This window comes from Nelumbo lutea, chromosome 4, assembly GCF_056320005.1.
Source record: "Nelumbo lutea isolate HS-2025 chromosome 4, American lotus-T2T, whole genome shotgun sequence".
NCBI lineage: Eukaryota > Viridiplantae > Streptophyta > Magnoliopsida > Proteales > Nelumbonaceae > Nelumbo > Nelumbo lutea.
This window is the reverse complement of record NC_142687.1, coordinates 64,034,471-64,106,559: the sequence shown is the minus strand read 5'-3', so window position 1 is coordinate 64,106,559 and position 72,089 is coordinate 64,034,471. Positions and strand designations below refer to the sequence as shown.

Sequence of the window (72,089 nt, the reverse complement as noted above, 5' to 3'; positions counted from 1 at the left end):
ATCTGAACCAAAAAGAATGGGAGAGAATAATACTTGATACGGAGAAGTAATATCTCACAACGAAGATGTTCACGCCCAAGGAAGGATCCAAAGACTGCTTCCACTGAAGATGGCGCAGTGCAGGATGGAGCAGAATCAGCAGTGTTCTTCCCCAAGAACTCTGTCCTTCACAAGAAACAGTAGAATGGAATGTGACCACAGCTTCCTTTTCAATCCTTTCTCAAAGAACTGATGTCAAGATCCAATCTTGACTTCTCCCATAGCTGGAGATCGAATTGGCAAACAAGGCGACAAGAGCAGGGAGGCGGCAAGAGAGTATTCGCAGGCTGCAGAATTCTCTCTTCTTGATTTCAGCACTAAAGAGGATCTGATGTGTTTCTTGTTGGTATCTCTCAAGGCTGCCGCCCCCTCCTTCCTTTTGTTATCTTAAAAGATCAGCTCCTAATCCCATTAGGAGGTGCTTATCCAAATCATATTTGGATCAGCCTTCTCTTCTAGTGATAAGGATAAACCCTTATCTTATCTGCAGATTAGATTAGTTTCATCCTAATCCCATTAGGAGGTTTCTAGATCTGAATCACATTCAGATCTGGACTCTCTGAGTGGATAGGATTAAGACCCTATCCTATCTGCTAATCCATCTCAGAATTCGCCCCTTTAATTAACTAAATAAATAACCCAGTTCGAAATGGGCTTTAGGCCCATTAAGCTTATGTGCTCACTCAACCTTCCTAACTGCTGCCTAGTTGGGCTTCCTTGTATGGCATGGGACCCAAGCATTGATCTACTCATCAGCCACATGGGTTCGGCCTAGCCTTTGTTACAAGGCCTAGTCGAATACACTATTAAAGACAGTGCACCCCCTGAAACCCATCAAATGGGCTCTATAGGCCCAACACTTACCCTAAGTGGTCCTTGGGCCAAGCCACCTTGTAACACCCAGGGACTATGGGCAGATGCAAGATTAGCCCATCAGGTATTATCCTCAATGGTCTTACATTAACCTCTCAGCCCTTAATGATCATATACTGCCCGACAAGAGAGGACCTCTCCCTCGGCTGCAAGGAACAGTGTTGCACTCTCCACTTATATGGATCTCGGGAAATATAACCTTTTGCAAACATTTTAGAAACCACAATGTATATACTTTTATATCTCATATAAAATATACTTTGCAAAACAAATCTCAACGGTTGAAATCGGCTACCAGCAATCTTTGTTTCCAACAGTGAGAGCGCATCCCCGATCATTACCTTTGTCTAACAAAGGGACTGATCCTGTCACTATGATCACCCACTCAGATGAATTCTCGGATTGTCCCAACATACCCAGGTTTTGACCCCCGCTAAGGATCTCACTGCTTGGTACATCAAAGACACCCCGATCCAACACCAAGTGTAGTATCATAATTGAGTCTAGGGGTCGGGTGTAACTTTCCAGTTTTGCCCATCAATCTCCAAGGTCCAGGGCAATACTGGAAATCTGGTCTAGTTCAAAGATTCAATTAATCCCACACTGTATGTGCCTGGGGTCTCACCCCGGTAGCTGAGACAAGCCACCTCAACTGACTTGATGGCACAATAGTGTCAGCCTTGTCAGGATAGGTCTCCCCAGACCGACCCACTAGCTGTGAACTTTCTAAACTAACACGAGTCTCAATAAGTGTCCAGTTTAAGGGTATTACACAAAAACATACCAAGGGAACATGAATCAAATATGCACTTTTATTCATTTACAATAAACTCATAAAGTACATCAATTTTGATTGAAGCTAAGGGCATACAAAACTGTCTAACAGCTCCCACTTGCACTTAGGTCCAATCAGGTACTAGCCGGAGTCCCATGCTTTCCACGTGTTTCTCAAACACTTTCTGTGTCAGTGGCTTAGTCAATGGGTCTACCACATTCTCCGCTGATGCTACCTCTTACTATCATCCTCCTGTAGGTCCAGTGTTGTCATACAACAATGGAATGGGTGATGTGCTGAATTCCAAATTCATGAATGAACACCTTCATTCATATGACTTCTTTGGCAGCCTCACTTGCGGCTATGTACTCGGCCTCGGTCGTGGAGTCTACAGTGGACCCCTGTTTGCTGCTTTTCCAGCAAACAGCACATGATCCTATCATGAAAACATATCCAGATGTAGACTTTCTATCATCTGGGTCTGACTGGAAATCGGCATCTGTATACCCTTGGATCTGTAGTGAGCTACCGTCGAATACAAGACAAAACTCTTTTGTCCTTCGAAGGTATTTAAGTATGTTTTTCACAGCAGTCCAATGCTCCTGCCCTCGGTTGGCCTGAAATCTGCTTACTACACTCACTGCCTGAGCTATGTCAGGACGAGTGCACAGCATGGCATACATAATACTCCCCACAATAGAGGCATAGGGAACGTCTTTCATGCCATCAATCTCCTCAAAAGTCTTGGGAGACATCTTCTTGGAGAGAGTAACTCCGTGCCTGAAATGAACATTTCCTTTCTTGGAGTTTTCCATGCTATATCTCTTGACTATTTTGTCAATATAAGCAGATTGAGATAATCCTATTATCCACTTCGATCTATCTCTATAGAGTCGAAGACCTAGTATATAGGAGGCTTCTCCAAGATCTTTTATGGAGAATTGCTGTGATAACCATACTTTCACCGTAGTTAACATACCTACATCATTCCCAATGAGTAGAATGTCATCTACATACAGAACCAAGAAGGTAACCTTATCTCCACTGTACTTCCTGTAGACACAGGGTTCATCCGGATTCTGCTCGAAGTCAAACGATTTGACAGTAGAGTCAAAACGGATGTTCCAACTTCTAGAAGCTTGCTTAAGTCCATAAATGGATCTATTAAGTTTACATACCATGTTTTCCTGACCTGCAGCAATGAAGCCTTGCGGCTGCTGCATATAGATATCTTCAGTAAGATCTCCATTCAGGAATGCAGTTTTGACATCCATTTGCCAAATCTCATAATCATGGTATGTTGCTATAGCTAGCAGGATCCTAATGGATTTAAGCATGGCCACAGGCGAAAATGTTTCCTCATAATCGATGCCCTCTTTCTGAGTGTACCCTTTCGCCACCAGACGAGCCTTGAATGTCTCAACCTTACCATCGGGGCCCTTCTTTCTCTTGTAAATCCATTTGCAACCGATTGCTTTTACCCCAGAGGGCGGATCTACTAGAGTACAGACTCCATTGGTCTCCATCGAGTCCATCTCTGCTCTCATGGCCTCCACCCACTTCTAGGAATCTATGTCCAACATAGCTTCCGTGTAAGTCACAGGATCCTCCTCACTAGTCAAGGTTTCCACCAGGTAACTATCCTGGTCATAACCATAATGAACTAGTGGCCTGGATACCCGAGTGGATCTTCTAGGTTGGTCACTACCTGGAACTTGTGGGACATCTCCCATTGCTCCTGAGCTCTCCTCATCAAGAACAACTTCCTGATGATGGGTGTCCAGGCTATAGTCGGTTTCCAAGAATTGCGCATTACGACTGTAGAACACTTCTTGCTCACTTGGGTCATAGAATAGGTAACCTACAGAGCCTTTTGGGTAGCCTACAAATAGGCAACGGCTGGTCTTGGATTCCAACTTGTCTGCACTCGTTCTTTTAACGTGTGCTGGACAATCCCAAATCTTCAAATGTCTGACACTTGGTTTATTTCCGGTCCAAAGTTCATATGGAGTATTCGGAACCGATTTGGTTGGAATCCGATTCAGCACATAAATCACAGTCTCTAATGCGTAACCCCAAAAGGATGTGGGTAACTCTGAGTGTATGAGAAGTGACCGAACCATATCCAATAAGGTCCTATTCCTCCTCTCCGAAACACCGTTAATTTGTGGTGTAGCAGGAGGAGCTAATTGTGATACTATCCCATTGTCTTTTAAGTAGTCCCTGAATTCGTCAGAGAGATACTCGCCACCTCGATCTGATCGAAGGGCCTTAATTTCTCTCCCTAACTGTTTCTCGACCTCTTGTCTAAACTCTTTGAACTTTTCAAAGGATTCAGACTTGTGTCTCATTAGGTACACGTAACTGTATCGTGAAAAATCATCTGTGAAGGTGATGAAATACACGTGTTGATTTCATGTCCTAATACTCAGGGGACCACATACATCAGTATGTATTATGTCAAGTGTGCCCGTACATCTTTCAGGCTTACTGTTAAATGGTCGTTTCGTCATCTTGCCTTGTAGGCAAGGCTCACAAGTGGGAAGATCTTCTATAGTTAGAAAATCCAAAGGACCATCCTTTACCAACCTTGTGATTCGGTTAGCACCGATGTGGCCAAGTCGATAATGCCATAGACACGTGGGATTAACTGTATCACGAGCTCTCTTCTTAGGGATTTCAGCCGACGTAGTTTCGGTTATGTTAGTTTCTAGAGAAGGATGTAGAACATAGAGACCGTTCTCCAGTTCCCCGTATGCGATGAATCTGTTGTTTCTTTTAATAGTAATCGTATTACTAAAGAAGACAGAATAACCATCTGCACACAGTTTTGAGACAGAAATCAAATTTCTCCTTAAATTTTGCACATAAAGACAGTCTTTCAGTACAATTGTTCATTCTCTAAAAATTAATTCCACGGTTCCTATGGCCATGGCTGCAACAGTTGCAGTAGTCCCCAAGAAGAGTGTGACTTCTCCTTCACTCAGCCTTCTGCTTACCTTGAACCACTACAGTGAGTTACAAGCATGAGTTGAAGCCCCAGAGTCAATACACCAGGATGCAGAAGCTACCAACAAATTGGTTTCTATAACACAAGTTTCGAAGTTACCTTTCTTGGATTCTAGGTAGGCAAGACAGTTCCTTTTCCAGTGGCCGGTCTTCTTGCAGAAGTGACAGGCATCCGATGCTTTGTCTTTCTTCTACTTCTTGCTCTTAGCGGCTTTTTTCTGAGGCTTCTTTGCCTTCCTCTTTCTCTTGCCTGTCTTGCCAGCTTCAATAAGCATGGCTACAGACTCATCCTTTCTATTCAGTTCTTCAGCTCTTTGCAACATATTGTTGAGCTCTTGTAAGCTGACATTCAGCTTGTTCATGTTATAGTTCATGATGAACGGATTAAAGGAAGGAGGAAAAGAGTTAAGGATAGCATCTATCTGGGTTGCAAGGTCCAGCCCGGATCCAAGAGCCTCCAGTTCGTTGATGTATCCCATCATCCAAAGACAATGGTCGTGAACTTGTTGACCCTTGGACATTTGTGCGGTCATAAACTGTTTCAAGACCTTTTGTCGAGTAGAACGATTATGCTCTTCATACAATGTCCTGAGACTGTCCAATATGTCTTTGGCAAGTTCGATCTGATCGAACTGCCTCTGTATCGGGTTGTCTAAGGAGGCAATGATGTAACACCGGGCAAGGGAGTTTTTCTCCTCCCATTCTTGATAGTCTCTCCTTCGGGCCTCAGAAGCACTATCACCCGGACGCTCCGAGGCAAGATTCTTTGCCACTTTGTCCAACTTTTCAGAAGCTAGGACCAGCATAAGGTTCCTATTCCAGTCAGCATAGTTTGGGCCCTTCAACTTATTGTCATCAAGCAGTTTTGCAAAAGATCCGTTTGCCATTTTCTGATATAAGAGCAAACATCAGTCCACAACCTAATTTGATTCATGTTCATTTCATAGATATGGATTTTAATCTACGATCCATTTCCATTTATTCATCTCTAAGATTTCCCTCCTCTCTCAGTGACGGAGACTACGGGTTGTCTCTGGAAATGTGGGAAATCACATAGGGTGCATGGAGCCAACTGTTTCAGCTGCATAACCCCACCACCTTTCTGTGAAGGATCACATCCACTCATCATATGAGTTTTCCCTTTAGCCTCTGTCAGACAAGGTTCAGAGCCGATTTTAGGTAAACCTTTCTGTCCAGTGAGGGCTTACCCATCATATTCGTGAACGCCAAGGTACTGTGAGAGAGTTCCCATTTTCTGGTGAAGCCCCTCCCACATCGGTCTATGACGCCCCTATCATCTTATGAAACACTTAGACAAGCCCAATAGCAAATGGATAGCCCATTTTCTGGTGCGTTTCCTCATTACTGAAGGACCAATCCTCATGCTAATGATGGAAGGCCTTTAGAGAGTTCATCATATGAATCTCCCAATCATATGCACTCATATTAGCTGGAGGGAACAAAATTACGCCCTAGTTTGATTTAGGTCAAACCAAAGTGGCTCCCACTGACTTTCATAAAGCCAAATTTCGGTGGGCTTTGAATCGGCTAGGGTTCCACACATAACCTCTTGATGAGGTGTGGGGCCCACCACTGAGGGAAGTCATCCAATGACCAAAAGGGACACCATGGCAATGATGTGCATTCAGCCATGGTGTGCGCAAGAGCCAATGTCGAATGAGCATGGGCCAAGTACTTGTGGCACATGTACGCAGCACATCACACATCCATACATCACATGCAGGGATAAATTGATCCAATCAATTAATTATCTGTAAGGCCCGTTGGAAGCCCGTTAAAATTCCATAATATTAACCATTAATATTATCTAGGTATATGGGCTGAATTAGGGTTACCCAGTTCGGCCCATATAGCTTTATCCTTTAAAATGGGCTTTTGTAGTTTTAACTATTTAAAACTGGGCATTTATAGGCTGGGCCGAATTAACCATTTAATTAAATATCAATCCTTAGGCCCATTAGTGGGAAATTAGGGCTGACTTTCAGCCTTGATTAAACCCTAGAATTGGTCCAAACAGTTTTGAACCAATCTTAGTTCGAATGGGTCTAGGGTTTGATTTTTAATTAAATCCTTAATTCAAGAAAATAATATGAAATTAAATATTGATAAAAGGAAAAACAAGAATCAATCAAACAGGGTTGTTCGCACAATCCTTCTTGCAAAACAGAGGTTAGATCACAGAATGCAGTTTCACAAATTGCAAATCGCAGATATCATTTCTCTCATCTGCGAAATCTCCTTCTCTGTGAAATCTCCTTTTCTGTGCTGCCAACTTCGATCCAAAATAAAAATAAATAGAAATCCTATTTCTATTAATAATTACATCAGATCGAATACCTATACATTGAGTCTAGAAAAAAAAATATTTACAGACCCAAAATAAATCAAGAACTGCAAAATCGCAGGTTCCCTGCACAAACCAAGAATTCGATCTCCTCTTGTACGAACAACCCATAAATCAAGAAAATTATAAAGAACAATAATAAATAATAATCAGATTTATTTAAAATTAATTTCAGATTATTTGCCCATTTGTTTTGGGAAAAATTTCCCAAAAACCAAATCTGCGCAAATTGGGTAGAACGCTTTCTCCCTAATTGCGCAGGTTCAGATCTGAAACAGAATGGTTCAAGATTTGAACCTGGGCTTTGATACCACTGAAAGGATGAGAGATCCATCACATGGATGCCCAAAGATTGTGGAATAAGGGGCGAATTTCAAAAAACTTTCTTCTCCCTTCAACTGGGAATCACATTCCCTATTTAGAAAATCATATTTTCAAGGATAAATCTTGAACCTTAAACTGAACCAGATATGAACCAAAAGGAATGGGAGAGAATAATACCTGATACGGAGAAGTAATATCTCACAACAAAGATGTTAACGCCCAAGGAAGGATCCAAAGACTGCTCCCACTGAAGATGGCGCAGTGCAGGATGGAGCAGAATCAGCAGTGTTCTTCCCCAAGAACTCTGTCCTTCGCAAGAAACAGTAGAATGGAACGTGATCACAGCTTCCTTTTCAATCCTTTCTCAAAGAACTGATGTCAAGATCCAATCTTGACTTCTCCCACAGCTGGAGATCGAACTGGCAAACAGGGCGACAAAAGCAGGGAGGCGGCAAGAGATTATTCGCAGGCTGCAGAATTCTCTCTTCTTGATTTCAGCACTAAAGAAGATCTGATGTGTTTCTTGTTGGTCTCTCTAAAGGCTGCCGCCCCCTCCTTCCTTTTGTTAACTTAAAAGATCAGCTCCTAATCCCATTAGGAGGTGCTTATCCAAATCATATTTGGATCAGCCTTCTCTTCTAGTGATAAGGATAAACCCTTATCTTATCTGCAGATTAGATTAGCTTCATCCTAATCCAATTAGGAGGTTTCTAGATCTGAATCACATTCAGATATGGACTCTCTGAGTGGATAGGATTAAGACCCTATCCTATCTGCTAATCCATCTCAGAATTTGCCCATTTAATTAACTAAATAAATAGCCCAGTTTGAAATGGGCTTTAGGCCCATTAAGCTTATGTGCTCACTCAACCTTCCTAACTGCTGCCCAGTTGGGCTTCCTTGTATGGCGTGGGACCCAAGCATTGATCTACACATCAGCCACATGGGTTCAGCCCAGCCTTTGTTACAAGACCTGGTCGAATACACTGTTAAAGACAGTGCACCCCTTGAAACCCATTAAATGGGCTCTATGGGCCCAACACTTACCTAAGTGGTCCCTGGGCCAAGCCACCTTGTAACACCTAGGGACTGTGGGCAGATGCAAGATTAGCCCATCAGGTATTATCCTCAATGGTCTTACACTTAACCTCTCAACCCTTAATGATCATACACTGCCCGACAAGAGAGGACCTCTCCCTCGGCTGCAAGGAACAGTGTTGCACTCTCCACTTATATGGATCCTGGGAATTAAAACCTTTTGCAAACATTTTAGAAACCATAATGTATATACTTTTATATCTCATATAAAATATACTTTGCAAAACAAATCTCAACGGTTGAAATCGGCTGCCGGCAGTCTTGGTTTCCAACAGTGAGAGCGCATCCCCGATCATTACCTTTATCCGACAAAGGGGCTAATCCTGTCACTATGATCACCCACTCAGATGAATTCTCGGATTGTCCCAACATACCCAGGTTTTGACCCCCGCTAAGGATCTCACTGCTTGGTACATCAAAGACACCCCGATCCGACACCTAGTGCAGTATCATAATCGAGTATAGGGGTCGGGTGTAACTTTCCAGTTTTACCCATCAATCTCCAATGTCCAGGGCAATACTGGAAATCTGGTCCAATTCAAAGATTCAATTAATCCCACACTGTATGTGCCTGGGGTCTCACCTCGGTAGCTGAGACAAGCCACCTCAACCGACTTGATGGCACCACAGTGTCAGCCTTGTCAGGATAGGTCTCCCCAGACCGACCCACTGGCTGTGAACTTTCTAAACTAACACGAGTCTCAATAAGTGTCCAGTTTAAAGGTATTACACAGAAACATACCAAGGGAACATGAATCAAATATGCACTTTTATTCATTTACAATAAACTCATAAAGTACATCAATTTTGATTGAAGCTAAGGGCATACAAAACTGTCTAACAGATTCAACCTGCATCGAAGTCAAATCCCGGCCCAAAGTCGGGGAAAATTTGTAAGAAAGCCCAATTCGCAGTTGAAGCCCAACTTGCAGAAAAGCCTTGCAACAGCCCAATTCGCAGAGGAAGCCTAATATGAATGCAAGAACAAGAAACTAAGAAGAGTCCTTCCAGATTTAAATTTGTGATGTAATCCTTGAAAGATAAAGAGATTGAGTTCACTAGATAAAGAGATAAGAGTAGGATTAGACTAGGGCTTTATATTTTTGAAAGATAAACTCCAAGAAGGAGTTGGGGACCACCCCCTCCCCTTTAAGCTATACAAAGGGATGGGGGGTGGACTAGAGAGGCATCAAGAATCTGAAGAGAAACCAATCTATCAAGCAAGAAGACTACAAGAAGGAGGTAGCGGCAAGGACAAGAGGAAATCTCAGCTCCAAGGGAGACATCATGAGTTCTTTCTTTCCTCTTGCTTGCTTTATTTCCTCTAGTATGAACTGATTTATTTATAGCTAGGCTATGGGAAGCCTAATCATAACAATGAATATATTTTTGTTCTGATTTTTTCAAGATCGTGATTTTCATATAGTCTATGAGTTATCTTGCTTAATGCTATTAGGAGTGACCATTTCTTATTTGATTAGGTTTATGTGAATGAATCAAGAGAGGAATTCATATAGCAGACCAAATAATTCATGGTGTGAATTGAATGATATATAGGGGTATATACACATGATTCATTTGAATGTAATAGTTTTCCTTGAACTTAATTTATTTCTATCTTGAGAACTCTAGTCAAGAGATCGAGGGGTTCCCTGATAGAAGTAGTTTTGATATATCTTGAGAAAGAATATTGAATAAAATTGGAAAAACTTCAGCTTATGGGAATGAAAAATTATCTTGGATAATTTCATCTATTGCTATTCATTGGAATGGTTAGGCGGACCAAAGATCCTAGCGAATTCAATCAATCGTTGCATACTTCAGTATTGGTACTCTTGCTCTTGTTTTCTTTTTCTGTTTTTCAGTAGCTTTTACTCTTAAATCTGAAATTCGATTGTCCAAATAATTAAGGAAGGTTGTAGTTCTAATACTTATTTTGTTAATTCCTCGTGGCACCGATATTTTTATACTACTTGATAACTAGTGCATTTGCTAGGGTTATAATCATAGCTATCAATCTCGGCCAGGGTCTTATCCCTATTGTCTCTAATCTGAGACTCTTCTTCAATACAAAGGTGTCGCTGAATTTGCTCCAAGGTAAGTTCTTCAGCCTTTTGCAGAAGCTTCTTCCTGTAATCCTTCCAAGAGGGTGGAAGTTTCGCAATGATTGCTCCCACTTGGAAAGATTCAGTAAGAATGATCTCAAGAGATCGAATTTTGTTGACTAACACCTGTAGTTCATGAACTTGCTCCATAATGGGTTTATGGTTGTTTATGGTGAAGTCAAAGTATTCTGCAATAAGATACTTATTCGTACCTGCTTTTTGCACCTTGTATTTGAATTCTAGGGCCTTCCAGATTTCTTTTGGAGATGTAAGTTTCTTGTAGAAGTTGTAGAGTCGATTTGATAAGGCATTCAGTATGTGTCCTCGGCACGGAAGTGAGTCATCTTTTTGTTTTGCTCTTTCCTTCTTTAGTTTTTCAGAGTCTTTGTCAGTGGGTTCAGGAAGTGATTGTAGATTCAGGTCCAGCAGATAGTATAGTTTTAGTGTGGTCAGAAAGAAGATCATCTTGTCTTGCCATCGGCTAAAGTTTGCACCATCGAATTGATCTAGTTGAACATGATCTTGGTTCATCATCTTGATCGAAGTCATGCTTGCTTCTACCCCCATTGCAAAATAACATTCTAAAATTTTTTGGAAAAAATGGGGTCACTGTAACTTTGGAGGAGAAGCTCTGAGGTGCGTCTGAAGACACTGTCTTTAGAACATTATTTGCCCGCAGTCAGTTTCACTGAGTTTGTTGTTGGGTTACAGGAAAATCCGTTCCTAGGATACAATAGAGCCTTGGGCGAGAATCTGCAACTAGCAAAGTTGAAAGAATCTCCGAAGAAACCTTCTGCGAGACTGTAGCAGACCGGACTGAGAGAGAGAGAAAGTGAATTTCAAAAATGTGTGTTTTTGGAGTCTGATTCATGCTCCTTAAATAGTTTATGAAGAGGTATGAAGAAAAGGTAGATGCTGGTTTAGAGAAGGCACCTTGAACAGTCACAATTTCAAACATTGTGACTGTTTAAAAAGTAGTTAGCAGTTAATGACTGTTAACTTGGAATTGTGCCTCTTGATTACACCTGATCGAATCGTGACCATTGATCTCATCAACGGTGATCAACGGTCAGCATCGCACCAAAACCAAAGCCACCCTTCGCAAACCACGCAGTATCAAACCCCCATACTCTCCTCTACTATTTCTAAGGAATGTAAATCAAATCCTATTAAAATACTGAAAACAAAGCTTAAAATTTTCCAATGTGGGACAAGTTCAAAACTGGGTTTTGTAAGAGAAAAGCTAATTTTTCAATCAAGTGTGTAGGTGCAATTTCTCATGTAATTGACCAATCAAACCCATTGGGTTTAATTTCTTATGAGATTAAAATCCATTAGACTAGATGTTGGTGGAATTCTCTATAACCTTGTGGAATAATCCAGATTTATGTGGGACACCCTAGAGGGTTGGGAGTAATCTAGACTTACTCTAGAGTGTTCTTGTGTCTTATAGAATGGACATCCCCTAGAAGACTGTAGAAGGTAGAATGTTCTAAAAGTGCTTCTAGATGATGCCAAGTGTACATAGTTCTAGGGTATTCATTGAGGGGGTTAATTAGTATATAAATAGGGGTCCCCTCCTTAACTTGCTATAAGCAACCAAGTTGTAAGAGCATTCTTTGAGTTGTAAAATTTCTTCTAGTGCAATATAATATGTTTCTCTTACAATACTTGGTGTGCTCTTGTGTGTCTTGGTGTGTGTGTCCTTATAACTTAAGCAATCTAACAAGAAGGGTCTTGGACATGCATTTCAGATAACTTGCTTGGAGGGACAAGTGAATGCCACATGACTTAATGGGAGTAGTCAGGTTGTAACAAATAGGAGACATCATATATCATGAATGCGACGTAGACCCAAATAGAATGCCCAACAATGGATAGTTAAGTACTAGAGGAGAAAGTCATGACACCATGATGTAAGTATGCGATATGTGAAGGGATGAGAGATCCATCATATGGATAGACGAACCCTGTAGGTAGGTTGAGCGAAATTTCAAAAATTTCTCTCTCTCCCATGTGGGAATCACATTCCCTATTTTAGAAAAATTACATTTTCAATGATCAATCTTGAACCCTAAACCAGACCAGATCTAAAACCAAAAGGTAGAAGAGGGATATACTTGATACAGAGTAGTAGTAACTCCCAATGAAGGTGTTCACACCCAAGGAGATCTCCAAATACTGCTCCCACTAAAGATGACACAGTGTAGGTGGAGCAGAATCAGTGGGATGGTCCTTTAGCAAAAACCTGATTCTTCACCAAGAATCTGATGGAGGGCGAGTGAGCACAACTTCAGATCAGTTTTTCTCCAAAATCTGATATCAAGAACCTTTCTTAATCGATCCTACAGGTGGAGATCGAACTGGCAATGGCAGCAGCAATAGAAGAAGGCAAGAGCAGAAGATGACGTCAGTCCAACTGCAACTATCTTCTCTCTTGTATCAGTAATCTGATTGGGTGAATTAAGGTTCGCCCTACTCCTCTATTTATAGCCTTAAAGAAAGGTTCTTCTAATCCCATTAGAAGTTTCCTAATCCAAATCTTGTATTTGGATCTACACTCTCTTTAAGAGGTAATGATAATCCCTTATCTTATCTACAGATAAAGATCAGCCCTCCTAATCTAATTTGTAGTTTCCTAATTCAAATCTTTATTTGGATTTGGACTTTTTGAGTGGATAGGGATAACTCCCTATCCTATCTACTAATCCAAATCCCAAAACTGCCCCTTCTTTAATTAATCATATTAAACCAGATCGAATTGGGCTTTAGGCCCATTAAGTCCATGTGCTCACTTATCCTCCAAACTGTTGCCCAGTTGGATGTCCTTGTATGGCGTGGGACCCAAACATTCATCTGCACATTAGCCACATGGGTTCAACCCAGCCTCTGTTACAAGGCCTGGCCGAATTCACTACAGGTGACAATGAACCCCTGAGCCCATCACCATGGGCTCTTAATGAGCCAAACATTTACACTAAATGGTCCTTGAGTCAAGTCACCTTATAAAAACCCAAGGGCTGTGGGCAGATGCAAGATTAGCCCATCAAGTATTACCCTCAATGGTCTTACACTTAACCTCTCAACCCATAATAATCAAACACTGCCAGACAAGAGAGGACCTCTCCCTTGGCTACAAAGAACAGTGTTGCACTCTCTACTCACATGGATCACAGGAATTAAAACATTTTACAAACATTTTGAAACCATAATATATATATATATATATATATATATGTATATCTCTATATAAATATATTTTGCAAAACAACTTTCAATGATTGAAATTGGTTATCGGCAGCTTTGGTTTCCATCAAGGAGAGTGCATCCCTGATCATTCACTTTGTCCGACAATGGGGCTAATCCTATCACTATGATCACCCACTTAGATGAATTCTCAGACTGTCCCAACATACCCAGGTTTTGACCCCCCTTAAGGATCTCACTGATTGGCATATCAAAGACAGCCCAATCCGACACCTAGTGCAGTATCATAATCGAGTCTAGGGGTCAGGTGTAACATTCCAGTTTTGCCCATCAATCTCCAAGATCCAAGGCAATACTGGAATTCTGGTCTGGTTCAGGGTTTCAAGAAAACCCACACTACATGTACCCCATGTCTCACCCTGGCAGCTGAGACAAGCCACCCCAACCAACTTGGCGGCACATCAGTGTCAGCCTTGGTAGGATTAATCTCCCCAGATCTATCCAATGGCTATGAAGATTCTAAACTAACACGAGTCTCATATGTGTCCAGTTTAAGGGTATTACATAGAAACACACCATAATAACATGAATCAAATATGTACTTTATTCATTTACATTAAATGTCATAAGGTACATCATTCTGATTGGAGCTAATGGCATACACTGTCTAACAGCTCCCACTTGCACTTAGGTGCAATCTGGTATACGTTAGAGTCCCATGCTTTCCTTGTGTTTCTCAAACACTTTCTGTGTCAGTGGCTTAGTCAATGGATCTGCTACATTTTTCGCTGATGCTTCCTTTTGAATTAGGATGTCCCCTCTTCCAACTATCTCCCGCAGTATGTGGTACTTCCTCTCAATGTGCTTTGACTTCGAGTGGGCTCGTGGCTCCTTAGCCTGAGCGATAGCTCTAGTGTTGTCACTCAACAGTGGAATGGGTAATGTGTTGGATGGAACTACTCCCAATTCATGAATGAACTTCTTCATCCATACAGCTTCTTTGGCAGCTTCACTTGTGGCAATGTATTCGGCTTTGGTTGTGGAATCCATCGTGGACCCCTGTTTGCTACTTTTCCAAACAAACAGCACATGATCCTATCGTGAAAACATACCCAAATGTAGACTTTCTATCATCTAGATCTGTCTGGAAGTTGGCATCATTATACCCCTAGATCTGTAATGAGCTACCATTGAATACTAGACAAAACTCTTTTGTCCTTGAAAGGTACTTAAGTATGTTTTTCACAACAGTCCAATGCTCATGCCCTGTGTTGGCCTAGAATCTGCTTACCACACTCACTGCCTAAGCGATGTTAGGACGTGTGTACAGCATGGCATACATGATGCTCCCTACGGCTGAGGCATAGGGAGCGTCCTTCATGCCCTTGATCTCCTTGGGTATCTTGGGAGACAGGCCTTGGAGAGAGTGACTCCATGCTTGAAAGGAACATTTCCTTTCTTGTAGTTCTCCATGCTGTATCTCTTGACTATCTTGTCAATATAAGTAGATTGGGATAATCTTATTATCCTCTTTGATCTATCTCTATAGAGTCAAAGACCCAGTATATAGGAGGCTTCTCTAAGATCTTTCATGAAGAATTGCTGTGAAAGCCATACTCTCACCATAGTCAACATTCCTACACCATTCCTAATGAGTAGAATGTCATCTACATACAGAACCAAGAGCATAACCTTATCCCCACTGGATTTCCTATAAACACAGAGCTCATTCAGATTTTGCTCAAAGTCAAACCTTTTGATGGTAGAGTCAAACCGGATGTTCCAACTCCTAGAAGCTTGCTTAAGTCCATATATGGATCTATTTAATTTACATACCATGTGTTCCTGACCTGCAGCTATGAAACCTTATGGTTGCTACATGTAGATATCTTCACTAAGATCTCCATTCAGAAATGCAGTTTTGACATCCATTTGCCAAATCTCGTAATCATGGTATGCTGCTACAGCTAGCAGGATCCTGATGGATTTAATCATGGCCACTGGTAAAAAGGTTTCCCCATAATCAATTCCTTCATTCTGAGTGTACCCTTTCACCACAAGATGAGCCTTGTAGGTCTCAACCTTACCATCAAGGCCCTTCTTCCTCTTATAGATCCATTTGCAACCAATTGTTTTTACCCCAGGGGGCGGATCTACTAGAGTCCAGACTCCATTGGCCTCCATTGAATCCATCTCAGCTCTCATTGCATCTATCCACTTCAAGGAATCTATGTCCAACATAGCTTCCATATAAGTCACAGAATCCTCCTCACTAGTCGTAGCTTCCACCAGGTAACTATCCTGGTCATAGTCGAAATGGACTAGAGGCCTGGAAATCCGAGTAGATCTTCTAGGTTGGTTATTACTAGACCTGTTCATGGGCCGGGTGGCCCGACGGGCAGGCCCGGCCTGGCCTGGCCCCCGGACGGGCTTGAACAGGCTTTTTGGCCCGCGGGCTTAACCTCGGGCCAAAAAGCCCGGCCCACATAAAATTTGAGCCAGTCTCGGTCTTTGCCAAAATAGCCCGGCTCGAGCCTGACCCGGCCCGACCTATAGTTAAACCTAAGCAAAAACCCTATGTGATGTCCATTTGAATAAATTTTTCTATTTAAGAAGGTTGTTGATTCACTTGTAGGCCCATTGTTCATTTAAATATGGGAAAAAACATCTTAATTAAAATAGATAATGTTCATTTGAATAGGGAAAATTTTGAATTTCTTTTATTAGGTCGGGCTTCGAGCTCGGGCTCGGGCTTTGGGCTTTTTATCAGGGCCGGGCTTGGGCTCGGGCCTAACATTTTTTTGTTAATAAAGAGTAAAAGTCCGGCCCGGCCCATGAACATGTCTAGTTATTACCTAGAACTTGTGGGACATCTCCCACTGACCCTGAGCTCTCCTCATCAAGAACAACTTCATGACGATGATTGTTCAGGATGTAATTATCCTCCAAGAAATGGGCATTTTGGCTACAGAACACCTTCTGTTCTCCTGGGTCATAGAAAAGGTAACCCACAGAGCCTTTGGGGTAGCCTACAAATAGGCAACGGCTGGTCTTGGATTCTAATTTGTCCGCACTCATTCTTTTAACATGTGTCGGACAACCCCAAATCTTCAAGTGTCTCACACTTGGTTTCTTTCTGGTCCAAAGCTCATAGGAAGTCTTTGGAAATGATTTGGTTGGAACCCTATTCAGCACATATATCGCAGTCTCCAATGCGTAACCCCAAACGGATGTGGGTAACTCTGAGTGTACGAGAAGTGATCGGACCATATCCAATAAAGTCTGGTTCCTCCTTTCTGACACATCATTTAGTTGTGGTGTAGCAGAAAGAGCTAGCTATGATACTATCCCATTGACCTTTAAGTAGTCCATGAATTCATTAGAGAGATACTCGCCACCTCGATCTAATCGAAGGGTCTTAATTTCTCTCCCTAACTATTTCTCGACCCCTTGTTTGAACTCTTTGAACTTTTCAAATGATTCAAACTTGTGTCTCACTAGGTACACGTAACCATACCGAGAATAATCATCGGTAAATGTTATAAAATAAATGTGTCAGTTACGTGTCCTAACTCTCATGGTACCACATACATCAGTATGCATAAGGTCAAGCGTGCCTGTACATCTTTCAGGCTTACCATTAAATGGTCATTTCGTCATCTTACCCTGAAGGCAAGGTTCACAGGTTGAAAGATCTTCTATAGTTAGAAAATCCAAAGGACCATCCTTTACCAACCTTGTGATACGATCTATGTTAATATGGCCAAGTCGGTAATGCCACAAGCACGTGGGATTAACTGTATCACGGGTTTTTCTTGGGGATGTCATCTGACGTAGTTTTGGCTATGTTAGTTTCCAAAGAATGATGGAGAACATAGATACCATTCTCAAGTTCTCTATATGCAAGGAATTTGTTATTTCTTTTGATAGTAATCATATTACTAAAAAGAACAGAATATCCATCCACACACAATTTTGAAATAGAAATCAAATTTCTTCTCAAATTCTATACATAAAGACAATCTTTTAGTATAATAGTTCATTCTCTAAAAATTAACTCTACAGTTCCTATAGTTGTAATTGCAACACTTGTAGAAGTCCCCAAGTAAAGATTACTTCTCCGTCACTCAGTCTTTTGCTTATCCTGAACCCCTGCAATGAGTTACACACATGAGTCGAAGCCCCAGCCTCAATACACCAGGAAGAAGAAGTTACCAACAAAGTGGTATCTATGACATAGAATTCAAAATTACCTTGTCTCTTGGATTCCAGGTACTAAGGACAGTTCCTCTTCCAATGTCCGGCCTGCTTGCAAAAGTGACAAGCATCTGATGTTCTATCTTTCTTCTACTTCTTAGACTTAGTAGCTTTCTTTTGAGGCTTTCTCTTTGCCTTCCTCTTCTTCTTGCCCGATTTTCCGGCTTCAACAAGCATGACAATAGGCCCATCCTTCTTAATCAGTTCCTCGGCCCTCTGCAACATATTGCTGAGTTCCTGGATGCTAACATTTATCTTGTTCATGTTATAGTTCATGATGAACTGATTGAAGGAAGGAGGCAAAAAATTTTGGATGGCGTCCACCTTCGTGAGATGGTCAAGCCCGGATCCAAGAGTCTTCCATCATCTTTAAGGTAATTGTCATGAACCCGTTGGTTCTTGGACATCTGTGTGGTCATGAACTACTTCAAGACCTTTTGCCGAGTAGAACGATTCTGCTCTTCATACATCGTCTTCAGACTATCCAATATATCCTTGGACAATTCAATTTGATCAAACCGTCGCTGTATCGGATTATCCGAGGCTATGATGTAGCAGCGGGTTAGGGAATTTTTCTCTTCCCATTCCTGGTAGTCCCTCCTATGGACCTCAGAAGCCCTATCACTCAGATGCTCCGAGGCAGAATTCTTAGCTATTTTGTCCAACTTCTCTTAAGTGAGGACCAGCATAAGGTTATGATACCAATCAGCATAGTTTGGGCCCTTAAGTTTATTGTCGTCCAATAGTTTAGCGAATTGTCTATTTTCCATTTCTGATAAAAAGCAAACATTAGTCCACAACCTAATTTGATTCATGTTATCTACATAGATATTGCTTTTAATCTATGTTCCATTCCCATTTGTTCATCTCTAAGATTCCCCTCCTATCTCAGTGGCGGAGACTACGAATTATGTCTCTGGAAATGTGGAAAATCACATACGGTGCATGGAGCCAACTGTTTCAGCTACATAACCCCACCACCTTTCTGTGAAGGATCATATCCACAAATCGTATGAGCTTTCCCTTTAGCCTTTGTCAGACAAGGTTCATTGCCATTTTAGGTGAAACATTTCTGTCCAGTGAATGCTCACCCATCATATTCGTAAACACCAAGGTACCATGAGAGAGTCTTTCATTTTAGGATAGGCCCCTCCCACATCAGTCTATGACCCCCCTATCATCTTATGAAACATTCCAACAGATCTAGCAGCAAATGGATAGCCCAATTTTATGGTATGTTTCCTCATTACTGAAGGACCCATCTTCATGCTAATGATGGAAGGCCTTTAGAGAGTTCATCATATGAATCTCCTTATCACATGCACTCATATTTCAGAAGGGAACAAAAGTTATTACACCCTATTTTAATTTAGGTCAAACCAAAGTGGCTCCCACTGACTTTCATAAAGCCAGATTTCGGTGGGCCCTAAATGGCTAGGATTCTGCATGGTTCCTCTTGGGGAGGTGTGGGGCCCACCACTAAGGGAGGATCATCCAATGATCTTTAGGGACACCATGGCAATGATGTGCATTCAGCCATGGTGTGCGCAAGAGCCACTATCGTATCTGCATGGGCCAAGTACTTATGGCCCATGAGCGTTGCATATCACATGTAGGAACAAAATTGATCCAATCAATTAATATCTGTAAAACCCATAATTAAAGCCCATAATTATCCATAATATTACTGATTAATTTTATCTATGTATATGGGCTGAATTGCAAAGAGCAGTTCGGCCCATATAGCTTTTATTAAGTTAATGGGCTGAAGCAGTTTTAACACATTAAAACTGGGTTTTACAGGTGTGGGCCGAATTAGGTCTTGCAATTAACTATTAATCCCTTGACCCAAGAGTGAAAAATTAGGGTTGAGAATATCCCCCATCAAACCACAGATTCAGTCCAACCAGTTTGGTCCAATCTGGTTCGAATGGGTCTAAGGTTTGATTTTTATTTCAAGAATTAATTCAAGATTTTATATGAAATTAAATTACTGATTAAAGACAATCAAGAATTAGTACTAGGGCTGTTCGCAGATCTTCTACCTACAAAATATATGTTAGATTACAGTTTGCAGTTTCTCAAAGTGCAAATTGCAGATGGCGAAACCCTAATCTGCAAAATCGCCTCCTTCTGCGCGATCAGCTTAGAACTTGATTGAAATAAAATAGAAAACCCTAATTTTCTATTAATATTACATCAGATCGAATTCCTATACATTCAGTCTAGAAAATAAAAAATAATAATTACAGATCATAATGTAAAATAACTAAAAAGCGCAGATTTCTTGCGCCAATCAAGATTGTGATCTCCACCGTACGAACAGCCCATAAATCAAGATAAATATGAAGAACAATTCTAAATATAAATCAGATTTAAAAGATTTAATTTCAGATCAATCGCACTTAATCTGGGAACCGATTTCCCAGAAAATCTCTTATTTGTGCAAATCGGGTAGAATGCCTTCTGCCCATTTGCGCAGTTTCAGATCTGATCAATTTTGGTTCCAGATTTGAACCTGGCTTTGATACCACTGAAGGGATGAGAGATCCATCATATGGATAGACGAACCCTGTAGGTAGTTTGGAAAATTTTCAAACATTTCTCTCTCTCCCATGTGGGAATTACATTCCCTATTTTAGAAAACTGCATTTTCAATGATCAATCTTGAACCCTAAACCATACCAGATCTGAAACCAAAAGGTAGGAGAGGGATATACCTGATATATAGTAGTAGTAACACCCAATGAAGGTGTTCACGCCAAAGAAGATCTCCAAAGACTACTCCCTTTGAAGATGACACAGTGTAGGGTGGAGCAGAATCAGTAGGGTGGTCCTTCAGCAAGAACCTGATTCTTCACCAAGAATCTGATGGAGGGCGAGTGAGCACAACTTCATATCAGTTTTTCTCCAAAAACTGATATCAAGAATCTTTCTTGATTGCTCCTACAAGTGGAGATCAAACTGGCAATGGCAGCAGCAATAGGAGAAGGCAAGAGCAAAAGATGGCGTCAGTCCAACTACAGCTGTCTTATCTCTTGTATCAGTAATCTGATTGGGTGAATTAGGGTTTGCCCTTCTCCTCTATTTATATCCTTAAAGAGAAGTTCTTCTAATACCATTAGAAGTTTCCTAATCCAAATCTTGTATTTGGATCTGAACTCTCTTTAAGAGATAAGGACAATCCCTTATCTTATCTACAGATAAAGATCAGCCCTCCTAATCTTATTAGGAGTTTCCTAATCCAAATCTTTATTTGGATCTAGACTCTCTGAGTGGATAGGGATAACTCCCTATCCTATCTACTAATCTAAATCCTAGAACTTTCCCTTCTTTAATTTATCATATTAAACTAGTTCGAATTGGGCTTTAGGCCCATTAAGTCTATGTGCTCACTTATCCTCCAAACTGCTACCTAGTTGGATGTCCTTGTATGGTGTGGAACCCAAACATTGATCTACACATCAGCCACATGGTTTCAGCCCAGCCTCTGTTACAAGGTCTGGTCGAATTCACTGTAGGTGACAGTGAATCCCTGAGCCCATCACCATAGGCTCTTAATGGGCCCAACATTTACACTAAATGGTCCTTGGGTCAAGCCACCTTATAAAAACCCAAGGACTGTGGGCAGATGCAAAATTAGCCCATCAGGTATTACCCTCAATGGTCTTACACTTAACCTCTCAGCCCATAATGATCAAACACTGCCCGACAAGAGAGGACCTCTCCCTCGGCTGTAAGGAATAGTGGTGCACTCTCTGCTCACATGGATCCCGGGAATTAAAACCTTTTGCAAACATTTTGAAACAATAATATATATATATATATATATATATTGTATATATATGTATATCTCTATATAAATATATTTTGCAAAATAAATTTCAACTGTTGAAATCGGTTGCTGGTAGCTATGGTTTCCATCAGAGAGAGTGTATCCCCATTCATTCACTTTGTCCGACAAAGGGGCTGATCCTGTCACTATGATCACCCACTCAAATGAATTCTCAGACTATCTCAACATACCTAGGTTTTGACCCCCTCTAAGGATCTCACTGATTGGCATATCAAAGACAGCCCAATCTGACACCTAGTGCAATATCATAATCGAGTCTAGGGATCTGGTGTAACATTCCAGTTTTTCCCATCAATCTCCAAGGTCCAGGGCAATACTGGAATTCTGGTCCGGTTCAGGGTTTCAAGAAAACCCACAATGCATGTACCTCAGGTTTCACCCTGGCAGCTGAGACAAGCCACCCCAACCAACTTAGCGGCATATTAGTGTCAACCTTGACAGGATAAATATCCCCAGATCTATCTAACGGCCGTGAAGATTCTAAACTAACATGAGTCTCATATGTGTCCAATTTAAGGGAATTATGATGAGAGTAGAATTTATCACATTTTTATCCCCAAATTTTTTTCCTTTTGGGCAGATTGTAAATCTGTTGTCGGAAAGAAGAGAGGGACGATTGCCTAGCAATATAGAGAAGAACCCAAGGGAGCAAGTGAATGCCATTCATGAGACCCAGAATGATCACAAGGAAGTTGAGGCAGCCGATTCTCAAATGGAGATCGAAGGGAGTACACCTAAACTGAATTTAAATGAAATTAAACTTCCTATCCCCTACCCAAGAAGAGTCTTGAAGGCTAAATTAGATAAACAATTTGAAAAATTTTTGGAATTGTTTAAAAAGATCCATATTAATCTTCCTCTTCTTTATGTATTGTCACAGATACCGAAGTATGCCAAATTCCTTAAGGAGGTGATATCTAATAAAAGAAAGTGGGAGGATGGTGAGATGGTAAAACTAAATGAAGAATGTTCAGCCATTCTTCAAAAGAAATTGCCCCCAAAGCTTAAGGATCCAGTGAGTTTTTCTATACCTTGCACCATAGGGAATACTAAATTTGAAAAAGCTTTATGTGATTTAGGTGCTAGTATTAATTTAATGTCTTATTCTATTTTTGAAAAACTTGGACTGCATGAACTAACATCTACAATTGTTATCCTGCAATTAGCTGATTGAAGCATTAAATATCCTAGGGGAATAGTAGAAGATGTTTTAGTCAAAGTGGGTAATTTCATCATTCTTGCTGATTTCATTGTGTTGGATATGGAGGAAGATAAGACAAAGCCATTGATTCTAGGGAGACCCTTTCTTGCTACGGGTAATGCTTTAATTGATGTAAAAGAAGGTCTACTTACTCTTAGAATCAATGGTGAAGAAGTGGTGTTTAATATATTTAAAACCATGAAATGTCCCACCCAATTGAACATGAAATATATGCAATTGATTGCATTGATGTTTGGGAAGTTGAAATAGATACATCTAAATCAGAAGACAGACTGAAAGTTGCACTTAACTGTTAGACAGTCTTGTATGCCCTTAGCTTCAATCGGATTTGATGTACTTTTGTTATTTAGTGGAAATAAATTAAAGTGCATGTTTGATTCATATTTTTTGGTATAATTCTGTGTAAGACCCTAAAACTGGACACTTATAGAAACTTGTGTTAGTTTTAAATGTTCACAGCCATTGGATAAGTCTGGGGAGATTTATCCTGCCAAGGCTAATACTGATGTGCCACCAAGTGTTGGGATGGCTTGTTTCGGCCATCAGGGTAAGACCCAAGGCACATGCAGTATGGGATTGCTTGAACCCTTGAACCGGACCAGATTTCCAGTATTGCCCTAGACCTTGGAGACAGATGGGCAAAACTGGAAAGTTACACCTGACCCCTAGACTCGATTGTGACACATCACTCGGTGTCGGATCGGGCTATCTTTGATGTGTCAATCAGTGAGATCCTTAGTGGGGGTCAAAACCTGGACATGTTGGGGCAGTCTGAGAATTCATCTGAGTGAGTGGTCATAATGACAGGATCAGCCCCTTTGTCGGACAATGGTAATGATCGGGAATGCACTCTCTCTGATGGAAACCAAACTGCCGGCAATTGATTTCAATCGTTGGAATTTTGTTTTGCAAAATTAATATGTATATGTATATGTACGATTTCAAAAGATTTGCAAAAGGTTTTAATTCCTGGGATCCATGTGAGTAGGATTGGGCCTTTGACCTTATCCACTCTAAGAGACCAAATTCAAATTAGATTTGAATCTGGTAACCTCCTGGTAAGATCAGGAGTTAACTAACTTAATCTGTAGATATGATTAAGATTAACCTCTATCCAAATACTGATTTCGATTGGGATAACTCCCAAAAATATTGGGAGGTTTCTTAATCAAGAAGAAAGAGGAGAAAACCCTAGCCCGAACTAGGGGGTTTGAGTAAGCAAAAAACACATCCTACAATCTAAGATTTGATCTCTCACAGACTCCAGAGAGAAGAGACAGTTCTGCCCTCTTCGTCCCTGGACTTCTCCTCCTTCAGCCGCCGCCAGTACCTATTAAAAGATTGGATCTTTGCAGCAACAGGAAGTCAAGAAAGCAGTTCTTGACAATAGTCTTGCAAGATAGACAAAAGGATTCGGTGTTCAAGGTTTCCAGAGGATTCTTGTGAAGAATCCAGTGTGTAGGATGCACCCTGCTGGTTCCGTTCCATCCACAGCTATGTCATCTTCAGCAGGAGCGGATCTTGGTTACTTCTTTGGGTGTGAACACCAACTTTGGGAGATATTATTTCTCCGAATCAGGTATAATCCTTCCTGTTTCATTTTGGTTCAGATCTGGTTTGTTTATGGTTCAAGTAGGATCCTTGAATAAAGTATTCTAAATTTAGGGAATATGATTCCCAGTTAGAAGAAGGTAGGAATTTTTTTTGAAATTCGCCCCCCCATTCCGCACCCTTCTTGGCGTCCATTAGATGGATCCTACCATTCTTTCATTGGTATCAGAGCCACACGTTCGAATCTTGAACCAAAAGAAAATCAGATCTGACCCTGCGCAGATGAACAGAAAATGTTCTGTCAAGATCTGTGCAGATTGCTTTCTTTGTTTTTTTTTCAAGAAATGGTTTCTTGTTAAGGGCGTTTGATCTGAAATTAATTTTGTTAAATCCATAAATTTATTTAGAATTGTTCTCTATTTATTTTTGATTTATGGACTGTTCGAACCTGGAGATCGCAGTGCAGATTTGGCGCAGATAGTCTGAGCACCCTTTTTCTTCCTTTTATTATTATTCGGTCTGTAAATAATTTTTTTTTTTATAGACTGAATGTATAGGATTTGATCAAGAATATAATTAATTAATAGAAATAGGATTTTTGTTTTTTATTTATTTTCTTGATTAAAGAAGAAGGAAGAAGATGGCGGCGCTAGAGATTTGCAGATGGAGAAATCGCATACTACGATTTACAGTTTATGAAACTGTAACTTTTGTGATTAACCTCTGTTTTGCAGGTGGTACGAACAGTCCATATTTTTTATTTGTGATTGTCTAAAATAAAAAATTATTAATTTCAGATCTCTCTTGAATTAATTCTTGAATTGAAAATCAGTTTTGGACCATTTCGGACTAGATTGGATCAAAATTGTTTGGACCGAATCTGAGATTCGAAGGGGGCTGTTTTTCAGTCCATATTTCTCACACTGATTATTCCAAATCTGATGTTCAATTACAGGGATTAATTTGACCCACCTGAAAAGCCCAGTTTTAAAGGGTTAAAACTACAAAAACCCATTGTTATGAGAAAAGTTGTATGGGCCGAACTGCTAACTACAATTCAGCCCATACACCTAGTAACATTAATTGTTAATGCTTTAAGTTTTAAATGGGCCATTTGATGGGCTTTACAGTAGTTAATTGATTGGATCAATTCTTCCTTTACATGTGATGTTTGAATGTATGATGTACTGCGACCATGGGCCATAAGCACTTGGCCCATGTTAATTCGTTAGTGGCTCTTGCGCACACCATGGCTGAATGCACATCATTGCCATGGTGTCCCTTAAGGTCATTGGATGACCCCTCTCCACTTGGTGGGCCCCACAACCCTGAAAAGGGATGCGTACAGAACCCCTAGCTGATTGAGGCCCACCAGAAATCTAGCTTTATGAAAGTCAGTGGGAGCCACTTTGGTTTGACCTAAATTAGAACTAGGGTGTAATTTTGTTCCCTCCAAGCAAATATGAGTGCGTGTGATGGGGAGATCCATTTGATGGACTCTCTAAAAGCCTTCCGTCATTAGCACAATGATGGGTCCATCAGTAATGAGGAAACGCACCATAAAATTGGGCTATCCATTTGCTATTGGATCTGTTAGAGTGTTTCATTAGATGATAAGGGCATCATAGACCGATGTGGGAGGGGCTTCACCAGAAAATGGGAACTCTCTCACGGTACCTTAGCGTAACCTGAATATGATGGGTGTGCACTCACTGGATAGAAAGGTTTACCTGAAAACGGCTCTGAACCTTGTCTGACAGAGGCCAAAGGGAAACTCATCTGATGAGTGGATATGATCCGTCATAGAAAGGTGGTGGGGTTATGCAGCTGAAACAGTTGGCTTCACACACCCTATGTGATTTCCTACTTTTCTAGAGACATTTCGTCATCTCTTTCACTAAGAAGTGAGGGAAAATCTCATAGATGAATAAATGGGAATGGAACATAGATTAAAAGCCATATCAATGTAGGTAACATGAATCAAACTAAGGTTGTGGACTAACGTCTTTGCTATTTTATCAGAAAATGGCAAACAGTCAATTTGCAAAGCTCCTAGACGATAACAAGCTTAAGGGCCCAAACTATGCCGACTGGTACAGAAATCTTATGTTGGTCCTAACTTCTGAAAAGTTAGATAAAGTGGTGAAAAATCCTGCCCTGGAACATCCGGGTGATAGGGCTTCTGAGGCCCGTAGGAGGGACTACCAAGATTGGGAGGATAAGAACTCCCTAGCCCGTTGTTTTTCATTGCCTCATTAGACAACTCAATACAGAGGCAGTTCGATCAGATCAAACTAGCCAAGGACATATTGGACAGTCTAAGAACAATGTATGAAGAGCAGAACCGTTCTACTCGACAGAAGGTCCTGAAATTGTTCATGACTACGCAGATGTCCAAGGGGCAGAAAGTTCATGACCATTGTTTTCAGATGATGGGATACATTAATGAACTCGAAGCCCTTGGATCCGGGCTAGATCTTGGTACGCAAGTGGATGCCATCCTGAATTCTTTGCCCTCTTCCTTCAATGCGTTCACTATGAACTATAATATGAATAAGCTGAATGTCAGCATCCAGGAACTCAGCAATATGTTGCAGAGGGCTGAGGATCTTTTAAAGAAGGATGAGCCTGTGGTTATGTTTGCTGAAGCTAACAAATCGAGCAAGAAAAAGAGAAAGGCAAAGAAGCCCCAAAAGAAAGCTGCCAAACCCAAGAAGCAGAAGAAAAACAAGGCATCTAATGTCTGTCACTTCTGCAAACAGACCGGCCACTAGAAGAGGTACTGTGCCTACCTGGAATCTAAGAAAGGTAACATCGAAACTTGTGTCATAGAAACTAATATGTTAGTTACTTCTGTGTCCTAGTGTGTTGACTCTGGGGCTTCAACTCATGCGTGTAACTCACTGCAGGGGTTCAAAGTTAGCAGAAGATTGAGTGATGGCGAGGTGACACTATTCTTGGGAATGACTGCCAGTGTTGCAGCTGTGGCGATAGGAACTGTAGAATTAGTTTTTAGAGAAGGATCCTTGTACTTAAAGATTGTCTTTATGTACAGAACTTGAGAAGAAATTTAATTTCTGCTTCTAAACTGTGTGCTGATGGATATACTGTTTATTTTAGTAATATGATTACTGTTAAACGGAATAACAAATTCATCGCATGTGGGGAACTGGAGAATGGTCTCTATGTTCTACATCCTTCTCTAGAAACTAACCTAACCGAAACTACGTCGGTCAAAAATCCCAAGAAAAGGAATCGTGATACAATTAATCCCATGTGCCTCTGGCATTACCGACTTGGTCATATCGGTATTGACTGAATCACAAGACTGGTAAAGGATGGTCCTTTGGATTTTCTAACCGTAGATAATTTTCCCACTTGTGAGCCTTGCCTTCAAGGTAAGATGACTAAGCGGCCATTTGACGGTAAGCCTGAAAGATCTAGAAGCACACTTGACCTAGTACATACTGATGTATGTGGTCCCCTGAGTGTTAGGACACGGAATCAACACGTGTACTTCATCACCTTTACAGATGATTTTTCACGATATGGTTACATGTACCTAATGAGACACAAGTCTGAATCCTTTGAAAAGTTCAAAGAGTTCAGACAGGAAGTCGAGAAACAGCTAGGGAGAGAAGTTAAGGCCCTTCGATCGGATCGAGGTGGCGAGTATCTCTCTGACGAATTCAGGGACTACTTAAAGGATAATGGGATAGTGTCACAACTAGCTCCTCCTGCTACACAACAACTCAACGGTGTTTCAGAGAGGAGGAATAGGACCTTGTTGGACATGGTCCGGTCAATTCTCGTACGCTCAGAATTACCCACATCCTTTTGGGGATATGCCTTAGAGACTACTATCTACGTGTTGAATCGGGTTCCAACCAAATCAGTTCCGAAAACTCTATATGAACTATGGACCGGAAGGAAGCCAAGTGTAAGACACTTGAAGATTTGGATTTATCCTACACACATTAAAAGAACAAGTGTGGACAAGTTGGAATCCAAAACCAGTTGTTGCCTATTTGTAGGCTACCCAAAGGATTCAGTGGGTTATCTATTCTATGACCCAAGTGAGCGGAAAGTGTTCTGCAGTCGAAACGCCCAATTGTTAGAATCTGAATACATCATGGACACTCACTGTCAGGAAATAGTTCTTGATGAGGAGAGCTCACGAGTAGTGGGAGATGTCCCACAAGTTCTAGGTAGTGACCAACCTAGAAGGTCCACCCGAGTATCCAGACCACCAGTCCGATATGGTTATGACCAGGATACTTACCTGGTGGAAGCCTTGACTAGTGAAGAGGATCCCGTGACTTACACGGAAGTTATGTTAGACATAGATTCCCAGAAGTGGGTGGAGGCCATGAGAGCTGAGATGGACTCAATGGAGACCAATGGAGTTTGGACTCTAGTAGATCCGCCCTCCGGGGTAAAAGCAATTGGTTGCAAATGGATCTACAAGTGGAAGAAGGGCCTCGATGGCAGGATTGAAACCTACAAAGCTCGCTTGGTGGCGAAAGGGTATACTCAGAAAGAAGGCATCGATTATGAGGAAACCTTTTCGCCCGTGGCCATGCTTAAATCCATTAGGATCCTGCTAGCTGTAGCAGCATACCATAACTACGAGATTTGGCAAATGGATGTCAAAACCGTGTTCCTGAATGGAGATCTTAATGAAGATATCTACATGCAGTAGCCGCAAGGCTTCATTGCTGCTAGTCAGGAACGCATGGTATGTAAACCCAATAGATCCATATATGAACTTAAGCAGGCTTCTAGGAGTTGGAACATCCGTTTTGATTCTGCCATCAAAACGTTTGACTTTGAGCAGAATCCGGATGAGCCCTGCGTTTACAGGAAGTCCAGTGGGGATAAGATTACCTTTTTAGTATTGTACGTGGACGATATCCTACTCATTGGGAATGATGTAGGAATGTTGACTTCGGTCAAGGTATGGCTGTCACAGCAGTTCTCCATGAAAGATCTTGGAGAAGCTTCATACATACTAGGTCTTCGACTCTATAGAGATAGATCGAAGCGGATAATTGGATTATCACAGGCTGCTTACATTGACAAAATTGTCAAAAGGTATAGCATGGAAAACTCCAAGAAAGGAAATGTTCCTTTCAAACATGGAGTAACTCTCTCCTAGAAGATGTCTCCCAAGATTTCTAAGGAGATTGAGGGCATGAGAGACGTTCCCTATGCCTCAGCCGTAGGGAGCATCATGTATGCCATGCTGTGCACTCGCCCGGACATAGCTCAAGCGGTGAGTGTGGTAAGCAGATTCCAGGCTAACCCAGGGCAGGAGCATTGGACTGCTGTGAACATACTTAAATACCTTCGAAGGACAAAAGAGTTTTGTCTGGTATTCGATGGTAGTTCACTACAAGTTCTGGGGTATACCGATGCCGATTTCCAGTTGGATCCAGATGATAGAAAGTCTACATCTGGGTATGTTTTCACGATAGGATCGTGTGTTGTTTGCTGGAAAAGCAGCAAACAGGGGTCCATTGTAGACTCCACAACCGAGGCTGAATACATTGCCGCAAGTGAAGCTGCCAAGGAAGCCATGTGCATGAAGAAATTCATACATGAATTGGGAGTGATTCCGTCCAGCACATCACCCATCCCGTTGTTGTGTGACAACAATGGAGCGATCGCCCAGGCTAAAGAGCCTCGAGCCCACTCGAAGTCAAAGCACATCGAGAGGAAGTACCATGTACTACGAGAGATCGTTGGTAGAGGGGACATCCTAATTCAGAAGGGAGCATCAGCGGATAATGTGGCAGACCCATTGACTAAGCCACTGATACAGAAGGTGTTTGAGAAACAAGTGGAAAGTATGGGACTCTGGCATGTACCAGATTGGACCTAAGTGCAAGTGGGAGCTACTAGACAGTCTTGTATGCCCTTAGCTTCAATCGGATTGGATGTACTTTTGTTATTTAGTGGAAATAAATTAAAGTGCATGTTTGATTCATATTGTTTGGTATAATTCTGTGTAAGACCCTAAAACTCGACACTTATAGAAACTTGTGTTAGTTTTAAATGTTCACAACCATTGGATAAGTCTGGGGAGATTTATCCTACCAAGGTTGATACCGATGTGCCACCAAGTGTTGGGATGGCTTGTTTCGGCCATCAGGGTAAGATCCAAGGCACATGCAGTATGGGATTGCTTGAACCCTTGAACCGGACCAGATTTCCAGTATTGCCCTAGACCTTGGAGACAGATGGCCAAAACTGGAAAGTTACACCTAACCCCTAGACTCGATTGTGACACATCACTCGGTGTCGGATCGGGCTGTCTTTGATGTGTCAATCAGTGAGATCCTTAGTGGGGGTCAAAACTTGGACATGTTGGGGCAGTCTGAGAATTCATCTGAGTGAGTGGTCATAATGACAGGATCAGCCCCTTTGTCGGACAATGGTAATGATCGGGAATGCACTCTCTCTGATGGAAACCAAACTTCCGGCAGTTGAGTTCAATCGTTGGAATTTTGTTTTGCAAAATTAATATGTATATGTATATGTACAGTTTCAAAAGATTTGCAAAAGGTTTTAATTCCCAGGATCCATGTGAGTAGAGAGTGCGGCACTGTTCCTTACAGCCGAGAGAGATGTCTTCTCTTGTCGGGCAGTGCTTGATCATTAAGGGCTGAGAGGTTAAGTGTAAGACCATTTAGGATAATACCTGATGGGCTAACCTGCCCACAGTCCCTAGGTTTTTATAAGATGGCTTGGCCCAGGGACCAATTAATGTAAGTGTTGGGCCCATAGGGTCCATGTGATGGGCTCAAGGGGGTCACTGAGTCTTTCAGTGAATTCGGCTGGGCCTTGTAATAAAGGTTGGGCTGAACCCATGTGGCTGGTGTGTAGATCAATGCTTGGGTCCCACACCATACAAAGAAGCCCAACTAGGCAGCAGGTTGGAAACTAGTTAAACACTGAACACTTAATGGGCCAAAAGCCCATTTCGAACTGGGCTGATATGATCACCAGTTCATAGGGCGAATCTGAGATTAGTGTTAGTAAAAGGATTGGGTCTTTGACCTTATCCACCTAAGAGACCAAATTCAAATTAGATTTGAATCTAGTAACCTCCTGATAAGATCAGGAGTTAACTAACTTAATCTGTAGATATGATTAAGATTAACTCTATCCAAATACTGATTTAGATTGGGATAACTCCCAAAAATATTGGGAGGTTTCTTAATCAAGAAGAAAGAGGAGAAAACCCTAGCAGAAATATCAGATTTCGAACTAGGGAGTTTGAGTAAGCAAGAAACACATCCTGCAATCTGAGATTTGATCTCTCACAGACTCCAGAGAGAAGAGACAGTTCTGCCCTCTTCGTCCCTGGACTTCTCCTCCTTCAGCCGCCACCACTACCTGTTGGAAGATTGGATCTTTGTAGCAACAGGAAGTCAAGAAAGCAGTTCTTGACAATAGTCTCGCAAGATAGACAAAAGGATTCGGTGTTCAAGGTTTCCAGAGGATTCTTGTGAAGAATCCAACGTGTAGGATGCACCCTACTGGTTCTGTTCCATCCACAGCTGTGTCATCTTCAGCAGGAGCGGATCTTGGTTACTTCTTTGGGTGTGAACACCAACTTTGGGAGATATTATTTCTCCGGATCAGGTATAATCCTTCCTGTTTCGTTTTGATTCAGATCTGGTTTGTTTATGGTTCAAGTAGGATCCTTGAATAAAGTATTTTAAATTTAGGGAATATGATTCCCGATTGGAAGAAGGTAGGAAATTTTTTTGAAATTCGCCCCCCCCATTTCGCACCCTTCTTGGCGTCCATTAGATGGATCCTACCATTCTTTCATTAACAATAGTCCTAATCAATTGCAACAAACAGAGTAGAAGTTTGAACTGAAATCAGAATTGTGAAATTTGAATTCTGAGCTAGACTCTTTTGAAATTACAACTCATAATGCATCTTTTATTAGTTTACCTCCATCTCACACAAAACCCCTCCCATCTATTGTGCAGGCCTCTATTCCAGGTTTAAACCCACCTATGAAGGATGAAAGGGGGAAACATAGGAAGTTGAAAGCCAGGTGGAGCGGACCCGTTGTAGTGGCTAAGGTATTCCCTCATGGAGCAATTGAACTACATAATAATGATGGGAGTGCATTCAAGGTAAATAGACAGTGGTCGAAGCATTATATTGAAGGAGAGCAACCCATCCACCCTGGGTCCATTCTCTCCTTAAAACAGCCATGAAGGAAAGGTGAAAGTCAAGCTCATGACTTAAAAAGAGCGCTTGTGGGAAGCAACCCATTAAGTTTAGTTGTTTGTTTTGTTCAGTTTTTTTTTTTCTCTTATGAGTGTTTTTTTTTTTTGTATCTCACAGGATCTCAACGAGGCATTCAGGGAAGTCCTCTTAAATCTCTCTCTCCTTGTTCTTGTTATGCATATTCCATACATTGAGGACAATGTATATCTTAAGTGTGGGGGAGGATTAAGGGGTTGATAATTTTTTTAGAACTCTAGCATGCTTTGATCATCACTTTTTAATCTTTCCTTTTGAAATTTCTGCTACTTAGAAACTTGTTTGTGAATGATTGCAAACTACCTTGAATCATGTGCTTAGGTAGGATAGACAAGAAAGGATGCAGGCAAATCTAGCTGAAATTATTGGCTATGGAAGGTATCTCAGTAGTTTGAATGATCAATGGGCAAGATGCAATACTGATCTGACCCTTGTGAGCATTTGGTTTTTAACGGACAAACATGGTTTGATTATTCTAGAACTTGTTTTGTTAAGCATGTTGAGACCACAATAATGAGTTCATGTATTGAAACGTATTATCTATCCAAAAAAATTATATATATACTCATGTGAGATGGAGCATAAAATGCACTCACACCGAGAGAAAAAAGAACTAGTGTGAGATGGAGCATAAAATGCACTCACACTAAAAGAATAAGGAAAGGGTGAGATGGAGCATAAAATGCACTCATTCCTAGATCCCAAACCCTAATTCACCTTTCGATGCATTGGACTCATAATAAGTGGTGGAGATGTGATACATAAGCAAGCTTGTGGTAATAACATTCCTTGTTTCATTCTAAAAAATCATGAGAGGGTATTTTTGAATCTTGTTGCATGTGATTGTGAAAACAAAAAGGGCTTACTCTAGTCCTAAATTATTCATGCGAAGAGATGCTTGTTTCCCTTGATTGTCAATTTCACTTGGGGACATGAGGATTGGCAATTTAAGATTATTCTTGGACAAATTAAAGAGGAAAAGAAGTGAACGAATGGAAGGACCTTTAATACTGGATCAAGGCATGCAAGAGAACAATTACCTTATTGAGAAAAATCTAAAACAATCTTTCAGTTAGTTTGTTCCTGTTTTAATTTTGCTTGAATTTTGTCTTGCCCGAGGACTGGCAAGGACTAAGTGTGGGGGAATTTGATTAGAGTAGAATTTATCACATTTTTATCCCCAAATATTCTGTCTTTCATAATTAATTAGCACTTAATTGGACTCATATTGCTTGTATTTTGGTTCAGGGCATGAAAGAAGACATTAGGAGCAAAGAAAGGCAAATCAGATGATTTTTTACAGTTTCGGCACCATTTAGTAATCTGGGCCTAACTTGCGTATCCAAACTCCGATTGGGCTGATTCAAGACCCACTAGAAATATAAGAGAAAAAGCCACAACTTTCATGTTTTGGGATTTTGCAGATTCGGTCTGCATCAAAGTCAAATCCGGGCCCGAAGTGGGGAAATTTCGTAGGAAGGCCCAATCCGCAGCTAAAGCCCAACTTGCAGAAAAGCCTGACTGAAGCCCAATTCGCAGAGGAGGTTTAATACGAATCCAAGAACAAGAAACTGAGAGGAGTCCTTCCAGATCTAAATTCTTGATATAATCTTAGAAAGATAAAGGGATTGAGTTCATTAGATAAAGAGATAAGAGTAGGATTAGAATTGGACTTTCTATTCTTGTAAGATAAATTTCAAGAGGAAGTAGGAGACCACCCCTTCTCCTTTAAGCTATATAAAGGAGGGGGCAGACCAACTTTAGGGATGACCGAATCTTTGGATTGAATCAAGAAGCAAATGAGCAATCAGTTAAGAAATGAGAAAACAAATCAAGAAATTGAGGAAGGTGATCAAGAATTCAAGAATCTTCAAGAAGAAAATTGCGGCAAGAAGAAGATATCTCAGCACCATTGGCGAATTCAAGAGTTCTTTCTTTCCCTTTGTTTGCTTTAATTCTTTTATCATGAACTGATTGTTTCTTGCTAGGGTTGTGGAAAGCCTAACCATGTTAATGAATATATTTTTATCTTTATGATTTATCCAAGATCGTGATTTTCATATAGTCTATGAATTATTGTGCTTAATGCAATTAAGATATTACATAGAAACACACCATAATAACATGAATCAAATATGTACTTTATTCATTTACATTAAATGTCATAAGGTACACCATTCTGAAAGGAACTAAGAGCATACACTGCCTAACAATATGGGTTGTAGCACGGCTTGCCATGCAATGAAGGATTGGGGAATGGTTGGTGCTACCACCTCAGTATTTTGTTGCTTCACAATATTATTTGTGTAATGGCTGCCTACGTGTCTTTACAGTGGGTCACTCATTGCGGTTAATGCGATGTTCATTTCTATAAAGATGAGGTTCTTATGGATCAAATTTGTGTCTCTATTGGCTGCACTAAATTCACTCAAGGTCCCACCCAAATCTCAAATTTCATAGTAACTTTTATTTTGGTTGTTCTTGGCGGATTTTTTATTTTATTATTCAGGTTGTTACTAGAATTATGAATTGTTTAAAAATCAAGAAAAGTAAACCTTTGTTAGTCGGGTTGAATCAGATTGGATATCAGATATTAGGTAATTTTGCCAAATCAAATTCCAACTTGGGTAATGAATATCCATCAGATTAAAGTTTAAATATAGATAATATCATATGAAATCAAATAGCGGACCCGATGTAACTGGCATTGCATAGTTGGGATAAGGCTTGGATGATATGCTGCTGCTGATGATGGATGATATCAAATCAAGTTCAGATACACCATCCTTCGCGAAAGTTATATTTATAGATTCTTTTGTTTCACTGTATTAATTATTGGCTGGATTTTCCATCCCAAGTCTCCGCTACAAGCTAGAGAGCTATGTTGTATAGAAGATAAAAGTGCTTAAACAAGGCTATTGAAGAAACTATAAAACGGGCCCATATCCACCGCGTAGGCCCATACACAATGCCATTTATAAAACCTATAAAACGGGTCCAAGCCCACATAATTAGCCAAGCTCAGGGCCTAGGCCCGTTGAGAAACAAAAGAGGACACCACAAAAAAACCACCGATCAACACCCGAGCAAAACCACCGCAAAATGAACACCATGATAGCACTCAGACTGCTGGAACCCTTCTCCTGTCTCCTCTCTCCCTTCCTTGAGTATCACGCTTCCCTGTTGCAAGCCTTCACTACCTTCTCACTGTAAAAATTCACCAACTTTTTGGATTTTCTATAACAGTATCTGAATTGTGAAACCTCGCTGTTGGAGTCTTGAACCTCCACCAAACCGGTTCGGTTCACCTTGAATTTGGGTGGGCCTTCAGCCTTAATCTCTCCTTGGATATGAGCCACTCTTGCATTCTATCCTCTTGCCTGTTTTCTAAAGTAGGGTGAACAAATGGGTTGGTTCTACCTAGAATCAGCTTCGGTTCAACCGATTCTCGGGTAGGGATTGGGTTCCAGTTTCTTGGAAGTTGGAACTGACAACACCAAGGTTGATTCCTGGGTCTTGGAGTTTATCTTATCTGAATGAAATGGGAGAGCCGACCTTGATTGGTGGAGTGCATGTGAAGTTGGACTACATATTAGTAATAATTATGTGATATTCTTTTTGTTATTTATGAATTATATTTGGTTTCTAGATAGGTCCAGACTTGGAATTGGAATCATCTATTCCAGATTCCTGTTTGGTTTAATCAGAAATTCTGATTTTTTCTATTTGGTTTATTGAGAATTGGAATCGGAGTCAACTGAAAATTTTCAATTTTGTATTAGTTCATTTATTATTTTTATTATTACTTTATTAATATTTTATGAATGTATAATTATTTTTTTATTAATATTTTATTAGAACTTAACAATTAATATCTTAGTATTTATCATAATTTATGAATATTTTATTAATATATTATTATTTTCTTATTAGTTTATTAATTTTTATTAATTTTGTTTATGATTTTAAAATTAATTTATTATTTGAGATTGAATAACCTGTGGAAGTTATTATTATTATTATTATTATTATTATTTTGTTTTAAAGAATAGATTCTTGGTAAACCCTGTAATAGGGCTGCAAACGGATCAGATCGGATTTGGTAAGGGCATATCTGATCCGACCTGTTAAGAAAATCTGGTTGATTGGAATCCGATAAGGATCCATCGAATTTTCAAAAGTATGATTCGAATTTGAATATCCGATTCGATTAGAATTATATTTATAAAATAATATATTATATTATTTATATAATGTAATGATATATTAAAATATATAATATATAATTATATAAATAATATATAGAACATACATATATAATATATAAATAATATATAATATTTCACAATTAACGGATCAAATTGGGTCATAGCAGATCGAATCGGCCAATATCCAAATTCGATCTGTTAAGTGAACGGATCGGCTTTTCTAATCTGGTCCAATTTGTTAGGATCAGAAGGATATCCGAATTTGCCTCTTAACAGCCGACTGGTATCGGATTCAGATCGAATCTGTTCCGACTTATTTGCAGCCCTACCCTGGAACCGACTTTGAAACCACTGACTTTGTTTCTACCTTGAATCTGTTACCAAATTAATCTATACTTACCCCTACTAGAAAGAGACCCCGAGAAATTTTCCAAATTGAATTCCATGATCCACTCGCTCAACCAACATACAGGTTCATCCTCAGCACTACTCGAGCACAAACCGGATTGAGGATTAGTATACGGCTCCGGCTGGACCGGCTCCCCCTTGTTGTCTGTCTTCATCAAGCCGTGCCTGCTTAGCCTCCACAATAGCTGACGGAGAAACACAGTGGGTCACAAGGTGCGAAATACTCTCTGCGTAGGGTAGGTTCTGTAACTAGTGGCCTTCAATCTTTCCCACACCATACATAACCAGCCACATGATAGGGGCCTCCTTCAACAACCCCACTAAGCTGTTGAGATAGGATTAGAAAAGGGATACATTGAGACCGAGATGGATTGCAGTTAGAGAGGTCAATTCCAAATTTCCAAATTTCAATTAACTGTTTGCTGTGCCAATCTTAACCTGTGCCAATCCACTCCCTTTTCGTTTTGATCAGTGATAGAAATGGGAGAGGAAGCCGAAGCCTTCATTCCCTTTATAAACCAGCAGGGACCCGTGTGATGTACGGGAAAATTTGAAAGGTTTAATAATTTTATTTTTTATTTAATGTTGATTTATAAAAATAATTATTGTTAATTAAATATGAATAAATATTTTTTAATAAATTTAGTTTTATTAATAAATTATAGTAATTTTAATAATTTTTATTCTTTTTATTATTTTTAAAGAAATTTTGGTTAATTTTAAATAAATTAAAATTATTATAAAAGCTAACATTTTTATTAATTCCATCAATAATTAACAATTATATAAGAATGACAACAGGGTGGGTTCAGGGCAGGGTACCCCATCCCTTTCCCTACCCCATAGTCAAGACACTTTACCCCATCCCTGCCCCGTCCCCAGTGTCACACGGGATCAGGGCAAGGTAACCACTCCTCAGTGTCGGGTGAATTCAGGGGCAAGGCACCCTACTCATCAAGGATGGAGAATCCTCGAATTTTTCTACCCCGTCCCCAATATTGGGCGGGTTCAAGTAGATGTGTAAATTGGGTAGTGCTGGGTCAGCACGACATGACTCGCATGTGGCCCGCACAAAGTGCGAGTCATGTCGTACTGGCCCATGAGGCATCCTGAGCCGTGCCTCCCTCCTCTAGGATAATTTAGGGGATCGGTTTGGAATGACCCACGGCTCGAGCCTGTGCGGTCTCGTGCCGTGCCATGGGTCGAGCCGGTCCATGGGCCAAGCCTTGGACCGGATAGGGAATTGTTCTGGGGTCGAACGATCTGATTGTTCGGTCAGAACGGATGACCCACTCTGACAAAAAAATAAAAAGTTAAAAAACCCAAAAAAGGCCAAAAACTATGTCCAGGTTGACGGTTCAACTGCCCAAGTCAGCAGTTCGCTAACCAAATAAACGGTTTTTGGACAAAAAGCGGTTTTGAGGTGAAACGGTGTCCGGTTCCCAATTTTTTTGGTCTATCCATTTGGTTTGATCCAGTTTTGAAAACACTATCCCCGCCAACCCAATATTCAATTTAATGATTGAAATTATCAAAGGGATATATTGAGTATCGACCACATAGTAAATTTCTAAAAGTACACTAAATTGTCTTTAATATTCAAAAATGTAATTTTATGAAAATTTTGGAAAATTTGTTGTACTTGTGTAATTTTGAGAATTTATTCAAATTTATTTAAATTTTTATTAAATAATTTATTTTCTTTTTAAATGGTTTAATTACACAATTATACTAATTTATCTTATAGTTTCTGATATAAACTAACAAATAATTTCCTTTTTCCAATATTATACTAATTTATCTTAATAATTTGTGTAATTATTTGTTCAAATTATAGTTTTCCATTTCCCATAGTCATTTATCTTAAATAATTTTCAATAATTTGCAATGAAAATTACATAATTTTTCAATGGTTTTCCAAAATCTATCAATTGTAATAAATTTTCCTAAAATTTCCAAAATATTCTAATAATTTTCAATAATTATTTAATGCAATTTGAATAAACTTTCAAATACTTTATATCTTTTAATTTCAAAATTGTATTTTACGAAAATGTAGTTTTATAAAAATTTTTGAAAATTTTATTACATTTGTGTAACTATGGGGATTTATTGATTTTTTAAATTGTTATTAAATATATTTTTTATTTGGTAATTTACTAACAAAATTACACTAATTTATTTTTTATTTTTCAATACAAATTAATTAATAATTTCATTTTCTAACATTATAATATTTTCCTCCATTTTTATTTGGTTATTAATTATGATAATAACAATAACTAAAATTTTATACTTTTTGATAATTATTAGATATAATTCTCAATTTTATTACATATGTGTAACTATGGGGATTTATTGTTTTTTTAAATTGTTATTAAATATATTTTTTATTTGGTAATTTACTAACAAAATTACACTAATTTATTTTTTATTTTTTAATATAAATTAATTAATAATTTCATTTTCTAACATTATAATTTTTCCCCCATTTTTATTTGGTTATTAATTATGATAATAACAATAACTAAAATTTTATACTTTTTGATAATTATTAAATATAATTCTCAATTTTATAGAAATTAGTTAAAGAGTTTTCAATTTCTATAAAATGTTGTTAATGAGTTAACTAATAACAATATTTATTAATTTTTGGTAATTTACTAACCGTATTAATAAGAATATTTAATTTTTGGTATTTTACTAATTGTATTTATTAACTTTTGGTAATAACACTATTTAATACTCATTGAATATGAGTGGGATTAAATATTAATATGAATATTTTAAATGAGGGATAGTGGATATAGATTGGGGGATGCATTTTAAGAATTGATTAGGGAGTGGGGCAACATGATACTTTCCTATTGGTTTAAATGAGATACCTTACGAAAGAGATTATAGGAATATTTTTAGGTAGTTGGGTAACATGGCTTAATGGGAGTGGTGGGAAGGGGAGAGGAGAGAAAGTCAAAGAGAATGCAGGGTGGGGATAATGGAGCAAGGAAAGGCATGATGACGGGGACCCATGCTTTGTTAATCGAAAGTTAAACAATAGGCCCAAATCAATACAACCCGAGTTGGTGGGTTTTCGTTAATGGTCAATCAGTTTCGAGTGAAACTGCAGACTTAATCAGATTTTTTTGGTTGGTGAAATAGCCTGCAACTGAACTGAACCAATCATTGAATGCTCCTAATTTCAACTAAATTTATTGTCTAATCCCTAATAAATAATAATAGTTTAATCTTCAATAATTATTGAAAATTTATAGCAAATGTATGCAATAATTGAAAATAAGTTTATAATGAAAATATAATAGATATATAATAAAAATACAATAACTACAAAAATATAATTTATAATAAAAATATACTAAATTAGTCAATAAATAGTGTAACCTTAAATAATAGTTTAATCTCTAATAAGTACTAATCTATAAATTATAAAAATATATAAAAACTAAAAACAAATTTATAAAAACATACAATAAATAGGATAAATTAAATTTCAAAAGATAAATAATAGCTTTTAATCTCCAATAGTTATTGATAATTTTATATTAAATAATAAAAATAAAAATACATCTATAAATAATTATTGAAAGCATATTTATAAAAAACAATAAATAATTACTGAAAATAAAACAAATATTAAATATAGTATATATAAATATATAATGAATATACACTATTATTGTAAAATTATTACTAATAAATATAATTTTTTTGATAGTTATTTTTTATAATTATTAATTGATATAAGTGAAATTAGTTATTTACAATATTATTTAGTTATTGAAATAATATTTTTATTTAAATTCTTAAAATATTAATTATTTATTGAATTTAATAATCCATAAAATTATAATTGTACTATTATTACACAATTCGTTATTCATTTTGTAAAATATTAAATTATTATTAATATGAATATTATGAATTCTATTATAATTATTTTTCTACTTTTCAGATATTTTTAAATTTATTACATAATTTCGTTATTTTAACTATTTAAAATTTTTTCATGCTAAATATTTTGTTATTGGAATATTTTAATAATATGTAAAATGTTTAAAATTTTTCATTATTTGATTTTTGCTTATTTTAGTGTTATTACGTAATATTAAATATTTTTTTATATTATTTAGCTATTTTTAATGTTTTTATTTAAGATTTTTAGTTATTAAAATATTTAAATAATGTTTTATTTTTTAATGTTAAATTTTTATTATTTGAATAACATTTAAATTGAATAATTCATAAAATTATAATTTATATTGTCAGTACATAATTTCATGATAAATTTTGTAAAAATATTGAATTATTAATAATATGAATATTATTAAATCTATTAATTTTTTGTATTTTGAATAAATATTTTAAATTTAGTATAAAATTTCGTTATAACATTTAAATAGTTCAGAATTTTTTTAATTGAAACTTTCTTTAGATAGATATAGATAAAAAGTGAGGGAGAGGATAAATAAGAATTGGAGATAGTTTAGGAGAGAAACTCTCTACTAAATTAGAGATAATTTAAAAGATAAGTAGGGGTTAGGGATAATTTAGAAGATAAATAGGAATTAGGGACAATTTAGGAGGAACTGGGGCAAAGTGGTGCCACTTGGCTAAACATTAGAAAAGCAAATCCCTCTTTCTTTATGGTTGTTAGAAATAGTTAAGCATATGTGATTTCCTTATTGGTTAAAAGGGTAATTATGTGGAATTAAAAAACTAAAAAATTCAAAAAAATAGAAAATTAGGAATGAGGGGTTTGAAGAAGGAGATGGTTGTTGACATGGAGGACCAATTTTAATATATATATATTTTAAAGTTAAATAAAAGAAAAAAGGGCAAAATGACCCAATCGACACTACAAAAAATATGACATTTAGTTATGGACAAAACCGTGGCTAAAGGTCAAAGAAACTGTAGCTATATACCTACCTATAGTTATTGTTTAACTATAGATAGAAAACGTAGCCTATGTTCACGTGACTATAGCATACAACTACAGTTCAATTAATTTGTGGCTATAATCCATCTATAGCTACGGTAGTTGTCCGTAGATGAAAGGTAGATGCAAATTATATTTGCCTTTAGCCACAGGCTAAACTGTAGCTAAAAGGTGCATATAACTACGGTTTTTAAGCTGTCCGTAGTTATATATCCAACTCTTTAATTATGGATTTTCACAAAACCGTAGCTAAAGGGTTCCATTTGTAGCTATGATTTATTATAAAACCGTATCTAAATGCACCAACTTATAATTACAATTCTTTTGCCAAAACCGAAGCTAAATACTTCAACCTATAGCCATGATTTTCTATAAAACCGCAGTTAAATACATTAACCTATAGCTACAGTTTTTGAAAAACTATGTCTAAAAGTTGAAGTCTATAGGTATGATTTTTTTCGAAAACCATAGCTAATTCTTTCGATCTATAGCCATGGTTTCAATGTCTAGATAATTGAAAACCATGGCTATATGCCAATTAAAATAGTAAAATACCAGCAAACAAGATCACCACCTTAAAGAAATACCGATTCATTCATACATCACATGAAAATTATATAATTATTTTTAACAAATGGTTATATTATTTTAATAAATTGCATACCATGTATAATTTGAATACATCCATTGTTTAAAATGTATTACAAATGTCAAATCTTCTTTAATACATAGTAAAGTCTACATGAACTTCAAAAATAAAAAGAAATTATAAATATAAAATAATTATCCATTGCCTCCAGCTATGCTTTAAGAGTCTCACATTGCATGTTTAACTTACAAACAAAAACAAAAAAAAAATAAAGTTAGAACAAAGAATACTTTGATGATCCGATTAAATATGCAATATATAATGAAAAAAATATGAAGGAAGTTAGGTAACAAAATCCATTAGTAATTTCTATTAAATGCACCAAATTCCCCAAAATATTTGCTTGACGAGGTCACTGATGTGGTATCCAATTGAATTTGTAACATAGAACAAAACATGGGTTTAGATCTTAATGCCTTCTAGAAATTGATAGCCCTTTATAAAGGCAGTTTTGCATGGACTGTCCTAAATGGATAACCAAGTCGACCATTACATCTCAAAACATTACAAATAAGTTGATAATTATATAATAGAACTAAGAAAAAAAAATATTGGAACTAGTTAAGCTGGTTGGATGGTTCCCAGTTCAACTGTTGGTTTGACCTAAGCCAATGGGTTTTAAATATATTTCCGGTGGTTCACATTTCTAACCTGGATAGGTTCCTGATTTGTATACTTTAAAGAATGTAAGACCTAATATTCTATTAGATTAATTAAGAATGAAAAAGAAAATATTGGATAAGAACAAGGAGATTAATTAAAGTGGATGAGCTAACTGCTTACAGACTTGCTAACTGAGAACTATATTGGAGTAGAAGTTTACATAGTACCACCCTGCTTCCTATAAGATTGTTTTTGTAAAGTGGGTCTCTTTGTAATTTAGATGTCGAATTGTTGACATGAATCCCCATAGCCATGTTTTCTATATGCATGTTCTGTATGTGCAACAAATTTAGGCAAGGATATAATTAGACATTTACAGTTTAGCTCTCTCATTTGTTAAAAGTACCATTCAAAATCATGAATCAGTAATGAGTTATCATACAAATAAGGGGTAATAGCATATATAAGGGGAACTTTTGGGGTTTAATATCAACAAAAGTAATATATTTAAAAAATTTTGAAAAATGGGTTAACATTTTAAAAATAATATTAATAATATTTAAAAAAATTTTAAAAATATGTTAACTTTTTAAAAATAATATCAATAAAGGGCAAAAACACTGTTCATCATCTTCTTCTTGTCATTTGTTCATCAGAGTCGCCGTCTACCGCCGCTCGCTGCCATCTGCCACCACCCGCCACCACCATCCGCTATAGTTGTTTTCTACAAATAAGACTCCAATAAGAATCAGTTATCATGCAATTAAGGTTCCTATTAATAAAAGGTTATGTGTAACCTCTTATAGTTGTTTCCTACAACAAAGGAGAAAATCTCAAAAAAAAAATATATTTCAATCTGAATGGGAACGTAGTCATAGAAACATCTCACTTCCACATGTTTTCTTCAAACTAGGAACAACCAAGAGCCTTTAGATATGGAGGGGTATGATACATACTAAAAAGTTGAAATCTCTTACTAAAAATAAAGGTGTGCTACCAAGCTGTAACCTCTTCCTCAATGACTTTATGCGTTAGCATTTAACTTGTTCATAAAAGATAATTTATTTTTCTTATATTAATATTAAGGTGCAAAGAAATAGACCTATAAAAACCAAATTTTAATTTCCTTGCAAGACTATATATTAACACACAAATTTCATTCTTGAATTAGATTTGAATTCCATATAATTCAAAAAATGAATTCCATAATCAAAAATTCAAAATTCATAGTTAGTTTTCTCCATGTGTGTTAGTAAAGACCATGGGGATTAATGGAAACTTATGCTCAAGAATGACTAGAGTTTCAGGTTATATAACTGATGAGTGGTATATTAATATATCCAATTAATTCATGTAGCATGGCTAGTTAAACCTACATTATCAACCATATCATCCTCCACAAGAACTTAATTTGGAGAATGTTGAGATTCAGAAGAGTATGGGTTACCACTTAAAATAATGTCTAGCTAGCTATATAGAGGCAAGCACAACAAGATTAGCTTCCCCTAGAGTAAGGCAGCTTTGCAATTAATAGGTTAGTTGGTACATGAAAACTGAAGGCCTTATAAACTATATTTTTTATGCCTTATAAACTATATATGATCCCATTTATTTAAATCCAAGTTATAAACTATCATGAATCTTTCATTCTCATTAAACCAAAGCCACATTAGAAGGAAAAAGGACCCAACAACTCATCATAGATATTTATTGATGATGAATAGGTGTTACATTAAATAAACTTCATTCATGTCTATAATACATACATAGATAGAGAGTGCCATCTATGAATTCTAATTTGGAACAAAGTGTTGGACAGTTGATAGAGATATGCTCTTTATTAGACCCTAGTAGTGGCTAGTGAAAATGAGTTATTCATAGTGAGCATCTGCAATAAGTTTAATCCTATTAACAGTTTATTAAAAACAAAGTGAACACAGTAAAGCTACAGTTCATTGAACTAAGCCATTAGGTTGATTAGCAATAACCACCATCAACACCAAAACCTGCTCCACCCCTGAATTCAGCACCACTAGTGGCACAAAAACTGAAGCGGGATCTGCTCTTCACAAATGGGTGCCTCACAGGCACATCCACCATGCATTGAGAATATCTCTCGCAAAATAACAACTAATAAGTATAGGATCCCAATACACGGTAGGATGTGCATGTGAGGCGCCAAATGTGAGGAGCAGATCTGGTCTCACCAAAACCAGTACAAAATCAGTCATGCCTAAATTCAGGTCCTGACATGGACATAGACATGGGAAATGACCCATAGGAGTGAGAGGATATCTATCTTTCTAGTCTTCACCAAATGCTAAAAAGATTTAGGCCCTGTTTGGCAAATCTTTTTGAAAGACCTAGAAACCGGGTAGACCAAAAATGATCTTTTTCTGTTTGTCTAATGAATGGTCGGTCGTTAGACCGAAAGACAAATCCCAAAAACGACTCTGAAAGACCAAAGTAGTCTGGATATCAGAAGCCCCGAGCCAAGCTTGTCTATCGGGGATTCTCGGCTTCCCAATGCTTTTGACAATTTTTGAGAGAAACTCTCTGCTCGAAGGTGCTCGAAGGTATGTTCTTCTCGTTTTCTTCTTCTTCTTAGGAATACTAATCAAGGCTCGTTATTTCAAGTGGTTAGATTCAAACTCGCCGCAGCGTCGAGTTACTACAGTGAGCTGAAGATGATTTGCAGCGGCTGTTGGTGGAGTTGATAAAAACAGAGGGAGAGAGAGAGGGAGGAGAGGGAGAGGGAGAGAGAACGAAATAAATGGAACGGAGTGGATAGAAACAACAGCCGCTGCTATGATTTGCAACGGTAAATATAGAGGTGGAAATCGGTGGTGGAAATCCGTAAAAAAAGAATAATAAAAGAAAATCAAAAGAAGGGGAAGGAGAGGAAGAGAGAGATGGAATCGAACATGAGAGAGATCGGATGGAGTCACCATTGTCAGAACTGTGTTCATTGCCGCTGTGAAGAAGAAGAAGAAGAAAAGGCGTTTCGGGTCATTATTCTGCCGCTATGTGTCGAGAGAGGGGAAGATGAACAGTAGAAAAGAGAGGGAGAGATAAAAAATAAAAGAGAAAAATTGGAGAGGAGAGAGAGATCCGAGGCACACCATTCCGCTGCTCTGTGTGGAGAGGGAGTGGAAGATGAACAGTAGATTAGTTGAAATGGAAAAAGTTAGTTTATATTTATATTAAGGCATTAGTAATTTTAGTAAAGTTTAGGGTGTATTTTGTAATTTTAGGAAAGTTGACTCAAAAGCCGGGTTTGGGTTAAAAATGTAAATGCCCAAGCCCGAGCTTGGCCAGCCCATCAAGCCAAGATCTTGAGCCCGAGCTTAAAGCCCGATCTGTAGGGGTGAGCAAAAAAAATAAAAAAACTGAATCGAAAAATCAGTTAACCAAACCGACCGGTATACATATAAAAAAACCAAAGGTTTCAGTTTGGTGTTTTTAAAAAACCAAAGGTATCAGTTCGGTTTCGATTAACCAATATAAAAAACTGGCGGTTAACTAAACCGACCGGTATACATATATTTCTATATATTTTATATATACTTATGTATATTATATATATTTTATAATTTTAATAAATATGCATTATATATATAAATGTATATATTTATAATATATTATTTAGTATTTATTATTTAAAATATAATATTATATATATATATATTAATACTTTTTAATATATATTTATAATATATATTGTAAAAACTAAAAAACCAAAAAATTGACGAATTGAACTGGCGGTTAACCAAACTGGTCAACCGGTTAACCAACTCGCTTCAGTTTGATTCCAATTTCCAGTTTTCCAAAAACTGGTACTACTGATTTAGTTCAAGAAAATGCCCCACGGTTCGGTTAACCAAAAAGTGAGCACCCTTACCAATCTGCACATAAAATGTCATATTTTTGGTGGAATTTTATAAACTAGTATTATATTAATTTAGTAATAATTTAATAAATTAATAAACTAATATGTATTTTCTAAATAGTATATTAATATTTGATAATAATTTAATGAAAATATATATTACATATATTTATTATATATAACATAAGTATTTTTTATTATATGTAATAGTGTTGACTGGGCTTATTTGAGAAAGCCTGAGACTAGCCTGAAAAATAGTCGGGTTTGGTATTTAAAGCCCAAGCCTAAGCTCGTGAGCCTAAAATTATGTCCAAGCCCAAAAAATAGCAGGTTAGGCTGAACTTGCAAGTATACTTGCCAAACGGTCTTTTGGTCTTTCTAGCTTTTAAGAAGATCTTTGAAAAAATATTGAAACCAAATGGTCTTTGGTCTTCGAAGATCTATCTATGAAAGCTCATCAGTCTTTTGAGGTCTTGAACTTTTAGAAGATCTTCCTAAAAAGACTTGCCAAACGCCTCCTTAGTGTGAGAGATTTGTCCTAAATAAAAACACTTTCATGTTCCCAATATTTTAGGTGAGAGAAGAGAGTCAATGGTTTTATACTATTGGAAGGTGAAGGTTGTTCTATAAATCCAGATAGAGAACATGAAAAGCCAAACTAGACCATTGATGTTACGCTAGTTTATGTTGGACTAGACATTTTAGAAAATGTAATTCTTTAATTAGATTTAAGGTTCAAAGAGGGTCATTACATTATTCGATCCAATGGTGAAATCTAGGCTGGACAAGCATGAGAACATGAGCTGAAGTCTAGGAACCACTTTATGCAAGAAAATGCCAAAGATTCGTGTCCAACTCTCCCAAGACCATGGTAGCTGGAACTAACATTAGGTAATGACCATTAAACTTCTTTATACAATTTATATTAAAAAATTCTGGAACCATTTCATATACAAAATGTTACCACCCATCCAACTATGCAAATGATTTTTAGGCCATGTTTGGGAGTGCTTAAAAATAAGTGTTTATTTGGGCCATTAAACACTTATTGGTATTTTGGAATAAGCCTGAAATAAGTGTTTATCTTAAAAATAAGGGCTTATTTTTAAGTCCAAATTTCCATTTATTTTTAAATGCTTATACAATAAGCACTTATGCAACTTTTTCTTCCAAAATTATCCCTAGTTAAATTTTAAAATACCACATAAAATTATCCCTAGTTGAATTTTATAAAAGTACTTTTGTAAAAGTTCTTTTATAAAAGTACTTTTATGAAGTGTTTTCATAAAAGTGTTTTTATTAAAGTACTTTATAAAAACACTTTTATGAAAGCACTTTTATAAAAGTACTTTTATGAACACTTTTATAAAAGTACTTTTATGAAAGTACTTTTACAAAAGCACTTTTATAAATGTAATTTTATGAAAGTACTTTTAAGAAAGTACTTTTATAAAAGCACTTTTATGAAAGTAATTTTAGAAACACTTTTATGAAAATACTTTTACAAAAGCACTTTATAAAAATACTTTTATTATGAAAACTTTATAAAAATGGTTCCATAAAGGTAGTTTCATAAAAGTCCTTTCGTAAAAGTACTTTCTTAAAAGTGCTTTTGTAAAAATGCTTTCATAAAAGTATTTTTATAAAAGTACTTTCATAAAAGTATTTTTATAAAAGTATTTTCATAAAAGTGTTTTTATAAAATTAATTTATAAAAGTGCTTTAAAAAGGTATATTTTGAAACTTTGAAAGAAAATGAAGGACAAAATAGTCACAAATGCTTATTTAAGTGCTTGTTAGAGAAAAGGATTACAAACGCCCAATATAAACTAAGCAATTGAAAAAGTTGGGTGCCAAATGCAAATAAGTGCTTATTCGAATAATCACTTGTTTTTAAGCACTTATTTTTAAGTTAAGCACTCCCAAACATGTCCTTAGTTAGAAAAGATGTTTATTTGTATAACCCTGAGACCACAATCTAGATTGTAGTACTTAGTTGTTCTTATAAAGAAGGAAAAAATAATATATAATTTCGCTATTCCACTTTCATTCCTTGATAAATATCAAATTAGTAGGTTTGTCTCGAAGTTGCTATCACTAATACAGTAATTCTCAATCTATGCCAGTTTTTCTCTTGATATTTCCTTCTCATATTAGTTTACCAATTTTAAGCACATACATTTATAATTGATTGTTCGATAAATACAAAGCTGGCGCCCAAGCTTTTATAAACTACTAAATTATTTTCTTTTTCTTCTAGCATTTAATGGTGGGATTATCTTTATTCCAGCAACCTAAACATTGTAAATTTCGGAAAATAGTAATGAATCATACCAAGGACCAAAAGAATGCAAATTACGATGCTTCCTTGTATTGCTTGTTATAATTCCTTTATTTTTGCAAAGGCAAAACAAAGGTGTTCCTTTCATCCTTTGTGGATGCTACTAAGTATTATTTAATGTTTAATTTATTATTTTATTTTTATTCATAAAAATGCTAAAAGTTGGTATTTAAGGCCAAAAAATGGGCCTTTTTTTCTGAAAAAAAAAATAGTGGGACAAGATGCCTTTGCCAACTTGAGAATGTAGATCTAGAAAAGTTACCCCAAATCAATATAAAGATTGCCCTAATAAGACAACCTAATGCAAAGTTATGGCCTCTAGAAGTTTTAATGTTCAATCAATAACCCAGTGATCAAGTTGAATGGATCAATGATTCAATTGCTGGAGTTCAATATTTTTTACCAAATCGATGTTGAAAACATTGGTTACCAGGTGGAGTTGGTCCCGTGATCTTAGTCAGGGCATTTAATTTTTACATAACTTCATTCAATTTTCATATTTTGTTATCTTATTTAATAAAATTTCTGTATATTATTATATTAACTATGATGTCACAAGTTGACTCTATTTTGATTAATTAATTACTTGGCTATATGGAATAATCAAGTCACAAGTTTGATATAGTTGATCGAGTCAGGTTTGGGTTAAACCAAACTTGTACTAAACCCAAACATTTGACATCCCTACTCAAAATTTAAGCTGCCCCAATGAAAATATAAAATATGTTTGGAGGCATCCTTTTTGTGACTATCATAGGATTCACTTAATCCCATTCATTAAAATTAATTTTAGTTCTTTAATATATTTGTTAATGTGCTAAACATGTTTGTAACTATGATCTCTGCTTGTGAAGGGTTGATATCTATCCGTTGTACTATTGCAAATGTATTCTATTTATTATTTCCATTTATTACTAATTGAAGAAAAAGAAAAAAAAAAACAAATCACAGAGTTCGGTTCAAACCAAAATCCAACCAAGTTCATTTCAGACGTCAGATTAGTTTACAAAGAAAATAAAATAGATTTACTTACAAATTTGCTCAGTAGTTTGTTCATCCTATAAGAAAGTTCATAGTTCAATCTGATTTTTTATCTACTTTAATCTAGAGCATATTATATTGTTGCTTTTGAGGGTTCACAATTTATGAGCATATAGCATGTCGATAGTCGTTTTACCCTGTATAATGCTTCTTTTCTACAATTGCTGCTAAAATGGTTATATAATATAAAAAATGCATTATTGTAGAAATATATTGATGCTATTAAAGAAGCACTTGGTCAATTGCTACTAAAATCGTCAATTAAATTAATTTTGATGATTAGTTTTTAATTAATTACGTAATAATGAAAATATGTATTTACATTTTAGAAATTATAATCTTATTATTTATGTATTTATTTGCTAATTTAATTATTATTAAATAGTATTAATAATTAATTATTATTGTTATTCATTAAGTGATTAATTAATAATAATTTATTATTTATTAATTAGTAATCATATTTATTTATTTTAATTATTCTTAACTAATAAATGATTAATAATATTAATTAATGAATAATTAGATTTATTAATTAGTAGTATATGATTATTATTTATTACTATTTAATGAATTGTATTAATTTTTAATCATTTTAGTAATTGTTTACCAATTTTTGTATATCAATTCATTAATTATTTAATTGCTAATTGATTTTTAATATATTTATTATTTCTTAATTATTTAATATTATTTTATTATTTTGTATGCAATTTATTAAATAATTACCAAATATTCTACTTCTCAAGGGTAGGATTGTCAAACATTTTTGGTATTTATATGACTTTATAGCTACTCAACTAAAAATCCGTGGCTCTAGCTATAAATAACTTTTAGCCACGGACAAAGTGTTATTTAACCACAATTAAAATGGCATAGTTAAAGATCAATAACACAAATAACTAAATCTGTGGCTATAGCTATAAAAAGCTTTAAAAAATGTCTTCTAGCCACGCACATAAAACCGTAGCTAAGGTCAATTAAACTTATAGTGAGGGAAACCTAAAACCATGGTTATAGGTAGCTATTGGCTATATTAGCTACGGATAAACAACTTTTAACCACAGACAGGATGACCGTAGCTAAAGTTTAATTTTTAGCCACAACAGAAGTATATCTGTGGCTATATCCCAATTTTTAGAACTGAAGTACAGTATCTATAACACCTATTTTCTTGTAGTGCGATCCATGAGAGACGGGTTCTTCTCCTTTGTCTCAATGGTTTTTAACACTACTTGAGCATCAAGTGAACAATGACGAAGCACCGGTAGAGACAATTAATAAAGTTTTGTTTTTCCAACTATACTAATTATTAACTTCTACTTTCTTGATTCAACTTCATCGATGATGAAGAGACAAAATTGATCCCACTCAAGCGGTATTGGATTAGTAAGAGCTAGAGGATAAAGAATCTGAGATAGTTTTTGTTTCTTCAGCACTGATTTTGTGGGAACATGGAAATGGGAACAGATTACCAGAGGGTGGGAAAAGAATGAAAATTTGGGAAAATCAGCAAATAATAGATAAGAGGAGTCATGAGAATCTCATGAGAGAAAGACATGATTTATTGCTGGCACATATGATATGTAGACATGATTTAATGTTGATTTGGTGTCATGACAACATGTGATTTGGTTGTACAGAAAGTTGTGCATGACAACATGTGAAGGCGATCCAAACTCGTATTTAAGTGGCATGGGCCGTTTATTTGTCCTACACCAACCACCAAACCACAGACAATGCAGATAGAAGTCATGCCCGCCCCCTCAATCGCTCACTCAATTGATGAGTTCAGACTTATGATTCATTCACTCCTCCTTCCCCTCCCCTAGCCTTCTCAGTTCTCACGTTAAAGGTAAAAAAAAAAACATACAACAATAACGTGGTTACTCATACGTCTTCTGGGGTGTCTGGCACTACCCCCTTTGTTTCTTTCACTTCTTTCACTATTGGGTGAAGAGTTACAGTTACAGCTGGATTATACTGATGAATCACTATAACTGATGAAGTCGTCGAGAACTCTGATGACGCCAAGAATGCCCCAACCGGACCTAATTCCGGACAGTCTGTTCTGTCCATGAGTTGAACAATTGGTGGCTTTCTCCCCACTAAAAACAGATTGCATTTGTTCATTGTCTTCAACACTGCTCTTATATCCTCCTTACCACCCACCACCCTCTCCTCAAATGTGGTCGATTCTGGCACGTTTTCTCTCAGCTCCTCCAAGTACTCCATGTCTGCTTTCTTCTCATCCTCTTCTTCGGTTCCAACAGTAATACTGCCATTAAAACTGGTTGAACCTCGGTTACCAGAATTACTATCACCCGTCAATGACGTTCCTGGCTGGGCCCCAAACTTCACCACCGTTAGAACAATTCCGGGGTGTTCAGCCATGCGGAACGCATAAGCGAGTGCCTCGCGATCGTCACGGCCACCGAAGAAGGGCACCACGATCGAGTAGGAGACCTCGCTTGCTGAGACTTGGGTCGTCCCACCGAGACCACGATCAACGAGTATCCCGACAGAGCAAGGCGAGTGGCGTAAAACTTGTTGATTAATGAGGTGGAATGAGTGGCCTAAGGATTCCATTGTACCATCGAGCCGCTGGTGTTTGTGGAAGGGGAGGAGGATTATGGAAGCGCGCTTTCGTTGAGCGCTGGCGCAGATGTCCTCATGGATGGTTTGGAGGGCGGAGATGGCGGTCATGGGGCGGATGGTGACGTTGCTGAGCTGCTGATAAGCTTCAAAGGCGATGACCATTTGATCCCTGTCGCCATGCTTCTTGTTCCAGAAGGGAAGTCCATTTTTCCGCGCCTTGTGAACCATGGAAATGGCAGAGGATCGCTCTGAAAACTCCATGAGGTGCATTGCATAGACACAGACACCACGACTTCGGGTTCCACGGGAGGACTCGATGACGTTGATCATGGTTGGGATGTTTCGGGTGCTGTTGAAGCAGGCCAGTATGCGCAGCTCCGTATCTCGGTCATGGCGTTTGATGGTCCGATGCTTGTATGGCGCGGCCTTCCTAGCTGGTTTGTACACGGCCATAACAATGGGGGTTGTGACGAAGGTGGTGAAGAGAGCCATGAGCACCAGGATGGCGAAGGTCTGGTCGTTCAACACCTGAGAAGATTTTGACAAACAAAACAAAATGCGTCTTAGTATTTTGTCGATTTTAATGTAAAAGGAACCACGTTACAGTGGTGAACGATTGGAACCACCACGGTAAGTTGGTCAACTTGTTACCATTAATTCGTTATCAAGACTTACCTTTCGGTCTTTGCCAATGTTGAGGACGATAAGCTCCACCAACCCTTTTGTGTTCATGAGGAATCCTAGTGCGACAGCCTCTCTTTTGGGCACCTTACAGATGATAGAAATCACTACCGTACCTACGATCTTCCCAAAACAAGCATTAAATATGACAAGACATAGCAAGCCCCATGACTGTCCTCCTCTAATGGTTGCAACATTCGTCTTCAGCCCACTAGACACGAAGTAGAGCGGAAGGAAGAGCCCCGACACAAGGTCCTCAATCTTCTCTATCAATACGCCGGCAAATGGCCCGTCCTTGGGTACGATAACCCCAACCACGAAGGCCCCGAACAGCGCGTGAATGCCGATGGTATCCGTGACAAAGCCTGCTGCCAACACCAGTGACAGTGTCGCGCAGATGTAGAGCTCCTTCACAGGCTCTCCTTCAGGGGACCGCCGAGCCATAAGTGCAAGTGCTGGTCGCAGGACCAAAATCGCAAATGTAACGAATGCAGCACCGCTCAGTAGGACCCATAAAGAGATGACTGGGGATGTGTCGCTGCCAGAGAGAGCGATAGCGAGTGCGAGGAGAATCCAGGCAGCGACGTCATTTACAGCCGCTGCGGACATGGCCATGCGCCCAAGGTCGGTTGTCAGGAGCTTTAGCTCTGCAAGTATACGAGCCAGTACCGGAAAAGCGGTGATGGAGAGAGATACACCCATGAAGACAAGGAAAGGACCATGCTTCGCTCCTTTGGATATGGTGGCTCGGAGTACGACGGACGTCCCAACTCCAAGAATGAACGGGAAGCTTATGCCCACCAAGGCAATAGCTAAAGCCTTCTTCCCGGTGCGACGAATAGCTCGCAAGTCGAGCTCTAGACCAACCAGGAACAAGAAGTAAAGAAGCCCGATGTTGGCGAGAGTATCCAACACAGTCATGCCCCTGGCCGGGAATACTTTGTGCAGGAATTTCTCGCTCCGCCCAAAGGCGGACGGCCCAAGTAGTATTCCTCCCTGCATCAAACCACATATAAACAGATCCAAGCTTTAACTTACCCTTGTCATTGAGATTTCTGAGTTGACGAAGTAAGAAACCATCCAATTCACGGTGGATGTTAACAAAACAAACCAATTTTGCTATGGCGGCGTCGCAGAGGACAGGGCTGAAAAACAAGGAAATCAAAGCCAGACTTTCATGTACTCCTATGGCCTCACCTTGAATTACATCAAGTGACATCTTGATTTGATGGGGCCACAGCAATACATTTGAGGCCAGGCCATGATTCTCGGTTTCAGCCCTGCACTAACGAAAGTGAACTCGGATGGGAAAGCCCCAATAGGAAAGTAGAAAACTTTTCAGAAACAAGAAGGCGTAGCCCTATCATTCACTGTGAATCGGATCGCCGAGTCCGGATCTGCTGACCACGCACATCCGGTTACACGTCGGGATCGACCACGAATGGATAAGAGGTTACATAAGACAAAGGAGGCACTCGAACAGACTGATCAGGTGGAAATGTTACTACTTTTATGCCAAGAGAAAAAGTGGAAGAAAAAGGCAAAAAGCAAATGTGACCAGAGCGGAGAACTTCAAAGTCCCTAGTATCGTTTCTTAGTTATTCCTGAACGTGAGCATCTGCCCGACTTGACCGAAGACCAAGTCCAGGGTTGGGGGATGTAGTCGACCAGGGCAGGCTCTACTGAAGACCGACTCATACTGTGCCGATTTGGTATGGAACGAAGAGGGAAAGCCATACAAGGTCTTTCTAAGGCAACATTGTCATTTGCCAATACTCATAAATAAATAGCAAAAGTATATTGTAACCAACTCAGAATTTTGAATCCGAATTCCATACAATTTAAAATGACAAATACCTTCCCACTCGTGAATTGTCAACAATTCCAAATTGACATCTACCCCAACTGTACAACGGGACTAAGAAATCTACTGAAAGTTCTCCCTAAATTAATCTAGGTTTCTCTTAAAAAGGGTTCTCCATTTCGATAATTACGGAATATTTTTATTACCTCCAGATCTAAAAAAAAAAAAAAAAAGCTTCAGGACTTCAATTGATGAAAATTTATGGAGAAATTATAATATGGACAATTCAAAATGATGCCTGTATGATAAAAGACAAAGTTTGTAGAGGTGATCTTCTTACAAGTCAACTTTGTATTGATTTTATTCGATAAGAAGAAAAAACTAGTGTCATTAAGAACTGGCCGGGTTTCGAAATTTAGAGAGAGAGAGAGAGACATACAATAATCTCAGCGATGACTCTTGGTTGTCTAAGAGGCTTAAGGATGAGACCAATCACTCTGGTAAAAACGACGACCAAACAGATCTGCAAGATTAGTAAAGGAAGCGCGTAGTCAAGAGGATCTTCTCCTTGAAATGACCCATTAGATGTAGCTTTCATCGGTGCCGGGCACACCGTCGTTACGTTCTTCGCCATTGCCTAATGAATCCCAAATCAAACTTTATCAATTATATACCTGTAAACAGTAGAGATGCAGTGAGATTCAGTGGAAAAAAATTAAGAGGGGGAGGACCTGAAAACAGTACTTTGAAGAAGGATTGAAAGATGTGATTATCTTCCAAAAACAAATTAAAGAAGAATTTATCCGTCTTTTTTTCTCATTTTAATGGAAGCAGAAGATGCTAGATTGGGAAGGGCTAAATTTAGCGGAAACACTTATCCGCTAATTTTGGCAGAAGAAAGAAATCAACCCAGTTGAGATCCTGATTCTTGCCTGGAGAAAGGGAAGAGCTTCTTGTGTGAAACGTGGCGCTTAGGCAACTTATTTATAGCCTTTCCTGATTCTTACCTGGAGAAAGGGAAGAGCTTCTTGTGTGAAACGTGGCGCTTAGGCAACTTATTTATAGCCTTTCCGATGTCTGACCTTTTGGTTCGGTACGTGCATGGTGTAAAGCTAGGGCCGTTGGGCCAGTCCGTCCAGTCATCATGGAGGTTTGAGAGATTTTTTTGGTGGGGTCGGGGTGAGGTAGTAGGGAGATGACGAGTCCGTATATCTTCCCCACATAACATCTTAGCCACACATGGTAACATCTCATTCTCCTACGGGGAGATGTTCAACGGAGTAGGTGTGTGTTGTGGATAAACGTGGCACTGTAGCAGAGTTCTTATTGGGCTCAGGAAATCTGGAGTCCAAAAGAAATTTCTCTTTGAGAGACAAATTCGAATTTACCCCTACGAGACCGCGCCCCACAAGGTCCTACAGCATATCTCGATTGTGTATTAGGAATATCTTATGATGAGCCATTCGATTGGCAAAAACTTTCGTTGTTGGGAGCCAACAGCATATATTGGCAAATAGTAATTGCCCTTGCTTTCTTTTTGACCTAAAAGATAACGTGGGCATGAATAGATTAACGTGAACAGCCCAAAGTTGCTCTCAACAGCATATGTTTATGGTCCCAGCAACCAAAGTTATCCCATGCGCCTTTGAAGGAATGAAAGAGAACAGGAAGTATCGGAGAGAAGAAAACAAATGAAGAATATTTGCAAATAACGAAGACGGTGGGGAAAATTTTAAAATATGTATACGATACATATTTGTATATACCTATTCAGATACATATGCATATATTTATACAAGAGATTTTTTATCAAGTTTAAACGATACACCTATTCAGATACATATGCATATCACTAATCACTGATACACCTATTCAGATACACATATCGTTATCATTATCACTGATACGGGGTAGGAATTGCAATGAGGCGGGTTTGGGGCAGGGCGCCCCCTCATAATCAAGACACTCTATGCAATAGGTGTATAGGCAAAATAAACCATTTATGGATAATTTATAAATAAGATTATGAGAATTTTGAAGTATTTTAAGATTTGAGTTATGAGAATCTGGGGCTACTTTATAAATAGAATTATGAGAATGAGTTGTATCTCGACTCAAAAATCTGCAAATACAAATGTCTGTTCTTTTAATTATGTTGATGATGGAAAATGGTTTATTTTGCCTATACACCTGTTATATATATATATATATATATATATATATATATATGATACTGTTCAATCCGAGGTTGTGCATGAACTGAGGAGAGCGACCAGATAGTCCTTGCTAGCAGGGTAGGGCTGAGCTACAAGGACGAGGCCGCGCTTCAAGACCTGCAATTAAGAGAGGAGATATCAGAAGCCCGAGGAGTTATCCCCGGGTAAATACTCCGATGCTCAAGTTAGTAGGAGGTAGTATAGATGGTCGAGCCGAGTTATAAGGATGCTGGTCCGACCTAAGTAGCAGTACGGGTGTCAGAAGTCGGATTCCCTTACCTTGAGCATGGAATAGCTTTTTATAGTCGAAAATCCATGTCTTAGTCGGATTGAGCTTCCAAGGTTGTCAGGATAAGGTTAGCCGCCGAGGTATTCGGGATAGAGTCCCATTCCCTAGCAGAGTCGTCTTCCTTACTCCTTTTTATCCGTAGTTGTGCTCATCCATGTGACGTGTAGCTGACGTGGCTGAAAGGATAAAATGGGGGACCACAACAATAGCATAGCTCAACCGAGCTATACCAACGTGGTCGTGCGATGACTGTGCGGCCACGTGTCTCTTAGGACTAGCTCAACCATGACCGGAACACCACTCCCCTAAATTCTGAAGTCGAGGAATGAAGTAGTCCCAATTCGTTCCTCGGTTGAAGAACTTCCGAGTTAATATTTGGTTGAGCATCTGGTCTCTTTGGTGTTCCTCAACACTTGCCGTAATCTTGGAATTCGGGCAATATGAAACATGGCCGAGGAATCTTGCCATCGTTGGCTGCAGAACTTTTAGAACTTTGACTTCGGAATCCAAACACTACTCCCCCAGTTCTGGAGCCAAGAAAGGGGAATGCTTGGTCCAAAGTGTTGCATGGTCACTTAGCTCGGTAGAGCACCGAGGTGTTGAACTAAGCTTTGAGGTCCATTTTCCTAGTGGGGCCGAGGAACGACTCTCTGATTCCCAGTGGAAGTCAAGCTCCGGTGTTGAGGTCACTATGATGCTCGACCATGATGTGCCGAGCTTCGAAGTTAGGGCTTAGCTTAGTCGGGTGCCGAGGAAGGGCTTCCTATTGCCGATGGGAGGCCGAGCTTCGGAGTTGAGGTCATTGTGATACTCAGCCATAGTGCACCGAGCTACGAATTCGGGGACCTTAGAGGTGCCAATCTACGAAGATGAGGCAAATGTGATGCTCAGCCATGGTATGCCGAGCTTCGAAGTTGGGGGTCTCGTAGGTGCTGAGCTATTGTGATGCTCGGTCATGGTATGCTGAGCTTCAAAGGCCTCGTAGGCACCGAGCTATTGTGATGCTTGGCCATGGTATGCCAAGCTTCGAAGCTGAGGGCCTTGTAAGTGTCAAGCTATTATGGTGCTCGGCTATGGTGTGTCGAGCTTCAAAGTTGGGGTCTCTGCTTCGGCTAAGGAACTTGTACTTGAAATTTCAGAATCCAAACACCACTCCCCTAATTCCGAAGTCAAAGGGTGGGGTGCTCGACTTGGGTACAGTGAGGCCTCCTTTGTATTGCTTTGTCAAGGTGGCGCTTGATCCTCACTGCAGATTTGGCATTGATTCGCGTTCCTATGGATTATAAGAAAGGGTGGATGGGCATTTCCCCTTTGCCATTTACGAGAGGAGTTGCTTGGATAGCTCGGCAGGTTGTTGTCAGCATTGCTCGGCATTTTGTTTTTATTCCTTGGTTTCAAGCTCAGTAAGATGTCTTTCTCATCTTCCCATTCTTCTTTCGCTTCTAGCTCTTCTGGTTCTAGTGAGTCTGATTATGAGTCCGAGGTTGGGGCTTTTGAGGATGCTGAGGTTGGTCCCTCTAGGGTGGAAGCTGAGCTTCCCTTGTGGGCTGGTCGCCAATTTGGGACCACACCCTATGTCTTGACCCTCAAGGACATGGCTCGGATCCGAGCTATGTACGACATAGCTCAGCTCGACGAGATTTGTGTGTATGAGAAGAGTTTGGAAGTTGGGTTGAGGTTTCCTCTGAATGAAGGGGTTACCGAGGTACTTGCATGGTATCGAGTATTGCCGGTGCAGATGCCGAATTCATTTAGGTTTTTGGTCGGCCTTCTATCCTACTACACTGTTCGTGATATCAAGCTCACCCTGGGTATGGTGAGCTTCCTTCTTCAGCTCAAACATCACTAGCAGGGCTACTACTACTTCTCGACTAGGAAGAACATCAAAGCGCTAGTCGGGCCCCCTCTTCTATGAAGCACTAGAAGGAAACTTTCTTCTTTGTGCACCATGATTCGCGAGATAGACATAGCTGTGTATATATGCTTGGAGATGTTGATGCTCGACGGGATGATGCGTAGGGTGGCTGGTCTGTCCTTTTCATTACTTTGTTTGCCCGTACTTTCTTTGCTTCTTTGATCTTGTACTTACTGTCGTGCTTCCGTGGTGCAGGTGTAGAAATGTCAAGTGAGGAGGAAATTGTATGTCAGATGAAGAAGAATCACCAAAGGTAGAACCGCGCCGGTGCACCATTACAAGTCCATCCCGAGGTAGTTCCTCCTCTAAGGTCTTCCGAGAGGGTGTCTCATCGACAAAAAGGAGCTCGGCAATCAGGGAATGACGATGAGGACGTTGTGGTTGTGGATCCTGGGGAAGCTTGCCAGGCTGCCTTCCCTTCGCGAGTTGAGGTGGGTAGCAACAGCTCTGATATTCATGTGTTGTGTTGGACGTTCTGTAGCCAAGATGGGCTAGAGACCCTTGGAGTTCCCGAGCAGTTACTCTGCGGGATGATGATGGCGTACATCACCGAAGAGGCTGGGAACATTGGGAGCAACACCTTAGAGTGCTCACTTATTCGGGCTACGGCCCAAGTAAGTTCCTACATGCCTTTGTTGTTTTAAGCGTGTTTCTTCGTATTAACAATGCTTCTTGTGTCCGTAGAATGAATGCTCGGCCATTGCTATGGTTGATCATCTTCGTGAGTTGCGGTGATGGTACGATAAGGAGCATACCGAGTACCTGTAGGTGAAGGCCCAATTGGCCAAGCTTCAGGCGGCTGGGGAGATATCCGCTGTGCTAGAGAAGGAGGTGACCGAGCTGAAGGCTCGATTGGCCAAGCAAGTGGAGTTGGTCCGTGGCCTGAAGCACGAGATTACCGAACTGAAGGCAGAGAAGGAATGACTGAAGCAAGAGGCCGCCAAGGAGGCAGTGGCAATGTACAAGGACTCGGTGGAGCTTCGACAGGACATGGATCAGTATGGTTTTGCTTCCTTCGAGGCTGGGTTCAACGTCTTCTGGCGGAGAGCACTATGCCATTGTCCCGAGCTAGCCGGTGTTGCGCAGACTTGGAAGGCTTACGATGATGAAATGCTCCTGGCCTCGGATTAACTCGTTGATGAGGAGGACAGAGGCGGCGATGATGATGAAGATGGTGGTGATGAGGCCACTAATCTCCCTTTTTTGGATTGAACTGTTGTAGGTTACTTTCTCTCTTTTTTTTGTTCCTGTAATGGCTCGGTATGCCAAAAATTCATCTACTGTACTGGCTATTTAACTTAATGAAAATTTCTAGTTCTAAACTTGTGTGCAATCATTTTTTTTTCTTTTTTATTGGGTTCCTCAACCTTGCCTTGGTTTAGGTGTGAGTTGGCTGAGATCTTCAGCCTCCGACTGGTGAAGCGGGAGTGTATTCTAAGCTCTCATCTTTGGGATACTCAGTTTTCGGTCTCGAGAGACTTTAGGGCCCTTCGAGGGCTAGCCATTGCTCGACTAGCTCTGATTGACTGTTAGTCTATATGTGAGTAGAGTTTAATGACCGTCCTTAGGCCTTGATGGGCAAGGGCATTCTTCTTTACTTTAGGCTTAGGCCATGGGTAGCCGGGTCAAGTTAGTCAGCAATACGCTACCGAGCTATGCGTTATGGGCTTGGGCCATTCGGAGGTTAGTCGAGTCAGCGAGTTGTACCGAGCTACACATGTGTGGTGTGGTCAGGTAGCGTGATCGTGTAGCTCACTTTTGTAGCTCGGTCGTGTAGCGCAGTTGTGTAGCATGGTCCTGTAGCTCGGTCATGTAGTGTGGTGCTCGTGCAATGGTGTGTGTGTGGTGTGCATGCATGTGGTGTGTCAGGCAATCAACACTTTGCTTGAACAAGGTGATCTTCATTATCATTCAATAATTGATAGTACATCTGAAGGTTTCCTGTGTTCTAACTCCTCAATATTGATTGGCCATCAAGGTCTTCGAGTTTGTAGGTGCCCAGACCAAAAACCTTGGTGACTCTATATGGCCCTTCCCAATTTGGTCCAAGCTTGCCTTTCTCGGGCATGGGAATAATGACTTTAGGGAGGATGAGGTCACCTATCTTGAACTCACGCCTTGTGACTTGGGTGTCATAGTATTTGATAGCTATAAATATATAACTCTAGCAAGTGCACTAGTTATCAAGTAGTATAATAATATCGTTCCCACGGGGATTTAACAAAATAAGTATTAGAATCACAGTCTTCCTTAATTATTTGGACAGTTGAAATTTAGATTTGAGGAAACAAGAACTACTGAAAATAAAGACTGGAACAAAGAAAATAAAAACAAGGGTGATCACTAATCGAATATGCAAATGATGGAGTCGCTAGGACTTTAGGTCCACCTAACCAATGTAATGAATATTGATGGGTCCAATTATCCAAGACTAATTGTTATTCCCATAAGCTGAGATTTTCACAAATTTATTTAATATTCTCTCTCGAGATATACTAAACCTACGCCCATCAGGTAACCCTTCGATCTCTCGAGTAGAGCTCTCAAGATGGAAGTGCATTAAGTCCAAAAAAACCATTAAATTCAGATGAATCATGTATATATATCTTTATATACCATTCAATTCACACTATGAATTATTCTATCAATTATGTGAATTCCTCTCTCAATTCATTCACATAACCCAAATCAATTAAGAGGTGGCCAAGCTCTTAATTGCATTAAGCACAATAATTCATAGATTATATGGAAATCACAATCTTGGATAAATCAAGAAGATAAAAATATATTCATTAACATGGTTAGGCTTTCCACAACCCTAGCAAGAAACAAATCAGTTCATGATGGAAGAATTAAAACAAACAAAGGGGAAGAAAGAACTCTTGAATTCGCCCATGATGCTGAGATCTCCTATTCTTGAAGTTTCTTGAATTCTTGAACCCTTCTTGACTGATTGGTCCTTGCTTCTTAATTCAGATCAGAAATTGAATGATTGAATAATTCAGTGATCAAGTGATGTCCAAAGCTGGTGCGCCCCCTCCTTTATATAGATTAAAGGGGAGGGGGTGGTCTCCTAATTTCTCTTGAAGATGATCTTTACAAGAAATAGAAAGTCATATCCTAATTCTAATATTCTCTCTTTATCTCTTGAACTCAATCCCTTTTTCACTCTAACATTACATCAAGAATTTGGATCTAGAAGGATTCTTCTTAGTTTCTTATTCTTGGATTCATAATAGACCTCCTTTGCGAATTGGGCTTTAGCCACGGATTGGGCCTTCCTACGAAATTGCCCCAACTTTGGGCCCAGATTAGACTTCGATGCAGGTCGAATCTACGAAAGTTGTTGTTTTTTCTCTTATCTTTCTAGTGGATCTTGAATCAGTCCATTCGGAGTTCGGAGACGTGAGTTAGGCCCAGATCACTGAACGATGTCGAAACTGTGAAAAATCATCCGATTTGTCTTTCTTTGCTCTTGATGCCTTCTTTTGGATCACAATACAAGAAATATGAGTCCAATTAGATGCTAATTTAGTATAAAAGACAGAATAATTGTTAGACAGTTTTTGTATGCCCTTAGCTTCAATCTGATTTGATGTACTTTTGTTATTTAGTGGAAATAAATAAAGTGCATGTTTGATTCATTTGTTTGGTTTAATTCTGTGTAAAACCCTAAAACTGGACATTTATAGAGATTCATGTTAGTTTTAAATGTTCACAGCCGTTGGATAAGTCTGGGGAGATTTATCCTGCCAAGGCTGATGCTGGTGTGCCACCAAGTGTTGGGATGGCCTGTCTCAGCCATCAGGGTAAGACCCGAGGCACATGTAGTATGGGATTACTTGAATCCTTGAACCGGACCAGATTTCCAGTCTTGCCTTGGACCTTGGAGATAGATGGGCAAAACTGGAAAGTTACACCTGACCCCTAAACTCGATTATGACACTTCACTAGGTGTTGGATCAGGCTGCCTTTGATATGCCAATCAGTGAGATCCTTAGTGGGGATCAGAACCTGGGTATGTTGGGGCAGTTTGAGAATTCATCTGAGTGGGTGATCATGGTGACAGAATCAGCCACTTTGTCGGACAAAGGGTAATGATCAGGAATGCACTCTCTCTGATGGAAACCAAACTGCCGGCAGTTGATTTCAATCGTTGGAATTTTGTTTTGCAAAATTAATATATTTATATATATATATATGTACACTTTCAAATTGTTTGCAAATGGTTTTAAATCCCGGGATCCATGTGAGAGGAGAGTGCGGCACTGTTCCTTGCAGCCGAGGGAGAGGTCCTCTCTTGTCGGGCAGTGCTTGATCATTAAGGGCTGAGAGGTTAAGTGTAAGACCATTGAGGATAATACCTGATGGGCTAATCTTGCACCTGCCCACAGTCCCTGGGTTTTTATAAGATAGCTTGGCCCAGGGACCACTTAATGTAAGTGTTGGGCCCATAGGGTCCATATGATGGACTCAAGGGGTTCATTGAGTTTTCAGTGAATAGTGCTGGGCCTTGTATTAAAGGCTGGGCCGAACCCATGTGGCTGGTGTGTAGATCAATGCTTGGGTCCCACGCCATACAAAGAAGCCCAACTGGGCAGCAGATTGGAAAGTAATTAGACACTGAACACTTAATGGGCCAGAAGCCCATTTCGAGGTGGGCTGATATGATCACCCATCCTTGGGGCGAATCTGAGATTAATATTAGTAAAAGGATTGGGCCTTTAGCATTATCCACTCTTGGAGACCAAATTCAAATTATATTTGAATCTGGTAACCTCCTGATAAGATCAGGAGTAAGCTAACTTTATCTGCAGATAGGATTAAGATTATCCCCTATCCAAATACTGTTTTGGATTGGGATAACTCCTAATTAGGAGGTTTCTTAATCAAGAAGAAAGGAGGAGAAACCCTAACCAAAAAAGGAGAGAAATACAACAGATTTCGAATCAAGAGAAATCGCAAGAAGGGTTCCTGCGAATTGAGATCAGATCTCATACTCCAGAAAAAGAAAGAAGAAGCAGTTCAACTTTTTCGCCTTTGGAGTTCTCCTCCTGCCGCCGCCATCTGTTTTTGCAAGATTAGATCTTTGCAGAAAAAAAAGTCAAGAAATCTGTTCTTGACATCAGTCTTGCAAGAAAGACTGGAATAGATTCAGTGTTTAGTGCTTCCAGAGGATACTTGCGAAGGATCCAATGTGTAGGACGCACTCTGCTGGTTTTGTTCCATCCACAGCTGTGTCATCTTCAGCAGGAACGGATCTTGGAGCATTCTTTGGGCGTGAACACCAACTTTGGGAGATACTGCTTCTCCGGATCAGGTATATTCCTCCCATTTGTCTTTTGGTACAGATCTGGTTTGATTATGGTTCAAGTAGGATCCTTGAATATTGTATTCTAAATTTAGGGAATATGATTCCCAGTTGGGAGAAGGTAGGAAATTTTCTGAAATTCTCCCACCCATTCCGCAACCTTTATGGCGTCCATTAGATGGATCCTACCTTTCTTTCAATAATTGGGGATAAAAATATGATAAATTCTACTCTCATCAAATCCCCCACACTTAAACTCTTGCCCGTTCTCGGGCAAGACAAAACTTAAAACAAAATTAAAACAAGAACAAACTAACTAAAATATTTGTTTTGGATTTCTCTCAACAGGGTATTTATTCTCCCGCATGCCTTGATCAGTATCCATGCTTCTTCCCTTCATCCACTTCTTTTCCTTTTTAACTTGTCCAAGAATAATCTTAAATCGCCAATCCTCATGTCCCCAAGTGAGATCAACAATCAAGGGAAGCAGGCATCTCTTTGCATGAATAATTTAGGGCTAGAGTAAGCCCTCTTTGTTTTCATAATCACATGTGGCAAGATTCAAAAAATACCCTCTCATGATTCTTTAGAACGAAACAAGGAATGTTATTACCCTAAGCTTGCTTATGTATCACATCTCCACCACTTATCATGAGTGCAATGCATCAAAAGGTGAATTAGGGTTTGGGATCTAGGGATGAGTGCATTTTATGCTCCATCTCACCCTTTTATTCTTTTAGTGTGAGTGCATTTTATGCTCCATCTCACACTAACTCTTTTTTCTCTCGGTGTGAGTGCATTTTATGCTCCATCTCACACGAGTTTTTTTTTTTTTTTTTGTTTTTTGGATAACACGTTCCAATACATGAACTCATTATCATGGTTTCAACATGCCTAACAAGACAAGTTCTAGAATAATCAACCCCTGTTTGTTCGTTAGAAACCAAGTGCTCACAAGGGTCAACTCTATATTGCATCTTGCCTGTTGATCATTCAAACTACTGAGATGACTTCCCTAGCCAGAAATTTCAGCTAGATTTTCCTGCATCCTTTCTTGTCTATCCTCCCTAAGCACATGATTCAAGGTGGTTTGCAATCATTCAAAAACAAGTCTCTAAGGAGCAGAAATTTCAAAAGAAAAGATAAAAAATGATGATCAAAGCATGCTAGAGTTCGAAAAAAATTTATCAACCCCTTACTCCTCCCCCACACTTAAGATATATATTGTCCTCAATGTATGGAATATGCATAACAAGAACAAGGAGAGAGAGATTTAAGGGGACTTCCCTGAATGCCTCGTTGAGATCCTGCAAATGTGAGATACAAGAAAAAAACACTCATAAGAGATAAAAAAACTGAACAAAACAAATAACTAAACTAAATGGGTTGCCTCCCACAAGCGCTCGTTTTAAGTCATGAGCTTGACTTTCACCTTTCCTTCATGGCGGTTTCAAGGAGAGAACGGACCCATGGTGGGTGGGTTATTCTCCTTCAATACAATGTTTCAACCGGTGTCCATTTACCTTGAATGTACTCCCATCATCATTATGTATTTCAATTGCTCCATGAGAGAATACTTTAGCCCTTTTAAAGGGTCCATTCTACTTGGTTTTTAACTTCTGATATTTCCCCCTTTCATCCTTCATAGGTGGGTTTAAACCTAGAATAGGGACCTGCACAATAGATGGGAGGGGTTTTGTGTGAGATGGAGGTAAAGATGCATTATGAATTGTAATTTCAAAAGAATGTGGCTCAGAAGTCAAACTTTGCAATTCTGATTTCAGTACAAACTTATGCTCTGCTTGTTGCAATTGATTAGGACTATTGTTAAGTGCAACTTTCAGCATGTCTTCTGATTTAGATGTATCTACTTTAGTTGCACCAACATCAATGCTATCGATTGCATAAATTTCATGTTCAATTGTGTTGGGATGCTCCATAGTTTTAAATACATTGAACACCACTTCTTCACCATTGATTCTAAGGGTAAGTAGACCTTTTTGCACTTCAATTAAAGCATCACCAGTAGCAAGAAAAGGTCTCCCTAAAATCAGAGGCATTGTCCTATCTTCCTCCATATCCAACACAATGAAATCGGTAGGAATAATAAAATTGCCCACTTTGACCAAAACATCTTCTACTATTCCCCTAGGATATTTGATGCTTCTATCAACAAATTGCAGGATAATAGTTGTAGATGTTAGTTCATGTAGTCCAAGTTTTTCAAAAATAGAAGAAGGCATTAAATTTATATTAGCACCTAAATCACATAAAGCTTTTTCAAATTCAGTATTCCCTATGGTGCAAGGTATAGAAAAACTCCCTAGATCCTTAAGCTTTGGGGGCAATTTCTTTTGAAGAATGGTTGAACATTCTTCATTTAGTTTTACCATCTCACCATCCTCCCACTTTCTTTTATTAGACATCACCTCCTTCAGAAATTTGGCATACTTCGGCATCTGTGACAATACATCAAGAAGAGGAAGGTTAATATGGATCTTTTTAAACACTTCCAAAAATTTCTCAAATTGTCTATCTAATTTAGCCTTCTAGACTCTTCTAGGGTAGGGGATAGGAAGTTTAATTTCATGTAAATTCAGTTTAGGGGTGCTTCCCTCATTCTCCTTTTGTAAATCGGCCATTTTAGTTTTCTTGTCATTTTCTTGGGTTTCACCAATTGTCTTCCTACTTCTTAAGGCTATGGCATTCACACGTTTTCTGGGATTTTTTTCTGTATTGCTGGGCAACCTTCCTTCTTTCCTCTCTGATAACATGCTCACAACCTACCCCATTTGATCTTCTAAGTTCTTAATTGTTGTTTCATGGCTTTGGAATTTTGTTTCAGTAGTGTTGATGAACTTAGAAATCATCTCCTCCAGATTGCTATTTTTCTCTTGTGGGGGCAGTTGTGGTTGGAATCCCATGGGTGCCTTTTGATGATTGTTGCTCCAAGAGAAGTTGGGATGACTCCTCCACCCTGAGTTGTATGTATTTGAATATGGATTGTAATTTGTCCTGCCAACATGAGAGATAAAATTAGCATTCTCATGGGAAATAAAAGGACTATTTAATTGACAATTAGAATTGGCATGTCCTAATTGTCCACATAAATCGCATGAGATGCTAGGTGTTGTATTAATGGCTGCAATACTAAAATTATCCAATCTTTTATTTAAATTGGCTATTTGCGCAGATAAGGATGCAAAGGAATCAATGTGGTGTACTCCCCTCTGATTGGTTCGATCATTGCTCCATTGGTAGCTGTTTGATGCCATTTCCTCCACTAAGTTATATGCTTCCTCTAGAGTTTTTCTTATGATTGTACCACCTGCGGCTGCATCAATAATGGATCGATTAGAGGGGGTGATACCATTATAAAAAGTCTGTATTTGTCGCCAAATTGGTATCCCATGGTGAGGACACCTCCTAAGCATCTCCTTGAATCTTTCCCATGCTTCATACAGAGACTCCTTCTCAAATTGAGCAAAAGTGGTAATATTATTAATTAATTTTTCTGTTTTGGAGGGTGGGAAATATTTAGCCAAAAATTTCTGGGTTAAATCATTCCAAGTGGTGATGCTTCATGCAGGGAGTGAGTTGAGCCAATCTTTAGCACTATCACGCAATGAAAAAGGAAATAATCTTAGCCTAATTGCATTATCACTAACTCCATTGTATTTAAATGTATCACATATTTCAAGAAAGTTAACGATGTGTGCATTAGGGTCATCACTTGGTAACCCACTAAACTGAATACTAGTTTGGATCATTTGAATTATTGCAGGTTTTATTTTAAAATTATTGGCATAGATGGTAGGCTTGCAAATGCTGGATGTCATCCGATCAATGTTTGGACAAGCATAATCCAAGAGGATGCGATTTCCTTTTGCCATCTCTCCTTCAATATCTATGGCTGGTTCGCAAATAACAACCTCTTCTCTTTCTTTTCCTTTGTTGGCCCTTTGCAGCAAACGAAGGGTCCTTTCAATCTCAGGATCGAATTCAGCTAATCCTTCATGTCTAGTGCGTGTTATGCACTAGTAATTCTGAACTAACAAGAATTCGATCAAACAAATAAAAATAAAAATAATAACATAAATAAAAAGAAATAAAAGGAAAATAAAATAATAATAAAAAAAATAGAAAAATGTCCAAATTAATCAAGGTTAACAAATTCTAATATTATTTTAGGATTAAATCCCCAACAACAATGCCAAAAACTTGATAGCTATAAATATATAACTCTAGCAAGTGCACTAATTATCAAGTAGTATAATAATATCGTTCCCACGGGGATTTAACAAAATAAGTATTAGAATCATAGTCTTCCCTAATTATTTGGACAGTCAAAATGTAGATTTGAGGAAACAAGAACTACTGAAAATAAAAACTGGAACAAAGAAAATAAAAACAAGGGGATCACTAATCGAATATGCAAATGATGGAATCGCTAGGTCTTTAGGTCCACCTAGCCAATGTAATGAATATTGATGGGTCCAATCATCCAAGACTAATTGTTATTCCCATAAGCTGAGATTTTCACAAATTTATTTAATATTCTCTCTCGAGATATACTAAACCTACGCCCATCAGGTGATCCTTCGATCTCTCGAGTAGAGCTCTCAAGATAGAAGTGCATTAAGTCCAAGAAAACCATTAAATTCAGATGAATCATGTATATGTATCTCTATATACCATTCAATTCACACTATGAATTATTCTGTCAATTATATGAATTCCTCTCTCAATTCATTCACATAACCCAAATCAATTAAGAGGTGGCCAAGCTCTTAATTGCATTAAGCACAATAATTCATAGATTATATGAAAATCACAATCTTGGATAAATCAAGAAGATAAAAATATATTCATTAACATGGTTAGGCTTTCCATAGCCCTAGCAAGAAACAAATCAGTTCATGATGGAAGAATTAAAACAAACAAAGGGGAAGAAAGAACTCTTGAATTCGCCCATGATGCTGAGATCTCCTCTTCTTGAAGTTTCTTGAATTCTTGAACCCTTCTTGACTGATTGGTCCTTGCTTCTTAATTCAGATCAGAAGTTGAATGATTGAATAATTCAATGATCAAGTGATGTCCAAAGCTGGTGCGCCCCCTCCTTTATATAGATTAAAGGGGAGGGGGTGGTCTCCTAATTTCTCTTGAAGGTGATCTTTACAAGAAATAGAAAGTCATATCCTAATTCTAATCTTATCTCTTTATCTCTTGAACTCAATCCCTTTTTCACTCTAACATTACATCAAGAATTTGGATCTAGAAGGATTCTTCTTAGTTTCTTAATCTTGGATTCGTAATAGATCTCCTCTGCGAATTGGGCTTCAGCCACGGATTGGGCCTTCCTACGAAATTGCCCCGATTTCGGGCCCGGATTAGACTTTGATACAGGCCGAATCTTCAAAAATGAAAGTTGTTGTTTTTTCTCTTATCTTTCTAGTGGATCTTGAATCAACCCATTCGGAGTTCGGAGACGCGAGTTAGGCCCAAATCACTGAACGATGTCGAAACTGTGAAAAATCATCCGATTTGTCTTTCTTTGCTCTTGATGCCTTCTTTCATACCCTGTATCAAAATACAAGAAATATGAGTCCAATTAGATGCTAATTTAGTATAAAAGACAGAATAATTGGGGATAAAAATATGATAAATTCTACTCTCATCAGTATTTTTGCCATCCTCTACCAATGTGCTACCATCTTGACATATGCTCGGTTCTGGGCTTCCTCGATCAGGTCTAGCTCTACATAGAGGTCCTCGTTGATTTGGTCCTCATCAAAGAGCTCAGTCCGGAGGGTTGGAGAGCCAATCTCTACATATACCATAGCTTCGGCTCCATAGGTCAGGCTAAAGGGTATCTCCCTGGTGGCTGTTCGCGGAGTAGTCTCGTATGCCCAGAGTATGCTCGACATTTCCATGACCCACCTCCGCTTGTCCTGGTCTAACCGAGTCTTCAGGCTGTGCAATAAGGTTTGGATGGTTACCTCGGTCTGCCCATTGCTCTAGGGTCGGTGTACGGTAGTGGTTCAATGATCGATCTTCAGGTCGGAGCAGAGGGCCTCGAACTTTCGATCAATGAACTATTGATAGTGTGCATAATTTCCATTTTTATTTGTATTTTTTTATTATTTAATTAGTAAGTTAGTTAATTAATATTATTGTATTTTAATTAAAAAATCACGATTTAGGAA

The 72,089-nt window shown here is 38.7% G+C and overlaps 1 protein-coding gene and 1 non-coding gene across 4 annotated transcripts; one reads left to right on the top strand and one right to left on the bottom strand.

Moving 5' to 3' along the window:
* Positions 1-52,616: 52,616 nt before the first annotated feature.
* Positions 52,617-57,089, bottom strand: LOC148860872 (cation/H(+) antiporter 19-like). Of its 3 annotated transcripts, none has more exons than XM_088982565.1 (4): positions 56,884-57,089; positions 56,592-56,789; positions 54,343-55,344; positions 52,617-54,195 (listed from the first exon to the last, which is right to left on the bottom strand). In XM_088982565.1, the coding sequence occupies exons 2-4, from the start codon at positions 56,784-56,786 to the stop codon at positions 52,960-52,962; spliced, it is 2,433 nt and encodes an 810-aa protein (XP_088838691.1). In that variant the 5' UTR covers positions 56,787-56,789; positions 56,884-57,089; the 3' UTR covers positions 52,617-52,959. The 3 variants fall into 3 exon arrangements, with proteins under 3 accessions (XP_088838691.1, XP_088838692.1, XP_088838690.1); XM_088982566.1 differs by having other exon boundaries at positions 56,897-57,089; XM_088982564.1 differs by having other exon boundaries at positions 56,592-57,089.
* Positions 57,090-69,288: 12,199 nt separating this feature from the next.
* LOC148860871 (small nucleolar RNA R71) lies at positions 69,289-69,395 on the top strand. Its single transcript, XR_016095331.1, has one exon. It is a non-coding gene; the product is annotated as a small nucleolar RNA R71 (small nucleolar RNA).
* Positions 69,396-72,089: the final 2,694 nt, after the last annotated feature.

What these genes read in the sequence shown, in the direction of transcription:
- LOC148860872 (XM_088982564.1), bottom strand. Translation starts at nt 56,786, where the DNA reads ATGGCGAAGAACGTAACGACGGTGTGCCCGGCACCGATGAAAGCTACA. An exon ending in GAGTCATCGCTGAGATTATT is followed by an intron (nt 55,345 to 56,591) that starts GTATGTCTCTCT and finishes GGTTTGATGCAG; the next exon opens with GGAGGAATACTACTTGGGCC. An exon ending in ACATTGGCAAAGACCGAAAG is followed by an intron (nt 54,196 to 54,342) that starts GTAAGTCTTGAT and finishes AAATCTTCTCAG; the next exon opens with GTGTTGAACGACCAGACCTT.